The 72,089-nt window shown below is 39.2% G+C and overlaps 6 protein-coding genes across 12 annotated transcripts in view; 4 read left to right on the top strand and 2 right to left on the bottom strand.

Annotated features, from left to right (window-relative positions):
• Positions 1-2,399: 2,399 nt before the first annotated feature.
• Positions 2,400-3,473, top strand: LOC113316126. Its single transcript, XM_026564348.1, has one exon. The coding sequence runs from the start codon at positions 2,400-2,402 to the stop codon at positions 3,471-3,473; it is 1,074 nt and encodes a 357-aa protein (XP_026420133.1).
• An 8,792-nt stretch (positions 3,474-12,265) lies between these two features.
• On the top strand, positions 12,266-14,871 carry LOC113317024 (NADH dehydrogenase [ubiquinone] 1 alpha subcomplex subunit 8-B-like). Its single transcript, XM_026565176.1, has 2 exons — positions 12,266-12,631; positions 14,402-14,871. The coding sequence occupies exons 1-2, from the start codon at positions 12,444-12,446 to the stop codon at positions 14,535-14,537; spliced, it is 324 nt and encodes a 107-aa protein (XP_026420961.1). The 5' UTR covers positions 12,266-12,443; the 3' UTR covers positions 14,538-14,871.
• Positions 14,872-16,523: 1,652 nt separating this feature from the next.
• LOC113318172 (probable protein S-acyltransferase 17) lies at positions 16,524-20,373 on the bottom strand. The gene is made up of 10 exons (XM_026566303.1): positions 20,028-20,373; positions 19,834-19,927; positions 18,847-18,941; positions 18,600-18,767; positions 18,434-18,506; positions 18,256-18,308; positions 17,924-18,015; positions 17,775-17,827; positions 17,477-17,602; positions 16,524-17,114 (listed from the first exon to the last, which is right to left on the bottom strand). The coding sequence occupies exons 1-10, from the start codon at positions 20,174-20,176 to the stop codon at positions 16,842-16,844; spliced, it is 1,176 nt and encodes a 391-aa protein (XP_026422088.1). The 5' UTR covers positions 20,177-20,373; the 3' UTR covers positions 16,524-16,841.
• A 177-nt stretch (positions 20,374-20,550) lies between these two features.
• On the bottom strand, positions 20,551-23,680 carry LOC113318174 (serine/arginine-rich SC35-like splicing factor SCL28). 3 transcript variants are annotated; one of them, XM_026566306.1, is made up of 6 exons: positions 23,390-23,680; positions 23,220-23,297; positions 22,330-22,494; positions 22,154-22,221; positions 21,535-22,015; positions 20,551-20,905 (listed from the first exon to the last, which is right to left on the bottom strand). In XM_026566306.1, exons 1-6 carry the CDS (start codon positions 23,566-23,568, stop codon positions 20,899-20,901), a joined length of 978 nt encoding a protein of 325 aa, XP_026422091.1. In that variant the 5' UTR covers positions 23,569-23,680; the 3' UTR covers positions 20,551-20,898. The 3 variants fall into 3 exon arrangements, with proteins under 3 accessions (XP_026422091.1, XP_026422089.1, XP_026422090.1); XM_026566304.1 differs by having other exon boundaries at positions 20,551-20,913; XM_026566305.1 differs by having other exon boundaries at positions 20,551-21,149.
• Positions 23,681-40,925: 17,245 nt separating this feature from the next.
• Positions 40,926-43,370, top strand: LOC113318673 (ankyrin repeat, PH and SEC7 domain containing protein secG-like). Of its 5 annotated transcripts, XM_026566882.1 has the most exons (3): positions 40,926-42,626; positions 42,718-42,855; positions 42,949-43,370. In XM_026566882.1, exon 1 carries the CDS (start codon positions 40,998-41,000, stop codon positions 42,411-42,413), a length of 1,416 nt encoding a protein of 471 aa, XP_026422667.1. In that variant the 5' UTR covers positions 40,926-40,997; the 3' UTR covers positions 42,414-42,626; positions 42,718-42,855; positions 42,949-43,370. The 5 variants fall into 5 exon arrangements, with proteins under 5 accessions (XP_026422667.1, XP_026422666.1, XP_026422665.1 ...); XM_026566881.1 differs by having other exon boundaries at positions 42,696-43,370; XM_026566880.1 differs by having other exon boundaries at positions 42,718-43,370.
• Positions 43,371-69,908: 26,538 nt separating this feature from the next.
• The window catches only part of LOC113318658 (gibberellin receptor GID1C-like), a 2,507-nt gene continuing 326 nt past the window's right edge, over positions 69,909-72,089 (top strand). The window contains exons 1-2 of the mRNA XM_026566862.1: positions 69,909-70,256; positions 70,827-72,089. The exon at positions 70,827-72,089 is cut by the window's right edge and continues 326 nt beyond it. Of these exons, the coding sequence (XP_026422647.1) occupies positions 70,224-70,256; positions 70,827-71,825 (1,032 nt within the window). The 5' untranslated portion in view covers positions 69,909-70,223 and the 3' untranslated portion in view covers positions 71,826-72,089. The remainder of the gene's footprint in view (positions 70,257-70,826) is intronic.

Consider the following 72,089-nt stretch of genomic DNA (forward strand, 5'->3'; position numbering starts at 1 on the left):
AGTGAGATATATGCTTTGTAACCTTGAATCGAGTAATAAGATCATCTTTTTACCCCCGTGGACGTAGGTAATCATACCGAACCACGTATATCTTGTGTTCTTGTGCATCTCTTGCTTGTTTACTTCATTAGGTGTGTGTATGTGTTTCTTTGGATGTAGTTGTATTATTTTCCACATTTACATTCTGGCGCCGACTAAGGGGAACGTGTAACATCTTTTGATACCTTGCATCAAAACCATTAAAGAGAGATTCAAAATCTCCTAAAACATCTTTTGATGTTAGTTGACGCTAAGTGAAAGACTCTTGTGGTTGAGACATACGAGTAGATAGATGAGTCTTTTAAAATAATTTTTCCTTTGAAACACGGATCTGTTACATTCGCTTTTATCTAACCTTCGTTGAGCTTGTAGAGTCCTCATTTTGAATCAAAAATCCTGTCAACAGTCTAAACTGTTTTTCTCTTTTTTAAAATTCTTGTCGCCTGTTGAACAAAATTCTTCTTATCTTACGATTTCGAGTCAAAAAAACTTGTGATTTGTTTTATTTTGTTTTCGAAAACATTTTCTTTACGTCAAAATCCATGAAATAGTTATGATTCAGATCTCAGGTTTGAGTTATGGTCGATCGTGTTTTCTTCTATGACTAAGACGAGTTGTTATAAAGATTCAAAGCTCCCAAAAGGATCATCTTTGATGCTTGGTAGAAGCTAGAATGAAACTTCATCTCACGGGTCATATCTCGTAGTGGTCTAATTAAACACAACAGTAGCAGCGGCAAGATCAACTCAAAATCATTGAGTTAGGGTTCTCTAAAGCTATGGATAGAAAGGGTACGGTGAGCACTTCGACGACAGTCTCATCATAATCCTATAACAAGGGCCTTACAACGTCATTACAAAGCCAAAAGGAAGAGAAAACTTGTTTTGGAAATCTGTGCAGTTGAGGCACCGACAAAACGATTGACGGAAGTCATCACTACAAACCTTAGCCAAGAGAAAAAATTTCCGACCAAACGTACAGATGATTAATGATTTCTGGCACAAAGAATGTTAGGACAAATAATAATTAATGCATGGGAAAAGCACCGAAAGCGGCGTAGCAAAACAACATTTCAAAAAATCGTCTTATTAGTCAAAACCACCTCTTTTGTTGAGTTCAGCATGTTGAAGTGAAAATGGATCGTACTTGGTTGAACTTTTCTTTTTCTGAAATTCAGAACTGTTGTACTTCGTCCTTAACTTTTTCGCAAACAGTCCAAAGTGAGGCGATATCTATTTTTCTGACGTAGGTAGGGAAGGGCGAGCCGAAGAGTATCAATCATACCTGAGCCGATGGCAAGTACTTCCGAGAAGGGAAAGATCCTGAGAAATCGAACTGTAACAGGAACTAGTGTACAGGAAGGGGTAACGGACTCTCGACAACAAAACAATCGACAACACCAGCAGGAAGAATCCCGGGCACCGGGTGGAGGCGTGTCAACTGTCAATGAGGAAGTCTACCTAGGACGAGATGATTATATCTCCCCGAGAGAACAAAGGATCAACCCGAGCCAAATGAGACCAGGGGAGATAATAGACGGAATGACTGCATCGGACACAAAGGAAGACGAGGAAGCGCGAATGATGCGAGAGGACCATAGACGAGCAAGGCAACGTGCGGAATATCGGTTTTCTTTGGAACAAGAAGGCGAGAGGCTTAGACAAGTGCATATAGACTTAGGAAACACCACCAGAGACATCCCACCAGTCACAACCGCTCTCCCCGTAGCTCCTCCTGTGGCACCACCGGTTCCACCACCCAACATGGTAGGGAACCATGTAAATGGTCATTTCAGTCACGAAAGCACCGACCCGACATTGCTAGCAATTCTGGCCAACCAGAGAAGGCAGGAAGACATGATGAGGGAGCTGCAGAGAAGGAATATGGCACTAGAGCATGAAAACTATCATCTTCGGAACCAGAGATCTGGGTCACGAGGGTCATCGAGCCGGGGATCCTCCAGCAACCATACTCGATCAGGACGAACTCGAACTCCGCACCTTGTCCGAGGACGCATACCCAACAGTAACCGTACACGAAGCGGGTACGGCCCTCCCGAGAGTTCCTCAACCGATGAAGAAGTGCATAACGGAAGACCCGAGACGGCGACTAAGGCCAAACTCAAGCAACTTGAGGAAATGATTAAAAAATTGGCTGGAGATGGCAAGGACGATAAGCTGGCAGAGGTGATTAGCGAAGCACAGAAAACTCCCTTCACCAAGGAGCTTGAACGAGCATCGTTCCCTCCAAAATGTACACTCCCAACCTTCCCGTCCAGGTTTGATGGCACCGGAAACGCAGGAGAGCACATCAAGATGTATAACATGTCCCTATTATAATGGAAGAACTATGACGTGGTTATGTGTAAGTTTTTCCCGACAAGTCTAGAAGGCGAAGAGAAGAACTGGTTCTATACTTTGCCCGATGAGTCCATTGGCAATTATGGCGTCCTAGTGGAAACATTTCTCGAAACCTATATGCATAACAACATTGCTCGCCCAAGGGTAAATAAACTATTCACACTGGCACGAAGGTTCAGGGAACCCTTAAGATCTCTAACGGACAGATGGAGGAAGCTGTGTACCGATATCGGAAAGGTACATGTCGACCAACAGATCTTCGGGTTTGAATATTCATTAGGAAAGTCTGACCCTATTTGGATAGCAATGTACACTGAGAAGCCACAAACGTTAAGGGAGATGAGGAAGATGCAAGAGCATTACATCGTATTGGAAGAGATACAAGAGGGGGCGCAGGATAAAGGAGTACAAGAAGCCAGCGCGGCGGTGGAGCCTGTTCCTCGAGAAGACCCAAAGCGATCAGAAAAAAGGTCGATGGCACCACAGCAAGGCTCGGTCAAGAATGAATGGGTCGGGATAGTAAAAAAGCCTCGTCATGAACCAAGAACATACACGCCTCTGAACTCACCATTGGAAGAAATATTCAAGGAAGTAGAAAAACGAAATGACATCAGATATCCAAAGACTAGGGGGATCCAGTTTGACGAGACAAGAAACCATTCTGAGTTTCGTCATTACCATCAGTACCAAGGTCACTCAACTAACAATTGCCAAGAGGTAAAAGATATTGTCCAGCATTTGATCCGAGATGGGTACTTACGACACTTTGTTAAGACAATGCCGACATCTACCCAGCCCGATGCTCCCGTGCATCAAGTGAGGATTTACCGGGGAACTCAGTTCACCTGCAATACCATATCGCACTCGGAAACTCAAGGGTTCGACTTGGGAACTAGCATTACTTCTAGAATCCACAAGAGAGATCGGGCGGGAAAAGAGATCTTTAGTGTAGCCAAAAAATTTCCTATGGAACCCTGGATGATGGAACCGATCACCTTCTCAGCAAAATATGTCCCATCGAATGGCCAAGCACATGGAGACCCCCTAGTAATCACCTTACTCATCGAGGAATAGGGGGTGAAAAGAATACTGATGGACAGTGGGAGTTCAGTCGAGGTCCTATTTTACGACACGTTTAAAAGAATGGAGCTATATGATGATATTTTAATCCCTTCAACTTATCGGATCTACGATTTCAATGGTACAGTGACCGTGACAAAGGGAGAAGTCACTCTTAGAGTCTCGGATGGAGAAGGATATTTGGACACACTTACCATCTTTTGTGTAGTGGATGTCGTATCACCCTATGACACAATTCTCGGCAGGCCTTGGATCGCGGGCATCAAAGGGGTGGCGTCGGCATACCATCAGAAATTAAGGTTCCCATCTTACCGGGGGGTTGTGGAAGTATTAGGAGATCCCCAGGATGCAAGACATTGTATGCAACTGTATATTCAACAAAATGAAGAAAGGTGATCAAGACAGCTCCGAGAAAAGAACAAAGCTAACGAAGCTAAAGCAGCAGAAGAATTGGAGAAGGTACTCTCACAAGACATCACAACCTATGAAACATGCGAGCAAGAGATCTTATAGCAATCAAAGGAGGCGACTTCGGTCGAAGAATCAAAGCCCATTTATCGGCCTTAGAGACTACCCGACAGATCAACTTAGGGACCAAGGAGGAACTTAAGTTAGTGAAAATTGGAACCCTACTATCGGACGAAAAAACAGAGCAGATAATAACCTTGTTAAAGGAACACTTGGATGTATTTGCCTGGAAAATGCATGATATGGAGGGGATTGACCCGGAGGTATGCTCACATCACCTAAGGATAGATCCTAAATTCAAACCAATCCGACAGAAAATGCGAAGAATTGCACCCGAGTTGCAAGCAGCGGTAGAGGCCGAGTTAAAGAAACTACAAGTAGCTGGGATCATTCGAAAGGCTCAATATCCGCAATGGATATCTAACATGGTGATAGTCCCTGAAAGGAATGGAGGGTTCATAATCTGCATCAACTTCAGCGACTTGAATAAAGCTTGCCCAAAGGACAACTTTCCTCTCGCCAGCATCGATCAACTGGTAGAATCCATAGTTGGGTACAAGGCTATAACGTTAATGGATGGATACTCGGGATATAATCAGATTCCCCTGGCTCCCGAGGATCAAGAACATACATATTTCTTCACACCCAGAGGGTTATATTGCTACACTAAAATGCCATTCAGGTTGAGGAACGCGGGCGACACTTATCAAAGGTTGGTGGAGGACATGTTCGAGGAAAAAATACACAACACCATCGAGGTTTATGTGGACGATATGTTAGTTAAAAGCAAAGTAGCATCCAACCATATTGACGATCTTAGGGAAATATTTCAAACCATGAGAAAATATAAGATGCGAGTAAACCCGGCCAAATGCACTTTTTGGGTTACCTCGAGTAAGTTTCTGGGACACGTAATAACTGATAAAGGTATAAAATCCGACGCGGAAAAGATTAGAGATGTGTTGGAAATGTCGTCCCCGGTGACAATAAAAGATGTACAGCGGTTAAACGGAAACTTGGCAGCGTTAGGGCGATTCATTTAACGGTCCTCGGATAAATGTAAAGACTTCTTCGGGACGTTAAGAAAAGGAGAAAAATTCAAATGGAGCGAGGAGTGTGAGGATGCATTCCAAAAGATTAAGCAACATCTCGCGAGCCTACCAGTGTTGCAAAGACCCGAGCACGATGAAGTGCTTACCCTATATCTTGGGGTAACGAGTTATGCCATAAGTGCGGTCTTAGTCAAAAATGTGGGGACAAAAGAGAAGCATGTGTACTTCATAAGCAAAACCATGAACCCAGCGATGAAGAACTACACCAGAATTGAGCAATTGATACTAGCCTTAGTATTTGCAACACAAAAACTTCAAACGTACTTCCAAACTCACAGAATTCGAGTGCTTACGAAGTCTTCCATAGAATCAGTGCTCGACAATGCAGCGAGGTCGGGACGGATCTCTAAATGGAGTGCTCAAATCAAACAGTTCGATATCTTCTATGAGATAAGGACGACAGTAAAGGCATAAGCAGTGGCCGAATTTCTGGCAGATTTCCCTTTAGACGATGAGGACGAAATTGAAGACATTCCGGGCATGGAAGAAGACCGAGAAGATCCCTCCGACCTCCTTGAAACTTGCAGTCCGACGCGATGGGAAGTCTTCGTCGACGGGTCGTCCAATAAAGACGGGTCGGGCCTAGGGCTAGTCTTCACCACACCAAAAGGGAAGAAGATGGCTCACTCCTTTAGGCTTGAATTTAAGGCAACAAACAATGTCACCGAGTAAGAGGCCGTGATACATGCTTTACGGATGATAGTAGAAATGTGGATTCACGACGTGAGACTGACTAGTGATTCTCATTTGGTCATCAGGAAGATCAATGGGCAGTATGCTATACATGACCCAGTATTGCAGAAGTATTGGGAGCTCGCCCAATTTTATATCGGCCAAATACCAAACATCAAGTTCTGACACATCTGCAGAAAAGATAATAGACATTCAGATGCACTGGCATACATCGCCTCCATGCTAACAGACTCGAGCATTGAAGGCATCAGAGTCATGAGAATCTTGATGCCATCTGTACCTGATCCAGTAGACACAAAAGCATATGTACTGGTAACTACAGCTGATAAATATGAAGACGACGATTGGCGAAAACCGATTCACCAATATCTGGAGACGGGAGAGTTGCTTAAAGGACGACCCAAGATCAACAAAATTAAAAGCAAAGCAGCGGCAGACGAACTACGAGACGGTGTTCAGTATAGGAATTCCTACCTAGGGCCACTGTTAAGGTGCCTAAGCAAAGAAGACGGGCACTCAATACTGAATGAGCTGTATTATGGGGCCGCGGGCAATCACAGCTCGGGTCGAAGCCTGGCAACCCGAGCTAATACCATGGGATATTTTTTGCCCTACATGAACGAAGATGCAAAGAAAATGGCATTAATTTGCGATGAATGCCAAAAGTTTGGAAAAAAGATACATGCGCCTGCAGTAACTCTGAACTCAGTGATCAGCCCCTGGCCCTTTGCCAAATGGGGGATCGATATCGTAGGACCCTTACACGTCGGGTCGGGGCAGAGAAAATATTTGATCGTGGCTACTGACTACTTCACCAAATGGGTGGAAGCTACACCGCTGAGGCACATTCGGGATAAGGACGTTTTTCGCTTCATATGGGAACATATTATCTGTCGTTTTGGAGTGCCAGCGACAATCGTCTCAGACAATGGAAAACAACTCCAAGGCAAGAAAATTGACCTATTTTTTAACACCTACAATATCCGCAAAAGCAAGGCAACGCCCATCTACCCGCAAAGTAATGGGAAGGCCGAGATCACGAACAAAACCATAACCGACAACCTAAAGAAGAAGTTGGATGGTGAATATGGTGAGTGGTGTGAGGAGATCTACAATGTTCTGTGGGCATATAGGACTACCCGAAGGGACGCGACAGGCTTATCAACTTTTATGCTAACATACGGGATTGAAGCCATCCTTCCAACTGAGGCAATGATACCTCTACAAGGACCGAGGCGTGGAGAAGGAACATCTCAGCAGACCTTATTTTGGCTAAGCTCGATGATTTAGAAGAAACTAGAGAAATGGCACTACAAAAAATGGAAAACTACCAAAGGAGATTACAACGTGAATACAACAAACGAGTTCGACCGAGAGAATTTCAACCCGGACAATTGGTATTGAAGGAACTACCCAGCTACGAGCGTGACAACAAAGGCGGGAAACTAGCGGCACGATGGGCCAGACCATATACCATTGTGGAAAAAGTTGGGGAAGGGGCGTATAAGATACTGAAACCAGATGGAACACAGGAACCGCGACCGTGGAACATTCGATGCCTAAAGCTATATCACCCATGAGAGGTGTGTAAACATGTATAATATTCTGTCATTTATTTCCTTAAAAATCCACGTGGGGTAGGGAATGTGACAATTGTGTCTAATGGTCATTCGTACTCGGGGCGACGGCAGTGTGCAAGTGCCGAGGTGACTTACACTCGAATGGACATTCGTACTCGGGGAGATGGCAGTGTGCAAGTGCCGAGGTGTCTTACGCTCGACGGGTTATTCGAACTCGGGGCAGTGGCAGTGTGCAAGTGCCGAGGTAGTCGAAGGGCCCTGGTGGTTGGAAACCAGTGGCCGATTGTCGGGGCACGAGTACCCGACAGCCGAGCATACAACATTGCTCCCATCGCAAGTGGCCGAAATCACTTTCCCAAGCTAGTTAATTGATAACTTCTTGGGATATAGAGCCAATAAAACCTAGGAATGACCAAATACCTTACCACTAGATCAAAAATGACGGTGATGAGATACCTCAATCGGGACATGGCATTGGGCCCGTTGACCCTCCTGTTGAGTGTGTTCGACAAAAATGACATTTATACTAACACATTAAAAACATTTTGTTGCAGGAAAAAATAATTTCACCATAGATAGAAAGTCAAAGTACGACCATAACAACACAAGTTAAAAATGTCGAGCAACAAGAAAACAACCGATTGGCGACGCAGCACCCCATCAAAGAAAATTGTCAAAAAAAGATGAAGATGTTCAAGCGAATTACAACCCAACATAAGGAGCACAATAGTGGCGCAGCACTACAAAATACCTACCTATGCCTTTGGCGGAACTGCTCCCGAACCAGCCTTCTTAGCAGCAGCATCGACCCGTTTCTTTTCCATGACCGCCTTCACACCTTCTTTCACCTTGGCGACAAGATCCCGAGTCAGTTGAGTCGATGCCGCCTCAGCAGTAGCTACCTGCCCGAGTAGTTGGGTCTCCCTTGCCTTCAGCCGAACAGTCTCTTCCTCCAAAGACTTCACTTTTCCTTGTTCAACTGCAGATGAGAAAAGACGATTAGTGATACGGGCACTAACATCATAGCATCAAAATAGAAACAAACATAACATAACACAGCCAACAACACCTTCAAGCAAGGGAAAAACTACTTTAACGGTTTCCTCAGACTTAAGTAAACTACACTCGAGGGTCGAGATCTTAGCAGTTAACTCGTTATAGTACTGTTCGTTGAACTCATTGGTGGGGCAATGTTTTTTGTGGTCGCTCCAGCTAGCCTTCTGCCGATCATGAGCCAACTTTCGGCCCGACAACTGAGCCTGAACCCACTCCAAATTTCGGGATACCTCATCAAATTGTCGAAGTTTCTCCCTTAATTCTTGGTTATACCTTTCAGCAGTATCTTTCTCTTTCAGTATTCGTTTGCGATCAACATGCAAATCTCTAATCTGAAGTCTCAACCTACCACACTGACTTTCCAAGTTGTCAGCCAACAACGTTTTACGGCAGCAATCCCTTGGGCCCGAGACAAATTCATCCGAAGGTTTTCCATCTCTTCCAGCACATACTCAAATCTTTGATATCGAAGTAGCTCATCTCGAAGTTGCTCAAGCTCGGCCTCTTGTCGATCTATCTTATCGTCCTTATTCACAATTCTTTGGCGGAGATTGTCAACATGGCTTAGCTCAATATCCAATTTTCTCTTTAACAAACGATATTCAAAAGCTGCATCGGCATCTATACTAGACATCTCGGCTAACAAGATAATACTAAATTCAGGATATTGGCACTATGGAATCAATCATAGCTACTGAAGTTTTGAATAAGTACCTCGGCTCTCGGCTAGCCGTTTTTCTAGTCCTCGGGCTCGCTCCTGCTCTTGTTGCAATTGAAGGCGAAGGTTCTCCATTTCTGCTAACTCCTTCCGTCGTATGGCTGCATCTAGCAACTTCTTATTGGCAGCTTGAGAACGTCACACTTCATAGCATGAGGAACTGACCACATTACAACAATACGATTAAGAAAGTTCACTCACCATCTGATCAAAGGTGACCTTCAGACCAGCAAAATACGAGGATACGTCCTGGATCATCTCTTCATCAGTCAAGGAGCCAAAATCAGGAGAAGTCAGATCCCCCAAAGAATCACACACCGGGCCCGAGAAAGTAAAGAAGGTAGTCGGGGAAGGAGACACGGTATGCACAGTTTCCAACAACTCTCCTTCATGAGCAGGGCCCTTTCCATCTACAAATCCTTCCTTTGACATCGGCTCCTCTTCCTCATCCCCGACCAAACCCTCAGCTTCATCAAACAGATCCCCATCATCTTCATCATCATCAGAAAATACAAGCACAACACCATCGGCGAGAGTGACACCTCTACCAGCAGACTGCTAGGGCACAACCTTCCCTGGGGCAGACTCATCGACCTTTGATTCCTTACCCTTTCCACTGGGCTTACCACCTATAACGTTAGACGAAATATCAGAAGTTTTCTGAGGCGACTTCCTCAGGAAATGAGATAAAGGTAGTCGATCCTTGGGATCCTCACCATCTTTCGCTCCTCCAACCCCTCCCTTGTCAGCTTTCGACCTCTGCACATGAGTCTTCGTTAGATCCATTTAAGGCAACAAATAGGGGCAAGTACATGTACTGTGAATAAAGCAATATATTTGTTACCTTTCATGTCTCTTCCTCGACTCCTGTGCTAGGACCTCTATCCTTCTTTCGAAGGTTGGGAGCCTCAAGTTGGCCACTCTGGGACTTGAACTACAAAATACAAACAAATTAAAACATCATCCCACTGATCACTCGGGCCGACATCGACCAGGATTGAAAAACTTACTCGATCAACATTGACCACCCAGAACTGATAGGGCTCGGCCGAAGGAGGAAACTTTCCACTAAGAAGAGGACCATAAATAACAAGAGGAACCCGATCCCAAGCTACATCACTAGTATGGCGGGCATGCTTATTAGTTGTTTTCCCCTCGGGGTCCTCGTCCAAGAGAAGCTTCTTAAAACCCTCAGGGAGAGTTTTGTTGCAATGAGGACTAGCAGCGAAGCCAGCAAGATCACCATTGGTAGAAGTTCCACTCCGGTAGTTGGCAGCAAAGCTGGCGGGAGTATAGTCGCCTGCTTGAGAAGGATCATAGGTCGACCAGATAGTGGGAGTGCACTCGCCTCGCCCTCGCCTCTCCCACTCGTTTATGAGACGAAAGGTCTTGCCATTCCATTAAGCTAAAGCACGAGATGGACGAATCTTTGAAAGAGCTTCATACATGAAGGGACGACTAGGATCATACAATGGAAAGCGCAGTCCGAGCTCCAACTGACCCTTGGTGATGACGGTCACCTCGGCCGAGTGAAGGAAGTTCATGACATCACCTTTTTTCAAAACACTCTTTTGGCCCGATAGGAGTCTTGTGTCATAACCATGGAGACCAAAATCATCTTTTAACTGCTTGATGAATTGTTCATCAGTCAAGTCCTTGGCAACTCTCTTGTCATTCCTACATGAAAACGAATGAGAACCATCAGAAATGATAGAGTTAAGGGCATGATGATCATGGTAAGAAAGGGCTGTCAACAATAAACAAAGAATCATTAGGAACACTATCATCCTCAGAAAAGGTATAACTAACACACCTCTTCTCTGTCATGGAGGGAGTCGAAGAAGCAATGGAAGAACTGTTGGGAAGAAACTTCGAACCGAAGAAGATAACAAGCAGCAAGAATCGCAACAGCAGCAAGGGGAAAGCGATGGAAGGATCAAAGGATGATTGAAACTTTCAGAGAATCAGAAGATAAAGGAATATCAGAGCAGCAGTTGAAAGAAGAAACTAATGAGAGAGAGTGTAAATCTTCGGAGAAAGTAAAAGCGAAAAGCCAAGGGTCTAAGGCTTGAATTTATAGTCCCAACAATTCTAACCGGCAAAGAGGGTAAACATGTCATAAAGACGAGTGTAGTGGGGAACAACATGGCGTGAAACACGACATGGCAGCGGACGTGGAAGGCGAATCGGTTTCTTCCCCTCGTGTCGATCACACGAGTGAAAGAAGGGGCATATATGTAGGTGTAAATAATCCACAGATCCAGGTAGAGCAATCCTAGGTAGTGGGGCATCGACAGCAGATGAGGCGTGAAGCACCAAATCATTCTACCTGGCCTAGGCCCGAGAAAAAAGACACCAAGAGAACCCGTGCAGACAATACGTGTAAAGGTCAGAGGTGATAGAAGAGACAGTCATCGAGTACAAGAGCAATAAATGCATTGACGAAGTAGTTGAGAAGATAAGGAGAATCTGGCCAAAGTAAGACTCGGCTAAGAATATCAAGGGCGGCATCGTCTATACTCACTAACTGATCGATATCGAATGAATGGATGTCGGGAGAAGATATTACCAGGCCTAGCCCTACATCTCAGAAAAGACGTCGCATGCTACCCGAGAAGGACATCAAGGAAGATATGTCGCGACTTACACTGTAACTTGGATGTATCATCACTTGTAGCTATAAATAGAGATCCATGTATAGAGCTAGGAGGCAAGTAATCAGTAAGGGTGGAGAGAATATCAAGAGCGTGAGAGAGTGAAGAGAGTGCTTGTTAGTGAGGTATATGCTTTGTAACCTTGAATCGAGTAATAAGATCATCCTTTTACCCCCGTGGACGTAGGTAATCATACCAAACCACGTATATCTTCTGTTCTTGTGCATCTCTTGCTTGTTTACTTCATTAGGTGTGTGTATGTGTTTCTTTGGATGTAGTTGTAGGATTTTCCACATCTACACTAAGGATGATTAAGTCACATACATGGAGTGTTATCTATAGTCTATAGGGTTTAGATATGGCGGTCTACGATACGTATGAGTATGTATTTATTTTCTTAGAAAACTTCATTACAACAAAGCACAACTTGGGGTGTAAATAACTGACCCACTTACATACCCATACCCTACACCATAACCAGAACCCTACCCTAAGACCCGTACCGGTCCAACAATTTTTTTGTCCTCGTTTTCCTAGTAGAGAGAAATCTATAGCTTTGTTCCAGAGATCGAAAACTCTGTGGAAAACCCAGATTTGGCTCTCATTTTCAGTTCCAACCTAAACCCTAGAAAATTTGGGGATTTTTCGTAATTGATAGTAGAATTAATCTTCAAATTTGATCAATGGAGCCTACTGTTGATCCAGCTGGAGAACCAATCGCAACATCAGCAGTGTTAATGGCATCATCAAAACACATCGCTACTTTTTGCAGAGCTGAAAACATGGCATTTCTTAATTGTAAGAAGAAAGATCAGAATCCTGAGAAATGTCTTGAGAAGGGACGTGAAGTTACTAGTTGCGTTCTCAATCTGTAAGGAATTCTTTGCCCTAATCTAATTAAAGTAGTATTAACATATTAGCATAATGAATTTTATAAATAGGGTTCATTTCTATTGGTTTTCCGTGATGAAATTTGTGGTATTTATTTTGTTTCTAGATCGACTTTAATTTCTTGAAGAAACATCAATTAGGTTATATCTAATGGTGATGAAATTGTTGAGTTGAAGTTTAGGAATAGTTAGAAAGTGTATTGGCGGAGTAGAAATGAAAGTGTGGTTAAAAGGGTCACGTTAATCTGAGTAAATTTAGTAAGAGTGTCAAATCGAGCCTCACTCTTTGCTCTACTTAAAAGTTAAGGCAACTGTAAGTTTTTGTACAACTTGCTACACCAAAATGAAAATTAGCAATGTTTTATTTAGTGTGGAGCACACCACTGTGGATGCTGTTATCGAGTGAAGTGTGGTTCAGGAAGACCAGATTTCCATTCACAGTTCTAAGAAATGGGTAGGATGTGTGATGGTATAATAGCCGAGAAGGGTTGCTCTTTTCAATAGCAGGTCACCTGATCGTAAAAGTAGAAAATGGTGATAGCTTGCAACTTTTAGGCGATTTTGAGTGAAACTTTTAGCTTTGGTTGCTGCTAATGATAATTAGAATCTGGAGTTATTTTCATCATTTTTGGTATATCCAAGTGGTGCATAGCCTAATTTCCAGCGTGCTGTGGATCTTTATATTTGGAAGAGCAATTCATGATTTTAGTTAGACTAGTAAGGGGAATCTGCAGAATTTAAAAGGCGTGGTATGGTATATGATGCTTGCTCTATTTGTCATCCTGGTTGTAGACGTTTACACAACTTATGGTTTCTTTGTTTTGCTTACTTTATGGGATATTAGCTTGTCACATGAGCTTTGAGAGTATGTTTATTTTTTAACTATCATGGGCTTGGTCTGGTGATGACTACTCTTTGTTTCATCTGATACGGTGAATAATGAAACTAATTTACTAATTTAGCTATTTAACATGGTATTGTGGTGAACTGGTGATGAATTTTCACCCGAATCTGAGAGATATGATTTGATGGATAACTCCCACAAACTCCGTATACTCTATAGCTTTCTGACATGATTCCTCATCAATGATTCTTTGCAACAAAGTGGTCATTGTCGTGCCTTTTCTTGTGCCGTTCCGTTTGATAGTTCTTAGTGATGCTCAACTGGCATAGCTTCATGAACCTTGATCGAGGTAGTGTTGCTTGGAAGTCCGTTTAAAGAGAAGAAATTTTTAAAATCACTTGTGATTGAATTACTTCTTTTTTATTTTTTTCTCTTTCTTTAAGACGTGGAATGTTTCGTACACCTCTTACAGTATAGCTGGTTACAACATTTACATGTCATGAGTTAGATGTAACATCGTGCTGTGGGGGAGTCGCCCAGTGCTAATACTAAATGTGCCATAATGCCTTTGTGCTATTATATGCCGCTATTATCTCCATCTTGTGATCCCAAAGCTAGGTTTCTACAACTAGCAGCAATAACAGTACTACAGTAGAGTATACCTGCTAAACCTCTTCTGATCCTAGTTTCCAACACCAGAGGAAGGCAATATTCATAAGCTTGAAACCTATTAACAGAAGAGAATATCTCTCTAAAGTAATCTATTTAGTTTGGATTCACTGGAAAGTTTTAAATGGTAGGTTCCAACTAGTCAATCTTGAAAATTCTCATTAATTCGTTGCTTCCTAGTTTCCTTTCGCATAAAATTCGCCTTGTTTTATGTTATGGACTCATAGCTGACTTACAGGTTAAAGCATCTTCACCAGACATGTACAAAGGAGATGGATGCTTATGCGGGATGCATGTACTATAACACCAATGAGTTTGATTTATGCCGCAAAGAGCAGGAGGCATTTGAGAAAGCTTGCCCATGGAACAAATAGTCTTTGTCGCTTTTGTAACTTGAGTGGAATAATATTGAGAACAACCTACATGGAGAAAACATGATTTACCCATCTCACTCCATCTTTTGAAAAATTGATTCTTCGTATTTGAATGGGTTTTATTTTTGTAGAAATCAGAGTTGCCAGGAATTGATCCTTCACTGACAGGCAACAATCCTGCCTCCTAAAACCAGCTCTCTTGATAAATGCTGTAGCAGCTATTGTTGTTGACAATGTTTATGTTTCTGTACTCTTTTAGTCTGCTGCAATCTGCAGCAAATATGCAGCATTGTGGTGTTGTTATTTCCAATGATTACACAATTTTAATTTCTCTTTTGCTTTTCATTTCAAATTCGGTGTTTGAGACATATGCAAAAACAGCTTTGGCTTATAGTTGTTTGTTCTTGTCAGTATGGATAGTAGACTTTCCCTGGTTGAATGCAGCTTGGGTTTGAACCTAATATTGGAGAAGCTACCCTAAGATGAGTCTAGTTTTAGTATTGGTGATAAAGGAGGAATTAAACCTAAAGAAGAATTTTGAATCATGAAAGCGAATTTGAGGAGATTGAAGTAGTAAAAAAGATGGGTATGGGCTGGGAAATGAGCAAGGTACTGAAACATTTGAAAGAAGTGATAAACATGTGGCGATCAAAAAGGAAGAAAATGGGAAGTACAGGAAATATGGAAAGGACAAAGGGAGGATTATTGTTTCTATCCATGCTGAAGGACTAGGGCTAATACTGAGTAAAATAGTCGGCGTCTCCTTGAACTTGATTTACTGGTGCTGGCGCCTAACGGGTAGATTAATATTCTGTAATTTGGAAGGAGAGGAATAACTTGTAATTTGGATAGAGGTGGCGTACTTTAGGAGATGATGGCGTTATAAGTTGGTAACTTGTAAAGTGGGTACTAGGGTCATAGTCCTTGATGCAATCAGAAAATGTGGACGAGAGAAAGATGTTACAAATGCTTCCATCATTTCTAATCTTGACCGTATAAATATAGATTTGTTAGATGATTTAATAGTGAAAAAGGGATGTCCATGAGATAATTGATAGCCAACAAAATGCTAGAATATCTTGGTAAAAATACAAGTTTCTTCCGGTTCGACCCCTAGACCTTGTAAGTAATTGCTAGTAGTATTCAGAGGTCAGTAACCAACATCTGTACTAAGCCATCAAAAAAACAAAAACAAGTCTTTCCCTAAAGAATAAGGCAAGCTAGAAACTTAATTCTGGAGCTGGAGAATGAGATATTTCACTATCCAACTGTTTGACGACAAAGAAGATTCGTAACATCCGTAGAAATCTTCGGTAATGGGATCATTATCTCGACCTCATAAGTAGATAATTATAGGTGTACTCATACTATGCCATCACTCATGGATTTTGCATTTCATTAATGCCCACACTATGCCGGTTAAGCCAACAACATGCAGATATCTTTTGAATTATAAGTTATTCAAGAATCCATTTAATCGCTACAATCTCGCTTCAACTGAACAACCCAAAATTTGTAGGTGTTCTAACTTCTAAAGTAGGTTGCCATCATTTCTGCAGTTTCAAGGGTGAAACTGGAACTGCTCTGCTTGGACCCCCTAACATTGAACAGCTGTATAAAAACAAACATCCACAAATTTACAGGTAATATGCATATGACTCTTCATGCTTCTAACCAGTTGTTCCATAAGAATATGACTTCGCATTTCAGTTACACCGCTCTACCAAGGACAATCTGGCACTGTGTATGAAGCAACCATCCCAAGTTTTTGGAAAATCTAAGCAAAAAGTTGCAGATGTTACCCACTATTGTCACACCTTCCACGATACTCACCACCTTTGCTAGACCCTATGATTATCATTTTTTCTCTATAAATTAAGTAACAAATGTTCACAGTTTGAGATTCATGATGCAATTGGTAGTTGTGACAGTAACATAAAAAACATCATACCAGTTGAGGTGTTAAACACTTTAAAAAGTAGAACCAATAAAAAGTCAACAAAATGCTTGTAATAACAATTTATCACGAATAAAAGCTGATATTGTTGGAGAACAACAATCGGAACATGAAAAATAAATTGAGTTCAGGATACCTTTCCTATGGACCCTAATTGAAGAATACTGAAGAGCTCAATAACTAAAGGTAGACAGCAATATGACAAGTTACAAGGCAAATTCACCCTAATTGAAACTACAATCAAGTATCTAACCGAAGAAAAATAAGGTGACTGTTTACTAAATATTGTATATGCACAGAATCAGAGGGTATGGGGAAATTCGCGAAAGCGTTAATAGGATATATTGTCAGTCAGACTTGCTGGCCAAAAATGATCGTCTTGTTGACAATGGAAATACTATCTCATTAAGATTACTAAAGAATCCTTTATCGTAAATATTATCTTTAACAATGACCTCTACATCTTCTAATGGAGACTTACGGGAAAAGGCCTTCCATTTGCTTTCTGGTGGTTTTGTCTCTCCTGTCATCCCACTGATACTAGCTTTTAGAGCTGCAGCGCTCACCTTTGCTTCATTTATTTTCATCTTTAAGCTGATGTAGTCTTTCCACTTGAATGTCTGCCACATGAAAATAACAGCAATCCCAATATGTTATACAACTGGAGTTAAATTTTGTTGATACCACCGCAGGATCATGAGTAGCTTACACGCAGGGCCAGATGAATAATAAAGTTGTTCAAGTCCCCACTAACCACACAGGTGGGGTTTTCCTGAATGTGTTAAAAAAATGTGGGTAGATAAGGTCACACTATAACTTTTGGGGAAGAATTTTGCTAATATGGAAAATGCAAACCAACCACAGAATCCTGTCATCAATTGTTACATGATTATACCAAAATCAGCGAACTAAAAAACGAACAATGGTGGTAGGGAAGGTTGCAGTAGCCATCAGAATCTAATTAAGGGTAAGAATGACGTACCTCATTTGTGGTGGTGTTTGTAAGACAGAGATGGGTATGGTACCCAGAGAACCCAGCAAGTAGTAAAGAGACGACAGCTAAGAAGACCATCAGAAGTATTTGTGTGTTATATGCGCCCAACACCCACTATTATAACCAACAAATCACTTAGTGAAAAAGAATGGGCAAGGAAAATATGTAAACTATACCTCGATTGAGGTGTACTATTATACCACACTGAAGGAAATGTATTTCCAACTTGATTCCAGTTCTAAAAGGACTTGACAAATTATAGAATAATATAGCCAAAAATCCTAACCTGTACAACATGGGGAGCTAGGCTATAGAATGAATTTTCAAAGCCATAATAAACTGCAAATAATAAATAAAGACAGCTGATTAGGTGAACATTCAGAAGTCGGAATTTTAAGCAATTCAAACGCCCATTTAAAAGGGAAATCAACTTACCTGTTAGGATGTGTATAACCTTAAACTCCTTCAATTGACCAGCAAGTATCAAAGCGATGGCAATTGTTCCATACACGCATAGAAGGAAATGCCTGTAGAATCATCTGTTAAAATGATAATGCTCATATGAAGGTATATGCAACAAACCCAACACAATACATTTAAGAAAATTGAGATATACAACTATTCGTATTTCAGTGTCCGGTAGAAGCACCACAGCTACTTGAGATGACTTTTTTGAAGCAGTATTAGAAAGTGAAATGACCCAACTGAAACAGGTTTCCTTGCCAAAATCAACCCCATGTTAACACCCATAAACAGCTATGACTCACCAGAGTAGGAAAGCCATGAAATAACGAGTATTCTTTTCCCCTATGCAGTTATTCTGATATAATAATTAACAAGTTAGAGAACTAGAAGTAGAACATATTTACGCAAGTATGTTACTGAGTTGGAACCTTCCAAGAGATAAGTAAACGTAAAAAACAATAGATAACAGAAGAAACCAACCATCCATCCGCAGTGGTGGTCAAATCTAGCAACACAGCGATCACATATGCTACAGTGCTTGGATCTAGCAGGCCTGTTACAGGAAATAACTCCAATTACTAAAAAAGAAACAAATCTCTAGAGAACCCTGTAATAAAACAAAATCAAAGAAGATTGTAACACATACTTTGGAATCTTGCAAGTCGTGCACACTTTTTCTGTAAATATGATATTGTCATAAGGGTAGGAGGAGAGGTATTGAGTAACATTGTCAGCATTCACAGTTCCTGGATCAGAAAAGCTAGTCAATAGAAAGAGTACAACACCAACACCAACTGCCAAGAAGCTTGTGTACCTGCAAGAACATTTAAAGTCTCACCGATAGACAAGATGTGGTAAGCAAGACAGTTTGGCATACATATCTTGAGCAGTACCTGTGATATTCGGATAGATAATAGCCAGGAATATAGTCAAAGGACGACACTGCAATGATATAATATATTCCTGCAATTATAGCTAAATAGAATGCCTGCAAAAAAAAAATGGAACATCAGACCTATATATGTTACACCCAATATCTGCATGAAATCTAGAAACAAATAGCGATTAACAGATTAAGGAATAAGCTTCCGATGCTATTATTCTCATTCCTTTTTCTTATACTACGTTCAACTGTTATTCGTTAACAGCATTACCTTCAACTCCTCCAATATATCAACTCGCAAAGAAAATTCTTTGTTTAGCACAAGTACTGTAGTTCTGTACCCTATCGGAACTCTTTTCAAAGTAAAGTAATGTAAACTGACTAATCACGCATATGCTTGTTGAATAAAATACCATCTTCTAACTCAATTAAAATTTTGTTTTCATTCATATGTTTCTATTCAGTAAATTTAATTTCCCATGAGAACAGTCAATTCTCCTGAACACAAGTATGCATTCATCCGTATAAACTCGATCACATTGAACAAATCACTAATCCCAAACTATCCATTTAAATACCTATTGCCCAACAACCAAACAACGAAATTTTATACTCCCTCCGTCCTAGTTTACTTGCCAAAATAGGATTTTGCACAAACTTGAAACAAATTCAAATTACTCCCACATACATCATCAATCTTTCAAATTACTTGTTTAATATACTAGTTTTTGTATCCTAGTTTTTATTTCTTTCTTGATAATTAGATAATTTTAGTGGGAAATATAGTAATTTTTTGGTACACTTTTGTTAAAAAAAATTCAATTTTGGCAAGTAAACTAGGACGGAGGGAGTACATAAAAGAAAAAAAACAATTTTTAAGCTACAAACATAAAATTGCACCCAGTAGACGATATCCAAAAGCATAATTATCATAAAATTGGATGAAATGAGAAATCAAATTGAAGATCTAGGGAGAAAAGGGATATGTTACAAAAACCTGTAAGGTTGGATTAGGTCGATCACAACAAAAATATTCGACAGACAGAATTGCATTTCTGCCTTTAGAACCAAATACATATAACATAAATCTCCTGCACAAAAAGAATCAAATTGTTTACTTATTAGTATCGGATGAATCATTGAAACAACTAAAGATTAAAATTTAAGACTATAGAGAAGGAGAGAATTTACAGGAAATAATCATAGGCACCAACAGTGAGGAAGTAATGAATTTTTTCAATGAAAGTGTTTTGAAAAATTGGCCATTGGCCGCATAAGAAAGAAACAATTACTAGTAGAGTTAAACATCCATGGCAGACCAGTATCCACTGGACATCCATTTCTACAGAGAGAGAGGGAGAAAGGTCAACAGAAAATTGGTTTGATTGGTGACAAGGATGTAATTTTTAATCGAGTTAGGGGTAAATCTAGTATTTAATAATCATGGCCATGATTGATACCTAGTATTTAATAATCATGGCCATGATTGATACGCTGGGAAACATCACCGAATCGATAAGAGTTTAAAGACTCCTGTCCTGTATATAATGTGGTAAAAAGAGAACAATCAGAAGATCACACTCGACAGATTAGTGCATCTGCAAGTTGGTGTTCTGGAAGGCACGGCCTGACAATAGTCTCCAAACACCAGAGAACAGGATTTCAAACTGCATGAGAATAACAGTTGCAAGTTGCAACTAGAAAGCCATAAAAATAAACAGAAAACGTTCCCAGATCAGCTCAGTAACATTCAAAGCCACAAATAAATCAAAATCACTGGTCTGTCATATAGTAATATTCTATGTTTAATGACTACACACTCTGAAGCAGATTTAGATTGATTACAAAGTCATAACTTGGTGAAGTCATCAAATATTTTCCATCTTTTGGGAGAATTAATCAGGAGAGACAATCCTTTCAAAAATAAAAAGTAGACATGATATCATCTCGATTTGAGGTGCCGCTCTCGCAATGTGTGCAACAAAGAGGTGCTCTTGACGAAGTCTGATTTTGACCAACTTATACGGCAAATTCACTTGTACAGTTCACTGAGCCTCCGACACTAAATTCTGCAAAACTGAAACACGACAATTAAATCTGTACAAAATAACAAACTAACGATTAAAAATTGATGGGATAATTATACAAATGATCAAGCACTCATCATCAACCAAGAAATCAGATACGATATAGTCTCTTTAGACTTTAGTCTTTAATCTTTAGTCACGGTATAGTCTCTTTAGTCTTTAGTCTTTAGTCTCTAGTCTTTACTAATCCATGTATTCTTTGTGGTATCTCTTTTCACTTTATAATCTGCATGACATAAACCACCACCAGATAATATTTAGATATATAGCAAAGCATGCTCTATTTCCCCATGTATCAATAAGAACAGAGAGATTTTCTCTAACTGCTTAAAAAAACATTTAGCTGCGCGGACAACATACAATCACCCAAACTTGAACTTCACTAAATGTTGAAAACCACAGTCATTACGCAACCTCCATTCCAAGCATTTATCAATAAGATGAAATACTATATAACTCAAAGTGGAGAGATGAAAGATGCAACTAGTCAAATAACAAAAGAAAGACCACCAAAGACAGCATAGATATAAGACCCGTTCCAGAAAATATCAGGTCACCAAAAATATGTGAGCTCAATATAAGTCTGGAGTAAATTTGAGTTCGAATAATACCTGACTGGTGAAGACGGTTGTGAACGGCTCAAGCCATGCTTGACGGGTGAAGGCGGTCGTGAATACCTTGAGTCATCCTTGGCTGGTGATGGCGAGGTCGAATTCCTAGAATCATGCTTGGCTGGTGAAGGCGAGGGCGAATTCACAGAGTCATGCCTGATTCGTGAAGGTGAGGGTGAACTGCACCTGGCTGGTGAAGGTGAGGGTGAACTGCGCCTGGCTGGTGAAGGTGAGGGTGAACTGCACCTGGCTGGTGAAGGTGAGGGTGAACTGCGCCTAGCTGGTGAAGGTGAGGGTGAACTGCGCCTAGCTGGTGAAGGTGAGGGTGAACTGCGCCTGGCTGGTGAAGGTGATCTTGAATACCTTGAACTGCGCCTGGCTGGTGAAGGTGATCTTGAATACCTTGAACTGCGCCTGGCTGGTGAAGGTGATCTAGAATACCTTGAGCTACACCTGGCTGGTGTAGGTGATCGTGAATAGGCTGTCACAGAGCGATATCATAAGCATGACCAAAAAATTAAAAATAAACATAAAAACAAATTATAATACCATCAAAGTATTCAGTATCCTGCATTAAGTTCTGAATTCATGAATAAGAAATTGAACTTCTGAAACTTACAGCGATATCGACGTCTTGGGGATCTTGGTGGACTCCTCCTCCTTCGTCCTCCTCCATATCGGTCACTACTGTGTGCATAAAAACCAAAATAACATCAGTTTAAGTGGATAACCACTTACCTACTAAAAATAAAAGGGGTGTTGTTAACAAGGTACAGAAAAGAAAAAACATTTTACCTCGCTCGTGAAGTCATGCGCATTTCTTGTGGAGTCTTTCTGTTTTCTTCAGCAAAAACGATTCTAATCTCACGCCCACCAATTACTTGATGGTCCATCTGTTCCTTTGCTTCAGCAGCATCTTCCGCGTCATGAAACTTCACAAATCCAAAGCCCCGTGGCTCACTATAAACCTCCATCCAAAAAGCGCTTATCAGTTTGTATTGTAAATTATAGTTAAACAGCAAAAGATCTACTCATAAACTCCCTTCTTACCAGTACAACCACACAAACAGAACCCATGAACTTGACCCAATTAATTAGATTCTACTGCAAGCATATTGATCTTGCTATACCTTATAATCACATGAGAATAACACACAGCCTTCCAACTGAACCAAATATCAGATCAAAATATAGAACGTACGAGTAGATGATAATGGCTTCATCAAAAACCAATTTATCGAAGTATACAAACCATTATCAAGCTTTTATGTATCCAAACTAACACTGTCATAGTATATTCTCCCCTAAACGGATTTTCAGATCAGTGGGCTGAGCAATTCCCCCCTTCTATGACAGCTGGCTCCCAAATTTGTCTAAGCTTCCCCATCCCCAGAACCAAATCATACTTTCCCCCCTTCACGCTATTATCAAGCTCATGATAAATAATAGACCTCATCCAGAAGTTCTCTAACAAACTAGAGTTCCACTATCAGCTTCCATAACTAAAAAACTAATTATAATACAAAAAAAAGAAAACTCATGGTCACCAAGCAAACACATGGAAAACCAAACAAAATAACAATGCCGAAATCCAATATTTCACACCAAACAATGTGAAGATAATAACAACAACTAACAACAACATACCCAATGAAGTAATTTTAGGAAAATTAACAACAACATACCCAGTGTAATAATTCTTAGGAAGATAAACATCCTTCACTGGACCAAACCTTTCGAATGGAACTCTAAGATCCTCAACCCTACAAGGAAAATGACAAACAATTACTATAAGAGGTGCCCCTTAATCAAGAATAATAGTAATTAACAAACCCTAGAATATAAGGGTGCAAACCTTGCATCAAGAGAGATGTTACGAACAAGTAATCCAGTTGGGCCAGATGATGATCTTCTATCTCCTCCACCTCTGTATGATCTACTATCTCGATGATCACGGCGTCTACCTTGAGGATCATCGTATCGTTTCCTTCGACGAGGACTGTAACTCCTACTCCTACTTCTGTATCTCCCCATTACTGATTTTCTTGAATTTTGGTAAAACCCTAAAACCCTCGACGCCCAGACGGAGCCCTTTACACGGGAATAATATTATGATTCCTCCGGTGGAGAATTTACACGGGAAAATTAAGGAGCATGCGCCAAGGTTGTCTGGGTTAGCGGTGTAGATATTGTTTTGTGGTTTATCGAAAGGTTTTGCCACGTGGAAGAAGTTGCGATGGTTGGATTTGCCTGACGCTCGGCAATCTACCCTTCACAATCGCTGCTAGACATAGCCGACACACATAACCCATAACCCTGGGGACCCATTAGGAGAAAGGGGGTGGGTTTTTGTTTTTCAATGGGCCCCACCAGTTTTTGTGTGTTGCGGGGATATCATTGTGATTTTTTCACGGTGAATCTAGACATTTCGACCCATCACTTTACCCTCTAGAGATGGGGAGCCGGAAGAAGTTGGGATGGCTTGATTTGCCATTCGCACGGCGAGTTACTACTCTACCCCCTAGTCAATTACAATTTCCAGCAAAAAGGGTTTATAAATCAGAATATTAGAAATGTAGTTAGGTGGATTTGTATTAGATTTGAGAGTCAATGTAATTGCTCCCTGACTAGTTTTTTCAGTTATATAATTAAATAACAAGGAGTTGCTGTAGGTTTTCTATCTGATGATAACAAGGATTTACGTCCAGCGGACATTCTTATTTTTAACTGGGAAAATGATCAAGACGTGTGTATACATGTCACAGGCATCTCTCCTTTCATTGGCGAGGGAGTTCGTGTTTTTATTCCAGGCCAGACCATTTCGAAGACAATTTCGCGTAAACGTATTAAATACTTGGACGAATGTGTCTCACACGGTTATGGTTTGGGTGTTTTAGCCTTCACTATTTTAGGGGAGCTTAGTGAGGATATTATTTGTTTTTTCAAGCGTTTGAAGAATTGTTTAGTTAGTAATGATGTTGGTAACGGTCCAGATAGTTTTATTTTTCATAGATTGGGTGTTGTTATTCATAAAGGGGGTTGGTGTCCAGCTTGTAGCTCGGTTGCTAACTAAAAATTTAAAACTTTAATTTATCTAAATAGGAAAGTATAATTTCTCAATAAAAAATTTATACTATTAAGTTGTAAAATAATAATAATAATAATAATAATAATTAAAAGAAAACATCTTGGAAACTAAAGTATTGTTCAAAAAGTTAGTTTTTCTGTCTTCCCAAGCTGATTTTGTCTGCTCACCGATGTTGCTCTCTAAACCTGTAGTGAGTTTGTTGAGGTTGTTGCTGCTAGCTTCTATGATTATTATGGGTGCTTCCAGTTGTAGTCCTCATTTCCACACTTTTATTGCTGCTAGCACTTCTCCCACATCTTTACTCTGCATTTTTCCCATATTATCCTTACTTCCCTGCAAAGACAGACAAAGTTTTTTAGAATTATAGCAGAATAAGCTAACTTTATGTTGGAGTTCAAGTTATTAGTTGCAATATTAATCTTGCCAAATTTGTAGGTGGACTTTGCCAAGTGATGCTCAGGTTTGGACTTTGATCATTGTGAATAGATATATGTTGCCTCTGCCTAACCTTGTAGTATCCTCCCAAAATGTTTGGCTTTTCTAAAGGTGTGCTAAGGAATTGTTATGGTTCCTTTGGACACCTTGGCACCAGATGTGCCAAACTATTGTCGCGCATAGTGCATTCCAAGGTTCAAGTTCCTTATTCATCCCGTTGGATTAGAATTCTAACTTTGGATACATTGTTGCGGCGACTTTGATGGAGACCAACGAGCAAAAAAATTTGGTGAAGATGTAAAGCAAACACTTCTAGCTAAGCAAAATTCCATAAAAATGTGTTCCAAAATTTCATCTTGTCAGTATATTTAGAAATGATAACAATAGTTGGAACAAACAACATCTTGTTAGTATGTTTAGAAATGATAACAGTAATTGGAACAAACAAACTCTAGGAGCAGTATAAATTACCTAGTTTTATCACATGGCGAACATTGAACGTGAGCGAAGTGAAAAGCAGAAGGTACCAAGTATAGCTGAAGATACCAAGTATACCACCAACTTTTTCGTTATGCAACCTGTATAGACCTGGAAAGCACTAACACGGCATAATTGACAAAATATCTGCATTTGACGCACGTGGGACACAGACATGACGCGCATCAGACGTGTCACGTGCGCGTCCCACATGACTTTTGTTTTGGACACTGCTGAGACGCGCCTTGGACGCACTTTGGACACATCTTTTTCAATTTTTATTTTAATTTCATCAAACAATTACTGGAAGACAAATCCATAGATCTAATACTTTACCAAAATAAACACAAATTTAATACTCATCTGAGCAAATTTTTATTGGCATAAAAAATCTAATTTATAAATTACATCTGAATTCTAATTATTAAAAACTAAAAACCCATTGTTGGAACATGTATAAGATCATGAGCATCGATGGATATTGGAAAATTGACCAAAATAACAACTAAAAAAGCATATTTCTTCAGGGACATCTTTCCTCGAGAAGATTAGTCTGATGATCTTGTGTTGTGTTTTTACTAAAAAAAGCAACAAAAAAAGTATCATTATGTAATGGAAGAATTAGGGGTTTGATGATGCTTTGTTGTTGTTGTTATTTATCTTTAGTAGATGGAAGATGGACTATAATTTTGAGTAATGAAAGAACAGTGAAAGAGGCGGAGGAAAAGAGATAAAAAAAAGTTCGGCGCTACTACTACTACTTAGGCTTAGTTTGGTATTGCTGCAGTTTTTGTAAAAGCACTTTCCTGTTGTGCGTTGTTGTGTTGTGTTGTGAGAAAAAAGCAGTTAGACGTTTGGTAAAATATTAATTAAAGTTAAAGCTGATTAAAAACGCAATCAAAATGTGTTTGGTAAAATATCATATTCAACCATTGTTGTTGTGACAAATGACAAAAGCAGACATATATCTGAGAATAGTTTTATTCAATTTTATTGGATTTAAAAATAATTATTTTTTTTTGCTATAATATTCATTAAAAAACAAAAGTGTTACTCCAGAACAGGTTCTTTCAAGAAGTTAGTTGGCACACGAGACACAAGTTGTGTGCCAACCCCTCTCTGAAGAACAAAAATATTAAATTTACTAATTATTACTTTGATTATGAATGTTAAAAAAATTTATTTTACTTAACCACTTTTTAATATATATATATATATATATATTATAAAAAGAAATGGTATGTGTGTAGCCTTACAAATCCGACCATCGATTTCGTCATACCACGATGGAGATTGATCGGTTATATGTCTTATATAAACGTCCGTCCGATCCCTTGGCTTCCTAATAAAAATATGATTCTAAAGATTATTTAACGACGACGGATCCTTGGATTTCTTAATTTGACTGCAGCGTCGGATTTCCTAATTTGATTAAGTTTCCGTTAATATAGGCTAACACTAAGTAGATGTATTTATAGAACAGAAGAGCGTGATTCTTTAACGGTTTCACCAACAGATGGTCTTCTATCTATAGTTCTTCCCCTCCATTAACAACTTATAATTCTTAACTTCGTCTCTCTATATCATAATAATACTGAGTTATTAATACTAAGTTATTATTACGGATGATTTAAAGGATGGATACGGTGAAATAAAAGAAAACAGAGCTGATGATTTAAAAAAAGAAATTGGTCTAAAGAGGAAAGGAGAAGAAAGAAAACCTAATAGAGGAAGAGGAGTGAATTGGGTAAGAGGTTTTATGTTTAATGCAACCAAATATCTCCTTACTAATACATCTTCACAGAAAACATATGACTAAGGGTCTGTTTGGCTTATGTTTGGTGGATGACCCTCCATGAAGATTATTCGTATACACCAGATATACTCTGGTCCATCGAACGTTCAATCATCCAATAAGCATAATGATTTGTACCATAACTTTCTCAAGAAAATTTAAGTTAGCCTCAACTAATCTAAAAGCTATTTTTAAAAACAAATAAAATAAAAAACATGCTAAAGATTTATGTGCGAGGTTTAAGTGTCACAACCCGACCAACAAAACATTAGACAATGTTTAAGGGCACGGTCGAGGCTGTAAGCCCCGGCTAATTTGACCTGACCAACAAAATACTATTGTATTCTCAAGGGACCACGGCCCCGGCTAATTTGACCCGATCAACAAAATATTATGGTATCCTCAAGGGACCACGGCCGGGGCTGTAAGCCCTGGCTAATTTGACACAACCACAAATACTAGGGACGCAAGTCCGAACTAACTTATAAGCCCGATGTTTGACCGTTATAATCTAATTAGTTTTGCGAATGACTAAAAAAGATTTTGGTAGAATATGGACCAGCCGATCAAACAACAAAACGAAAACGAAAAAGGTTGAGCCCCGGCCGTAGGCCGGGGTGATACCTAGTATATATATATATTTATATAATTTTTAAACAAAAAATCAAACTAAAATTAAGTAATTATTTAATATTTGTTTTTGATAAATTAAATGAAATGGTATAATAAAATAATTTAAAAATAATAACATTTAAAGAAAATAAAATATAAAAAATAAAAAATTAATAGTATATATATTTAAGGGTAAGTTTTGTCATTTACAAAATAAAATAGGGACAAAAAGAATAAATCAAGCATTAAATTTTAGTGGGACTAAAACTTATGTTTTTGTAGCTTTTAAAAGCTCCTCCTCCCCGGCTTTTAAAAATTGAGGAATTTGGGAAATGCTTTGGATAAAAAGCACTTTGATATTTTTATATCAAACACAAATTTCAAAAATTATTGACATATATAGGTTTTGAAAGTGCTTTTGGAAAAATAAAAGCATTACCAAACCCAGACTTAGGCTTTTAAGGTTTGATTTATTATATTACCAAAGTCACCTTGGAAAAGGCCACGTTTGATATTTTTCACTTTGGACGTTGATACTGCATACTAGATTGTATATGGCAATTAATATACATGATTGTTAAATTTCTTATGTACATTTGTAGCACTTGATGTTAACATTTTAGAGTAATTACATAATTTTCTTAGGGTAAACACATAATTTTATATGAAAAATATTAATATAACTAGATGACTGCTGCGACGGTGAGACGGCCGATCGAAAATATGGACGCGAAACTAAATTTTAAAGCTTCAGAACTAGGTAAAAGAGGTGCACGTTTTGCAAGAGGAGGAAGTTGTGCACATTGACAGACCAGCCTTTTTGGTTCGTCTGGAATCTCCTCACAAAGTTTATGTTCGTTCTAGCTGATTTAGTTTAACTTGTAAGGAATGCTCAAAAATCTGAGTGCTCCAGTTTTGCTTCTATTTGCTTTTGCAAAACAAAAATAAAACTTTGCTTTACCAAAGAAAATTTTGCAATAAACCAAAAAATAAGATAAGCAAAACAAACAAACAAACCAGTACAGATTCTCTATCTTATCGAAGTAGCTCATGTTCATAATGCAAAACCAAAAGTTAATTGAGAAACCACGATTCCCGACTTTGGTGGTTCATAAGTTGTTCTCTAATTTTCAGTATCCTAAGAATTCATGCCTTAAGGAAGGTAACATACATACAACACTCATATATACCCAATCCAAGTACTCTTCTGAAAACACCTAATCCAAATTTCAAAAGCGCCCATCACATTTTCGCAAAACCCGGAGCAATTTCCCCATTAAGGATACCAAAATGACCTTAGGAACTACAACTAACCGAAAGGATGAAATACCAAGTGCTCTCCTTAACGCACCTAATCCAAATTTCATCCAAAACACTCATCTCATTTTCGCAATACCAAAAACCATGGCTAATATCCTTTTCCCGTTAAACAACACTAAATAACCTTAAAAAAAAATTGTAAGGGAAATTGAATCACCTGAAGCGAAGTTTCCAAATGCTCTAATGGAGCAACAACACACCTGCATCTGACATAAATCCTCAAAAACAAACACAAATTTTTTGATTTCAATTCAAAACAAACCCTCCTAAAGTAAATCATGTAAAATGAATCATAGACCCTAAAATCAAGATGAAAATAATCCTAAAGAAAAAACTAATATCAAAAGTACTTACAGTCCAGTGGCAGCTCCACTGACACAATCCTTTTCATCTGAATCTCCGCCTCCTGTATCAATTTCTTCCTTTACGGATTCAAACTGATCCATAATTTCGCAATCGGCACAACCACCATTTCTTCGATTTCAGGAACCCTAACTTCACCATTAATCTTCACTTCTTGGGAACGAATTCAAACCCTTTTTAGATTCATGTATAACTCGAATTGGAAACAACCCAAGTTTCTTTGTTCTTCTCGGCTCAATCTTGATTCAGAAACCATCATATTCAACACCATCTCTTCTCAGATACCCACCGAAAACGATCTTAGATCCCCTTCTGAAACTGAATCTTCTTCACAACTCGAATCAAAACCCATTGTCGTGCAAGCTCGAAACTACTCTTCATCGTTGCATCAATGGTGGTGGGGTGCAAAGTGGGAATCTAGAGGAGGAGAAGGAAGGAAGAAGAAGAAGGAAAAAAAAAAACTAACATTTGGAGGTGGTCGGGATTCGATCCCGCAACCTTTATGACCCGAATTTTCTTCTTTTTCATTTGAAACATCTACTATTTTATTTGCGAAAATGTCTAAATGATAAAAAGAAAAATTTTATCCAGAGGGGAATTTTTGGTTTTTCATCCAGGAAAAATTCCAATCTTTTTGTGTCAAATTGAAAAAAAAAAGTCATGTCCCACATTGACACAAAGTCACCATATATAGAGTCTTCCCTCGCTTCGCTCGGCAACCTAATTACGTATCTGTGTCCTAGTAATTTGAGAAATTACAGATTCTCGTCGCGTCGAGTCTTGTATCCGTGTACGTGCTTCATAGATATGGACGAAATACAATTACAAGAAGATCTAATTTAAAGATCCTTAAACAATAAGTATTATAAGTGTTTTTCTTTTTCTTCCACAATTAATATGTCTATATTAAGAGATCCGTGAACCTGACTGTGTAGAAAAGTTCTTGGACGATCTCATAAATCAATATCCAAGATCAATCTAGTCGTATCCAAATCAAGAGGATCCTAATTCTAACAAGTATGAAACTTGTAATTTATCTTTCAAGATACGAGTTCAAAAAGAACAAGTTTTTTCACAATCAATAAGGACTTAAACTACCTAGATTGATTACGTATTATTTGTGTTTGTAGATGGGGCAAAACGGTTTGCTGGTTTTTTAGGAAGTGAAGAGACGGCCGCGCGGACGGAGACTCCTCTATCGAGAAAACTGCTTAACCTCAAACAGATGCACTGCACGGGAGTGCTTTGAGTTCGAGAGATCAATCTGTAGGACTGCGGCCTAAACCAAGAAATGGCCAAAGAGGGAAGAGGGTCGATCTGTAGGAGGGAAGCTGAGAAGTGTGTGAGATCAATGGTGATCAAGGATTGTGAATGTGTTGTAGGTTTCTTCCAGTTTCACGAACAACTGGGTTCAGATAAAGAATAAGTTCTAAATGATTGAGTGAATTCTGCTCTGTTGAGAGTTACTGAGAATTATTGGTTTAGACGAACTTTTTTAGTCTTGTCCTCAATTATGAATTCAGAGACTTATTTATATTGCTAGAATGTAGACACATTGATCTCCGGTAAGTGTGACGGTTGCTCGAGTGAAAGAGTGGGAAAGTGGAAAATCGTGGTTAAACTAGTTGCGGTTCGTGCAGAGACTTGGTTGATTGTCCACCCACTACTTTGATAACTCCCTCAAATGCTTGCACGACTTACTCACATTTCTCATCGTGGATGAACACACGTGCCGTAGGCCGCCAGACCAAAACCCTAATTAATATACCCCCATGTGACAAGATTGATGTCTCACGAATGTGGAGCTGCAAGGCAGACGTGTATTTGATTAGTCAGTTGTTGACTTGATTAGACGACGAGTCTAAGTATTGTTGAGTCGAGAATGATTGACGAATGCTCTATGATTCATGGATTGAACATGTCTTCTGGGACATGTGTATAGTTCATAGCATGAGCAAATATTACTCGATTGATGAATTATTAAATATTATAATATTACTGTCTGTCTCAGAAAATATTGCTCATTTGATAAATTACTGAATATTGATAGTTGAATCAATATTGATAGTCTGAACAAATATTGCTCGTCTGAGCAAATATTGGCAGTACGACCAAATAAAATATTAGCAGCTGGACAGAATATTATATAATTAATCAATATATTGATTGATGGATCAACATAAAATTATTAATGCTTGAACTTGCCCATAATTATGATTTGCAGAGCGTTCAGTTCAAAACCCTAATTTTGATCGATTGTTGATCAATTGATGATTTACTGAAAACCAATTACTGAGCGAGAGAGGGACCATCCACAAGGGATGATGGCCGGACATGTAACTCCCAGGTGCTCGAGTGAGCATGCACCAAAGTCCTTTGTAGACCAGTTGATGAAAGGATGATTAAATGATGGTCTAATTATTTATTGAAAAATAGTGCTCGTCTGAGCATTAGGCAATAAAACCTAATTATGGAGAGGTGAGGACCGACCAAGGGATATGAAACCGGTCATTGGTGGTCATGGGACCAGCTATTGGTCGATTGAACAAGTTTCAAGTTGGTTGGAAAGAGTTTGAACCCAATTATGAACTGTAGAAGATTATTATTTTAATATTATCAAAATATTGGTCAAAATTGTGAAAGAGTATGGGACCGGCTTCTTGCAAGCCTAAGGTCCAACCTTGGTCGGTCAAGGTGGCATGCCCGTGTCACTATAGCGTCTGTGTCTCAGTCCTGAGAATTTTGCATTTTCTGGTGCACGTTTGAGCAATATTTTGGATTTTCAGAAGAGTATGATCTTGACCGAAACTCTCGATTTTGCTCGAATGAGCGAGTAGAACTTTGCTCGTACGACCAATATTTTGATAATATTAAAATAATAATATTTTAATATTTGTCGTGAGTAGCCTAGTCGGTCATGTGACCGTTTGACTTTTTGGCTTTTTGATGGTTTGAGCAATATTTGAGAAAATATGAAAACTAGGGTTTTTTGCTCAAACGAATGAGTTTCATGAGATGAAGGAAATAATAATAAGAAGAAAATAAGGGATTATAAGGTGTGGGACCGGTCACGGCTAGGGCATGGCCGGCCGGCTATGTGGCCCGGGCCCGTGACACCCTTCCCTATTTTTTTACTATTTTTTCATCGTCTAAAAACTAAGAGTTTTGTTCAAACAAGGAAGTTTGCTCGAATGAAGGAGTTTTCATGAGATTAGGAAAAATAATAAAATAAGATAAAATAAAGGAGGAGGTGCGGGACCGGCGACGACGGCCGGTGGGCCCGGTCCACCTAGGCGCCTCATTATTATTTTATTAATATTATTTTCTCCCTATTTTGCATAGGTTTCCTTGTTTGTCTGTATTTCTGAATGCTCGTTCGTGCATTCGGGTGCTCGTTCGTGCATTATTGCTAAGTACACTCACACCATTTTCTCGGGGCTTACTCGGTGGTGGCCCAGAATCCCGATCAGTGAATATTTATTACTAATTCATGGAATTCAGCTGAGAATCAGCCATGAAACGGAGTAATAAAATAAATTGAGTATCTATTACTAATCCATGGAATTTAGCTGAGAATCAACCATGAAATGGAGTAATGAGATAGGATGATTATCTATTACTAATCCATGGAATCCAGCTGAGAGTTAGCCACTGAACGGAGTAATGAGATAAATAAATTATTTTCTAGGAATTCAATTGATGAATGACACGCTAGAATTAATCTCTGAATTGCTCTATACTAGCATGCGATATGTCTAGGAGCGGGTTTATTCGAGAATCGAGGTATGAGATAATTGAAGCATCATACTTGTTCTGAATATTGGGGGCGTATAGTCAGGGAACAACAAATAATGTGACGCCCTGAAGATGTTATCGCTCTATACTAGCATCCAATATATCTAGGATCCGTCCAATCATTAATAGATTTTATACATGTTCTCTCTACATAGTCAGGGAACAACAAATAGTGTGACGTCCTGAAGACGTTAGGCTTTATACTAGCATGCAATATGTCTAGGAGCCGCCCAATCATTTTGATTATATGTAGAGGTGATGATGAAATGTACGAAGTGTCGAAAGCTCAGCTGAGAGGATTTTCGAGGAACATATTCATCATAGCTCTGAGAGGTTGTTCGCTCAGTCAGAGATCGTGAAATGGTTCACGGATCGTGAAATATGAATTTTCACATACATTCCTGAATCCAGGTCAGGAACATGCAGTATCATGATTTTACGATTTTATCCTTTATCGAAAATCCACCATCAACATAAGTCCTCTGCTTAGTGAGGGACAGTCATGTTCCGCAGTAAGCACTGGATGGTGATTTTCTAGTAGACGAGATAAGTAATTGAACTTAGTCGTAAAAGGCATTTCCAGAATACCCGATTTGCTCCAATGATGTCATGTACAAGCAAATGCCCGGATAAGGACTCTGGCAATAAGATAGAGTGTCATCCCGTGAGCACAAAGATATGAAGCACTGCTGATTTGGACGATCAGACGTCCAGTTTTGGTCGTTTTGTTGATGCTGAGTTGGTGTTTGTGCATTTCGAGTTTGGTTATCCTTCCTCAATGCTTTTGCAGGGGCTTGGGATGTTGGAGAAGCGTTCTTGTGTTTTGTATCATCCTTTCTTTTGCTCCCTTCAGCAACAACATTTGTGGAGGGTTGGAGATTGTAATGCTTATTTATCAGATGCCTGGTGCTGCCTCGAGTTTCTCGCGGTTCTTCGACCTTTGTAGCTTTTGATCTTTCCATTAGGGTTGGAGTGGTGGTTGCTGACCGTTTAGCCGCTTCATGAAGCTCCGAGAAAGTCTGGAATCACAGATTCTCTAGTAAAGCTCTGTAGACCGGGATCATTCCATTTACACAAGTCCACTAGTTGTTGTTCAGTGAAATTCAGATCATGGCAATCCAAAGCTTGGACTCTGAACCTTTTCACATAGTCGTTCGGATGTTCGTTGTTCTTCTGAAATATCCTTCCCAAATCTGAGAGAGTAACTTGTTCAAAGACGAAAAAATATTTCCGGTAGAAAGCATTAACCATTTCTCCCCAAATGGTGATGCTTCCTGGAGCGATGTTGTTGTACCAGGTGTATTCTTTGCCTGTCAGAGACTTGGAGAATTCCTTCAGACGGAAAACATGGTTGTGTTCATGTTCACCCACTGCTTCCAGGAATCGAGAAACATGTTCTCGAGAATTCCCCGTTCCATTGTAAAGTATGAACGTTAGATAAGTATAGCCTTTCGGGAGAGGGATCCTCTGTGTAGCAACAGGATCTGGAGGTTGGTGACGATGGACACATGTCTTGTCTTTTCCTCGAGCCTCCAAAAGGCGTTCCATATCTTCACGAGTGATGAAACTCGTGGATTCCTTTGTTGGTGGATTGTCTGCAACAACTTCATCATCTTCCGGAATCTGGACTGGAGAGACGTTAGAATCAACGGTCGAGGGTCTTCTTTGGCTTTTCATTTCTCTTTATCTGACTGGCACTGAGCTGAGCTTGTTCGTGCGACAATTTATTTGTGAGATTCTTGAGATGATTACATAGCTCCTTTTGTGTTGCAGCCATGTCTATTTGATTCTTAGAGAGAATTTCCTGAATCTTCATGAGATCCGTTATAGTAGGTGGATTTTCTCTGATTTCTTCAGGAGACCGATCAAAAAAAGGATTATTTCCGATGTTGGTTTGAGGAGGGGTGGTATCAGTAGCGCCACGTTTGATATTTTTCACTTTGGACGTGGATACTGCATATTGGATTGTATATGGCCATTAATATACCTGATTGTTAAATTTCTTATGTACATTTGTAGCATTTAATGTTAACATTTTAGAGTAATTACATAATTTTCTTAGGGTAAGCACATAATTTTATATGAAAAGTATTAATATAACTAGATGACTGTTGCGACGGTGGGACGGTCGACCGAAAATATGCACGCGAAACTAAATTTTAAAGTTTCAGAACTAGCTAAAAGAGGTGCACGTTTGGCAAGAGGAGGAAGTTGTGCACATTTACAGACCAGCCTTTTTGGTTCGTCTGGAATCTCCTCACAAAGTTTATGTTCGTTCTAGCTGATTTAGTTTAACTTCTAAGGAGTGCTCAAAAATATGAGTGCTCCAGTTTTGCTTCTATTTGTTTTTGCAAAACAAACATAAAACTTTGCTTTACCAAAGAAAATTTTGCAATAAACCAAAAATAAAGATAAGCAAAACAAACAAACCAGTACAGATTCTCTATCTTATCGAAGTAGCTCATGTTCATAATGCAAAACCAAAAGTTAATTGAGAAACCACGATTCACGACTTTGGTGGTTCATAAGTTGTTCTCTAATTTTCAGTATCCCAAGAATTCATGCCTTAAGGAAGGTAACATACATACAACACTCATATACCCAATCCAAGTACTCTCCTGAAAACACCTAATCCAAATTTCAAAAGCTTCCATCACATTTTTGCAAAACCCGGAGAAATTTCCCCATTAAGGATACCAAATAACCAAAATGACCTTATGAACTACAACTAACTGAAAGGATGAAATACCAAGTGCTCTCCTTAACGCACCTAATCCAAAATTCATCCAAAACACTCATCTCATTTTCGCAATACCAAAAACCATGGCTAGTATCCTTTTCCCGTTAAACAACACTAAATAACCTAAACATACAAAAAAAAATTGTAAGGGAAATTGAATCACCTGAAGCGAAGTTTCCAAATGCTCTAATGGAGCAATAACACTATGAGACCTGTACCTGACATAAATACTCAAAAACAAACACAAAAATTATAATTTCAATTCAAAACAAACCCTCCTAAAATAAATCATGTAAAATGAATCATAGACCCTAAAATCAAGATGAAAATAATCTCAAAAAAAAAACAACTAAAGTCAAAAGTACTTACAATCCTGAAAACACGGGGGTCTAACAACCACACCCAATATTTCGTTTAGGAAATTTGTATGGACTAACTCCAATATATTTCCAAGAGAATCAACTAGACATTCATACTCAATTAAGGAAAATACATCCAAGAGTTATATCTCAATTTCTCAAATCAATCTGCAATCGAACAGATAGAAATTTGTGAGCCGGATTAATATGAGAAATAACTTGGATGGTACCAAAGACCAATATCCAAGCGCCAATCAATTTCACTCAACAACCAAACGTCGGATTCACCAATTGATTGAACTATGCACAACCTGTGATATTTCAATTATATAAAAAATATAATGCAGAAAACAAATAACATAGTTGTTAACGAGGAAACCGCAAATGCAGAAAAACCCCGGGAAATAATCCAGATTTGAACACCACACTATATTAAGCCGCTACAGACTCTAGCCTACTACAAGTTAACTTCAGACTGGAATGTAGCTGAGCCCTAACCAATCTCACACTGATTAAGGTACAGTCGCGTTCCTTACGCCTCTTGAACCACGCCGGGTTCTGCGCACTTGATTCCCTTAGCTGATCTCACCCACAACTAAGAGTTGATATGGTCCAAAGTCGAAGACTTGATAAACAAATCTGTCTGACACATAAAAGTCATTGAATATATAAATTTGTCTCCCACAGAAATACCTACGAGTTTTTGTTCCGTCATTTGATAAATCAAGGTGAACATGAACCAATTGATACACAACACTTATATTCCCGAAAAATAACCTAGTAATATCAATCACCTCACAATGATCTTGAATTTATGGTAGCGGAACAAGATACCGTGGATCACAAACGATGAGACGAAGATGTTTGTGACTACTTTTTATCTTACCTATTGGAGATTGAATCTCGAGAAAATCTTAGAGAAGATAGTACTAAATACGATAGAACAAAGTAAGATCACAACACACAATTATAGAGAAAATAGTTGGGTCTGGCTTCAGAATCCCAATGAAGTCTTTAAGTCGTTAACCTATAATGGTTTTAGAAAAACCTAGGTTAAAGGAGAACCGACTCTAGTCGCAACAAGTATCACACAGGAGGTGTGGGTGATTAGGTTACCCTGTTGCTAGAGTTATCCCTTATATAGTCTTCAAAGCAGGGTTTGAAATCAATGCTACCTTGGTAACAAAGCATTCAATATTCACCGTTAGATGAAAAACTGATTAGAGTCAAGCTAATATCTTTCAACCGTTAGATTGAACTTAGATTGTTATACACAAATTGAAATGTGCTTTTACTTAGATATGGGTAACCGTACCTAAACGTGTACACTAGGTTGGCTTAACAATAGTTAACCGAAGTTAGCCATATGAATACTTTCATATCAACCTTGTTCATCTTAAACACAACTAGTTCAAATTATTCAAATGAAACTAGTTATAGAGTTTTCCAATTGTTTATATTCTCATAGAAGTATACAAGACACAATTGAAGAAAAATCAGTTTTGATTTACTCAAATCGCATTCTTGCATGTATGTGATCCATGACCGGAACTATAGTATGCATACCCGTATGCGTACTTGTAATTTGGAATTCCGGGTACCTAAGTACACATACTCGTATGCGTACTGGCGAAGGGTTTGGGTCCGAAAATTTCTGATGTGTTTGGAAGTATGCGCACCCGTTTGCATACTGGCGAAACCCAAACTCAGACCGGGTACTTAAGTATGCGTACTCGTTTGCATACTTGAGTGGTTAAAGTTCTAAAATCGGTTTTTTCATGAACTAATACATTTATATATTAAATAATGCATTCTTTGCAAACCGTGGCTATAATGTTCATGAATTGATTCGAGTGAATCATACTGATTTTGCTTCAATTGTGTTTTTGTATGCTTTTATGAGAATATAGAAATTGAACAACTCTATAACTAGTTTTATTTGAGTCATTTGAACTAGTTGTGGTTAAGATGAATAAGGTTGATATGAGAGTGTTCATATAGCTAACCTCGGTTAACTACTGTTGAGCCAGCATAGTGTACACGTTTTGGTACGGTTACTCAAACCTAAATGAGGGTACGTTTCATTTGTGTATAACAAGCTATGTTCGATCTAACGGTTGAAATATATTAAACAGTGAATATTGAATGCTTTGTTACCAAGGTAACTAAGATTGCAAACCCTGATTTGAAAACTATATAAGGGAGAACTCTATCAACTGGGAAACCTAATCCCCACACCTCCTTGGTGATACTAGTTGCGACTAGAGTCGATTCTCCTTTAACCTTGGGTTTTTCACGAAACCTTGTAGGTTAAAGACTTAAAGACTTCATTGGGATTGTGAAGCCAGACCCAACTATTTTCTTTGTAGTTGCGTGTTCTGATCTTGCCATGTTCTATCGTATTGAGTACTATCTTTTATAAGATTTTCACGAGATTGATTCTCCGAGAGGCAAGATAAAAAGTAGTCACAAACATCTTCGTCTCATCGTTTGTGATTCCACAATATCTTGTTTCGCTACCATACGATTAATATTATTTTGAGGTGATTTGATAATACTAGGTTGTTCTTCGGGAATATAAGTCCGGTTTATCAATTGGTTCATGTGTACCTTGATTTATCAAAAAACGGAACAAAACTCGTAGGTATTTTTGTGGGAGACAGATTTATCTATTCCAATATACTTTTATGTGTGAGACAGATTTGTTTATCAAGTCTTCGACTTTGGGTCGTAGCAATTCTTGGTTGTGGGTGAGATCATCTAAGGGAATCAAGTGTGTATAATCTTGCTGGGGTTCAGAGACGTAAGGAGCGCAATTGTACCTTGATCAGTGTGAGATTGATTATGGCTCAACTACATTCCAGTCTGAAGTTCATTGGTAGTAGGCTAGTGTCTGTAGCGACTTAATACAGTGTGGTGTTCAAAGCTGGAATAGGTGTCGGGGTTTTTCCGCATTTGCGGTTTTCCTCGTTAACAAAATTCTGGTATATGTGTTATTTCTTTTCCGCATTATCCTTTGTTATATAATAGAAATATTACATGTTGTGCGTTAAGATCAATCAATTAGATAATCCAACCTTTGGTTGTTGATATAAATTGATTGTCACTTGAACATTGGTCTTTGGTACCGTTCAAGTTATTTCCCTTATTCAATTGGGCTTGCAAATTCCTATTTGCTGATTGCAGATTGAATTGAGAAATTGTGATGTAAACTCTTTGATATACTTTTCTCTAGATTGAGTCTGACTGTCTAGTTGATTCTCTTGAAAGTATATTGGAGTTTGTCTATTCAGTTTCAATAGCAAATAGAAAAATGTGGGATGATAGAAAACTTAGTCATATGACAACAATGAGATTTATCCTGACAACGACCAAGTATTTTACTAGGTATTCATGGTACTTTTATTAACATTATTACGTGCATAATAAAAATATCGGCAGATGCTTTAAATTTTGGAATATTTTGACTTTGGTGCCCACAAAATGGTATAACTTTGCATTTGGTTCCTAACTTTGTCCAACTCTGAGTTTGGTGCCCAGTCAAATGATTAATTTTGTTTGACCGTGTTGACCATCCAATTTAGAATTAAAATTGTGAAATGACCAATGAAAAAAGACTTTCGGTTTGTCATTTCCCAATTATTGACCATACGATCAGTATGAACCCACGTGTCTAATTTGGTGAAGTTAGTAAATAAACCGAAAGTTTTTTTTCGTTGGTCATTTCACCATTTTAATTCTAAAATTGGATGGTCAACATGGTCAAACAAGTCAATCATTTGACTGGGCACCAAACTCAAAGTTGGACAAAGTTAGGCACCAAACGCAAAGTTGTACCATCTTGTGGGCACAAAGTTAATATATCCCTTAAATTTTTAGTTAGACATTATACTTTGTGTCTTTATAAATCACGAAAACTCTTTACAAATCTAGTTTTTGTGTATCTACAAGTCATAAAGACTCTCTAAAATACTCCCTGAAAACCACTAAAAATCTCTAGTCTTCAGGATTCACTCAAATAAAAAATCTATAAAAGTCTATAAAAATCTCATTTGACTACTCCCTTGCTATTCACATTTAAAAGATTTCCTGACTGTCAAAATAGTCAATGACGGGCTCGTGACCCAAACTCTAATTAAAATATTTTTGCGACCCAAACACAATTCCGGTCACTTTTTTATAACCCAAAATCAAAATATCCCATCAAAATAATGAAATTTATTTTTCCTTCAAATAAAAAACAAAAGAAGAAGCGACTTTAACCGTAGATAATGATGTGGTTTCTAATTTCTTTGTAAGGCATAATTTTTCCAAAATCCAACGGTATATGAGCAGTTAGGTAGGTCCCGCATAGTGATTAACTAACCACCGAAATTCCAACAGTAAACTGTTTCCATCCCCCTTTCTTGAATCTTCTTCTCCATCGTTCAGTTCTTGACCCAAATTATTTCTCCTCCAATTCTCCAATTCTAATAACTCATGGATAGACTAGTAACAGTAGATGCAAAAGAACTAAACCTTCTTTTCAAACCAAACCAAAAATGTTCAACAAGTTTCAAGCTAACGAATCTTATGCATACCATGTCTATTGCAGTTTCTGTAACCACTACAAATCCTAATTTATTCTCAATCAGTCAACCTTTTTCTGTTCTTTCACCTCTCGCTTCATCAAATGTTACTCTATTTCTCACTTTACCATCAGAACTCCCGCAAATTTCATCTCCAATTGATTCTTTACATGTTCGTACAACAATTCTACCAACAGGTAAAGCTAATCAAGATGATCTCCACAGATTTTTTACAAAACCTGGTGCATCTCATATCTTCAGAGATGCAAACTTACCCATCTATTTTGTTGGTGAATTTGTTGCAAAGTTCTTGATTTCTGAACCTTGTTTTCAGACCTTGGAGAGTAATTTTATCTTGTCTAAAGCAATTGGTAATTGTACTGAAACTCAGATTACGTCTCTTCTTTGGTATGCTGTTGGTAAGGGAAACCCTAGTTTTGTTTCTGCTTTGATTGATGCTGGTGGTGATGTGAATTTTAGGGATTTATCAAATGGGAAATCTTTGTTGTTTGCAGCTGTTAATTCAGGTAATATAGATGTGGTTGTGGTTTTGATTGAATCTGGTTGTGAGATTAATGGTTCAACTGATTGGTTTTTACATGATTCAGCAGCGATAAATCGAGTAGATTTGATGGGTTTGTTTTGTGAGTTTGGATGTTTGGTTAATTCTGTTGATTCATATAGTCGAACACCCATTCATGTTTCGGCAATTCATGGGAATTTAGATGCTTTGAAGTTTTGTGTCAGTAAAGGAGGTGATACTGATTGTGTTGATAATAATGGCTGTACGCCGTTACATTGTGCAGCTTCGGAAGGGCGGAGGGAAGTTGTAGAGTTCTTATTAGAATGTTCTTCGTATTCGAAGTACTCGATTAATGGTGATGGGAAAACACCTTTTTTAGTTGCAATTGATAACGGGCATTCTCATTTACTTGATTTGCTTAGGTTAAGCGATGTTTTACATAGAGCGGCAACATTAGGAGATGTTCATGGATTGAGAAGTTGTATTGAAAAAGGAGCGATAATTAACAGTCGAGATCAAAATGGTTGGACTGCTCTTCATAGAGCTTCATTCAAAGGTCAAATGGAAAGCGTAAAACTTTTGATAAGTAACGGAGCTCAAGTTGATCTTGTTGATGATGCAGGTTATACACCATTGCACTGTGCCACTGAAGCCGGTCATTCTGAAGTTGCTTCGTATCTGATAAAAAAAGGTGCTTTAGCGAATATGAAGAGTCTCGAAGGTGTGTCACCATTGAACTTGACTTCATTTAAGAATCATTCTGCTTTTAAATTCCCTTTATGTGAAGAAAAAGAACTAGTTTGAGATTCTACTTATGTGTCAGGTTCTGTCGTAGTTGTTTTTTGCTTTTTTGTTCTCTCAATGTAAATTATAAAGAGGTGCAAGAGATGTTGATGTCGCTTCGCGAGGGAGAAAGCAAACGGTTTATGTAATATTACCAAAGCAAAACTGTATACCACACATGCCAAAATGGGCACCAAGCTTATATTTTAGAGCATGTCTTTTATGAGGATTGAGGTAATGAATCAAAGTTTTCTTTTTTTTCAGAGTTCATTGTTTCTACTTGTTAGTGTATTTTGAATTCAGTTCTATACTTGATCTTCACCAGGAACTTGATATTTTTGAATCTCTTTTTACCAAGAGTTCTCCTGATCAAGCTTGCAGGAGAATAAAACGTATGCCCACTTTAGCTTTTACTTCCACGATGGTGTGTCGGTGTCTATACCACCGATAACTGAAGAACTATGTAAGGCTCCTAATCTGATTTTGTTCAGATTATTATGGGTAGAGAATGGTTTGATGAAATGTGACAGTAATAAAGGAACTCCAATTCCATCAGCTGTTGTTTGTGAAGATCAGTTGTTAAATCTGATTTCATTAGTGACCTGCTGGAATGAATTTTCTCGAATACGTAAGCATATGCCAAAATGGGGATTGATTCGCTTGAAAGCTTCTAATTTAGAGCCTGTCTTTGCATGAGGCTCAAGGTAATAAACTGATGTTTTCTCATTCAGTGTTCAGTCTTTCTACTTCCTAATATAGTGACCTAAATTCGAAATACAGTCTCTGTCTAGGATGCAATCCTTCTTGAAGCTCAGTATGAGAAAAGCAATAAATGTCTTGGCGAACTGTCATTGAAGACTCTTAACAGGTTCCGAAAGAAAATTTCATTCATATTTTTCCACCATACATTATACAGAGTTTCCATGAAAAGTGACAGTAATAATTTAACGTTGTTGAAAATCATTTTTTTCTACCATACATTAGGCAGTCAGAATATTTGGACAGAATTGGATGTTATTCTCATTTATACATTCGATTACAGATTTAGAAACTTTTTCTGCACCATAATATAAAGTTGAGATTTTCCTCATTAGCATAAAAAGGTTCTTGTATGTACACCTTTCATCATCCACCACGTGTACAGAAAGAGACACGTGGAAGGCATGCAAAGCGAAACATCAAAACATGATAACAAGCATCTCATCAGAAGATGCCATCGGTCAGCAGATCTGACGGTCAGGGACAGAGGATCACAGAGGTATGATGGCTCAGAGGAGCACCAGATAATACCTCTTGGGTGTTAACACACCCAATCCCGAGGAAGATCCCAGATCAATGGCCGAGAGGAAGTTTGGCTGACACAGATGTGACCAGACAAAGAGACACTTGTCTGACACGAGCAGACATCCATCTACCCGCATTAAATACCAAAGAGATATACACGTGTCAATCAGCTCGTGGAAGAGGCGAGGATAACCCTTCGTATTCAAGCTCAGGCCGCGGCATATGCCGAAGACCTCTGCGTAGTAGGCACAAAGCACAAGAAGATAAGATTACAACGGCACCTCAGAAATGGGACCCACGTTCCAACCCTATAAATACCCCTCTCCACTAAGAGAAAAAGGGTCGACGATTTTGGAGAGCAATTATAGGAGAATATAGGAGAGAGAAATAGGAAGAGTAAGTAATCCCCCTACCTCCGCAGACCTATGTATATTCTAAAGTCATTCGACTATCTTTGTAACCATTCAGTACATAGTGAAACACTAACCCCCGTGGATGTAGGCCTTAGTGACGAACCACGTAAATCTGTCTCATTTACATTTCAGCACCTTACATTCAGTGTTAAACTTCATATGTTTTATATTTATACTTGATTCTTGGTTTATTCCTTTATACGAACATTATTTATGATAATATTCGACTAGACAATGACAAGCCCGAAGGCTTCGAGTCGATGAATCGATATAATCATCCCCGTTACGCATACGACGTACAATTCTAGAATTAGGATGTATGCGAATATTGTTTGTGAACACGTGGATGGCTTCGTGATTTATGTGTTCACAATCTGGCGCTAGAAACAGGAACTTTGTCCGGGTAAAAGATTTATCTTATCATGTGATTTCACCTTAAACGCGCATTATGGTTGTGCCCTATTCTGGGTTCAGCGTGCTTTCAAAACCTTTTTTAGTCTTGGTTCAGCGTGCTTTCAAAACCTTTTTTATTCTGGGTTCATGGTCTTCATTTTCACAAACACCATTTCAAAGCAGACAAAGCCACGGCTATCTATCACAGATTTGCACGTGAGGCGTTTTCCTTTTAAAACTAAGACTTAATAATCCAGATTCATGAGTTCTCGCGACGGATCTGCCTTTTCAAGAGTTTTCTTTTTCAAAAGTAGTCTGAAAACAAGGTCCATGATTGTTTATCAGAGGATTTGTATTGCAAAAACTAGACCGATGAAGTCTTTACATTTCTCTTTTGTTAAGGCCCTTGGGCAGCTCATTTCCTTCTATTTCAATAGTCTTGCGGATACGAATGGCGCTAACCCGATCCTCGTGGATATCTTTGGTTCTCTTTATTTATTCCCATATGCAGAAAAAGATTAAAAATGGAAAAGATACTAGAGGCAGGAAAAACCAAAGCCTCATCAAAGGAGACACCGAGGGTTACCTCGGTCGTGACCCGAAGCAAGCAGAAAAGAGACAAAGCTAAAACAATTACTCAGAGGTAGGATGCTGCGGAGATCACCTCACCTACGAACACTAACTCCATTGCAGCCACGGCTCTCAAAGCAGCATCTACGAAGACTATTGCGGCCCTCCAGGCTACAGAAGCTAACAAGGCTTTGGTTTCAAACCAAATCCATCAACAAAAAGAGGGGGTGGCAGAATCTATGACACATCAGCCCGCACATCCACCAATCTTCGGAATGCCGTCAACCAACGGTCAGAATCAAACCATACCAGTGGATTTAGTACCGCGGGTGGAAGCTCAACCGAGGGGATCAAACTTGGAGATACCAACGATTGAAGCTGATCCTCGGCCACCCTTAATACACACAGTAGACGAAGGGGGAACTATGGCCGTAGGGGTACAAGCCGGAACTCCCAATCAGGGATCAAGCCAGTCCCACCGACTGATGGTAGAGCTCGAAGAATTGAAAAAGATCCAGCAGGTCTACGCATATGCCGTAGCTCTTCTGGCCAGGGAGAACCAAGACTTGAAAGATAAGATTGCCCAAAGCACGAAGACTAGCCAACAACTGGACGAAGAAAATTCTAAAGCACCATAGCCTAATCGAGACCGAAGAATCATCCTAGCAAACGCCGCCAGGGGAAGCAATGCATCCGATCCGAAATATGCCGCCGAAGATTTAGACTATTATGACAGCGAAGTTCGAAGAAAGAAACGCTCAACTGAGCATGAGAACGTGGGATATTACCGCGCAATGGAGGAGCTGCGTGATGAGATGATGGCCGAGATCAGGCAGTTAAAATCCAGACAAGGCGGAGGAAGGCTTGAAGAGGTGATGAAAGAAGCTAAATCCACGCCCCTAACTTATCGCCTGGCAAATACCCCCATTCCGTTAAAGTGCCCTGTCCCAACTTTTGAATGCTACGACGGATCCAGTGATCCCGCGGCACATATCCGGTATTATAATCGTATCTTAGCCTAATGGAGTTAAAACGATGCCGTCCTCTGTAGATATTTCCCATCAAGTCTGAAGGGATCAGCTTTGTCTTGGTTTGACAACCTGCCACCTGATTCCATCAACTCCTACGATCAACTCGCAGAGAAATTCTTGAGGACATACATGTACAACAAAGCTGTCAACACTGGAATGGATAAACCTTTTTCTCTGGCAATTGGCTACAAGGAGAACACGAGGGAATACACCAACAAATGGCACAAGATCTGCCAAGCCATAGGAAGTGTGGATCCCGTAGTAAGTATCAATTGCTACAAGTGGGGATTAGACCGAATGAGTCCACTATTTGTTGAGATTCACGGAAGCGTACCTAAGACAGAAGGAGATCTTCGAATAATTATTGAGAAGTACGCTCGTCTTGAAGAAATCCAGCGTGAGAACCCGAGGGCACAAACGCAGAGGTCTCATCGTACCAATTCCGCAGAACAAACCAGTGGGGCCAAAAGAAATAGCTCAGTGGAACGGCCTCACGAAGATATGAAGGAACGAAGAGATGAACGATGAAAAGACGATCGAAAATTCGAAGATCAGGTTTACACGAAGCTCAATGCTAGCTACGCTCGGATCTTGCGAGAGATCAAAGGAAGGGAAAATTTGGAGTGGCCGTGGTCTAAGGGAAAACAGCCCCCAAGAACCGAGAAGTCTAAATATTACTGTGAGTATCATTGCTTCAATGGACACACCAGACCGAGAAATGCAAAAACCTCGAAATAGTGATCCAAAAATTGATTGATGCTGGCGAACTCAAGCAATACATACGAAATGAGGTCGCCGAGGACAGATCCAAACGGACCAAGCAAGTCCAACTTCCAGAGGGAAACCACACAGTCAACACCATCTCGTGTTCCGAAGCCGCATGGCCCTCACTTACAGCGCAGATAGGAAAGAGGCTACAGAAGCAATTCGAATACCACTGCGAAATATATAAGATTGATGGCGTAGAGGTGGACGAGCACGAAGAGTGGATGGACGCACCTATCATCTTCTATACTGAAGATATCGAAGAAGATATGGAAGACCATAACGATCCCTTGGTCCTCACACTACCAGTAGCCGGATGTAACCTCAAAAAGATCCTCATCGACGGGGGAAGCTCAGTGAACGTTCTATTCTACGACGCCTTCAAACGGATGAAGCTCCATGATGAACAGCTAATGACCTCTTATTACACCATCTACGGGTTCAACGGAGCGCCCACAAAGCCATTGGGAGACATCGTGTTGCAGGTGAACGCCGGGCCCATGAAATTAGAAACACGATTCAGCGTGGTTGACGCCCCATCCCCCTATAACGCCATTATTGGACGAAAGTGGGTACATAAACTCAAGGGAGTGGCAGCAACTTACTACCAATATCTCAGGTTCCCTACACCCGAGGGAGTGATGGAAATCAAGGGAGATCGGGTCTCTGCAAAAGAGTGCCAGACCACTCAGAATCGTATCAACAACAAACAGGAAGAGCAACGAAAAACCCAAAGGATCAAAAATAAAGAAGCTGCGAAAGAAAAGGCCATAGACATGTTCCTCAAGGAAACCACAAGGAAGGGCTTGACAAAGGATGATAATGTCCTTAACACAGAGGCACGTACTTCAGCAGCCAACGAAGGACAGAAACATACCAAATAGCAATTAAAGAACGTCCCAGTCCTTGGGGACCCGAAGCCGGTGTTCACACCAGTGGAGCCCGTAAAAGAAATCAACATAGGAACGGAAGAAAACCCGAAGATGATCAAAGTAGGGACCATAATGGACGAAAGAAGAGAAGATTCCTTAACCAAATTACTTAAAGAATACGCGGATGTATTCGCCTGGAAGTTAGGAGACATGTCGGGGATTAATCCGAAAATAATCCAACACGAGCTGCGCATCAAACCAGGCACGCCACCTTTCAGGCAGAAAATAAGAAAAGTTGCACCAGAGTATCATAAGGCAGTAGAAAAAGAACTTCGGAAACTACTAGAAGCAGGATTCATCAAGGAAGTCAAATACCCTACATGGATCTCCAACATGGTCGTCGTTCCTAAGAAAAATGGAGGGGTTAGGATATGCATCAACTTTACTAACCTCAACAAGGCATGTCCAAAGGACAGCTATCCCCTGCCAAGCATAGATCAGCTGGTTGAAGCAGTGGAAGGATACGAAGAGCTGTCATTCATGGACGGATATTCTGGTTACAACCAAGTAGCCCTGGCAGAAGAAGATCAACTACACACAGCATTCTACACCCCGCATGGACTTTATTGCTACACTAGAATGCCCTTTGGACTTCGAAACGCAGGGGAAACGTACCAAAGAATGGTCGATGCTATCTTCAGGCCATGGATTGGTAGTACCCTAGAAGTCTACGTTGATGACATGCTCGTCAAAAGTAGGCTGCGCAAAGATCACCACCGGGACCTGAGAGATATTTTCGAAGCAATGAGGAAACATCACATGAAAGTAAATCCAGAAAAATGCACTTTCAGTGTCACCTCAGGGAAATTCCTCGGATATCTGGTAACAAAAAGGGGTATTGAGGTAGACCCCGCGAAGATTCAGGCCATAGTGGAAATGCCATCTCCGAATAATTTAAAAGAAGTGCAAAAGCTCAATGGGTCCTTAGCAGCCTTGGGCAGATTTATTGCCCGATCCTCGGACAAATGCAAACATTTTTTCAATATTCTCAAAAAAGGGAGTAAGTTTGAATGGACCGCAGAATGCGAAGAAGCCTTCCAAAGAATCAAGGAATACCTGGCTTCAATTCCAATCCTGCAGAAGCCTGATCCTGATGAGGTTTTGGCATTGTACATAGCAGCGACAGAAGACGCAGTTAGCGCAGTGTTGGTCAAAACCAATATGAAGATAGAACAACATATCTATTATGTCAGTAAGACCCTCAATTCTGCGGAAAGGAATTACACGAAGATCGAACAACTCATCCTGGCATTGGTATGGGCTACTCAAAAGATGAGAACATATTTCCTAACTCGCTTCATCTGCGTCCCATGCAAAGCACCACTAGAAGCAGTCCTCAAAAGCGCGGGAAAAGTAGGTAGAATAGCCAAGTGGAACACCCACCTGGACCAATTCAACATCATTCATGAAATTCAACATTCCCAAAAATCCCAAGTTTTGGTGGATTTCTTAGCATACCTCCCCCTGGACAACGATGAAGAGATTAGGGGAATACCAGAAGCCGACGAAGAAAGCAAGGATCCAGTTGATGTCCTCGAACCCGCGATTCAAAGACAATGGGAAGTCTTCGTTGATGGTTCCAAAAATAAGGAAGGGGCAGGAATAGGCATTGTCATCACCACCCAAACTGGAGAAAGGATCGTACAGGCACTCAGGTTAGAATTCAAAGAGCATACTAATAACATCGTCGAATACGAGGCAGTCGTACATGCCCTCCTCTTAATAATAGAGATGGGGGTAACTGATGTAAGACTGACAAGTGATTCGCAGCTTGTCATACGGAAAATAGGGCTCGAATACAATGTGTATGACGACACCCTCTCAGCTTACATGGCCTTGGTCCAAACATTGGCATCACAAATTCCGAACATCAAGTTCCGACACTTATGCAGAAGGGATCTCAGGCACGCGGATGCCCTAACATATATATCATCCATGTTGAAGGACAAGAGTATCGAAGCTATCAAAATAACAAGGGTATACGAGCCTTCGATTGCAACACAATTTTCCTTTGCTACAAATCAAGATACAGTTAGAGCTGTCAATTTATAACCCGGCTTGCGGGTTGACCCTAACCCGGCTTGGCTTGTTGTCTAAACGGGCCGGGTTAGGGTTGGCATATACAACCCTACTAGAAAACAAGCCGGGCTAGGGCCAACCCGCGGGTTACCCGTCAACCCGTCAAAATTAATAAATATATCCCTCAATTCCACCAACTCTTTAAAATCCATGATTTGCAAACATATATTAGAATTAGTTAATTTTAAACCAATAAATAAAGCTAATTTTGGATCTACCCAAACAAATATAACAATTTTTAGATTTTAAATAATCAATCAATAAATTAAATTACAACTTAGATTCATCAATCACATATTTATTCGGAATGTCCTAAATTGATAAAAGGACTAGCATAATTTAAACAGTGAGTTAGTCTTACTCACATTAATTTAAACTTATAAAATGATAAAAAAAAAAAGTAAAATGCTTAGTTGATGTTAGGGTTCTCTGCCTAAGAAAACTAAAGCGCCGTAACCGGCTATATCGTTGATTAAGTGGCAATAAAAACGTCCACTTTACAACTCAGTGGTGGGGCTTCTAGTTAAACACCAAATTGACCTAGGTTCGACCTTTACTAAATGAATAATCCTAAACAATCCTAAATTTTAAATTTAATTTTTAAATTGATAACATTAACAAGCCAACCCGTCAGGGTTGACCCGTCTAGGGATAGGGTTGGGGTTTTGAGCTTGTTCGTGAATAGTACTAGGGTTAGGGTTGACCCTAACCCTAGTACGGGTTGGCAAGCTAGGGCCGGGTTGACCCTAGCTTGCCCGTTTGACAGCTCTAGATACAGTGGAAAAAAATATCGAAGATCAGGTGGGAGAAGACATCCGTGACGATTTTGACGAAAAAGATATCCTGTCAAGAGTAAATCAAGACAAAGATTTCAACGACGAAGATGATTGGAGAATGATGATCCATGCGTTTCTCAAGGATGGAACCTTACCCGCGGATCACAAACAAACCAGGAAAATAGTCTCCAAAGTAGGATGATATGATCTTCGGGATGGGATCCTGTACAAGAAATCTTTCCTCGGACCGTTACTACGTTGCTTATCCAGGAAATAGGGGCATCGAATTCTAAACGACATCCATTATGGTGACGCAGGAAATCATAGCGGCATGAGATCACTAGCCGACAAAGCAAAAATGCAAGGATATTACTAGCCCACAATGATACAAGATGCTGCAAGAATGTCCCGACGATGTGAAGAATGTCAGCGTTTCGCCAAAAAGATACACGCACCAGCAACAACGTTGAATTCTGTGGATAGTCCATGGCCATTCGCAAAATGGGGCATAGATATCGTTGGGCCTTTCATCGAAGGATCAGGGAAAAGACGATTTTTGATAGTAGCCACGGACTAATTCAGTAAATGGGTGGAAGCCAAAGCCTTATCCAGGATCAGAGACGTGGACGTGTTTACTTTCATATTCCAAAACATTATTTGCAGGTTCGGCATACCAGCGGAAATCGTGTCCGATAATGGTAAACAATTACAGGGGAAAAACATAGGCATGCTCTTCGACACTTTCAAAATAAGGAAAAACAAGTCCACCCCCATATACCCTCAACGCAACGGACAAGCGGAAGCTACTAACAAAACCCTCGCCCTCATCCTCAAAAAGCAATTAGACGAACACAAGGGGCGATGGTGTGAACAGCTACACAATGTATTATGGGAATACAGGACAACACGAAGATCTGCCACTGGGGAGTCCCCATTTCTCCTCACTTATGGAGCTGAAGCAGTCATCCCAACAGAGATCCTCATGCCAACCACAAAGACCGAAGCATGGGAGAAAAATCTCACAACAGACATGATGTTAGAGAGACTGGACGACCTGGAAGGAAGGAGGGAAGCAACATTGCAGAAGATGGAAAATTATCAACGGAGATTAGCGAGAGAGTACAACAAAAAGGTTAAGCTTCGAAATTTTGTAGAAGGGCAGTATGTGCTAAGAACAATACCGCAGTATCAACGAGAGAAGAAATGGGGAAAGTTAGCACCTACATGGGGAGGACCTTTTATAATACACGACATTGCGGGAAACTGTTCCTACTATCTTCGCAATCTGAAAGGCGAGGTCCTCCGGCACCCTTGGAATGCTAAATGGCTCAAATCTACGTGAAGAATACCAGAAGAAGAAGGCAGCGTAACCGCTTTACATGTTTCTATCTCTGGATGAGGAGTAGCAGGCCTCAACCTATCAATCAAACAAACTTTTTGGGAAATCTTCAAGTAAACGAAATGGTCAAAAGGCCCGCTGGATGAACGCATGTAAATTACATTATACATTAACAATATTGGGGAAAGTAGTTAATCTACAATCTCTCAGGGCTCCCCTATCAGTGTTTATGAGTGTAAGACCAGGGGGAAGGCACCCAGCTGAAAGAGATACCCAACCAATTTTAATGCAGCGGGTCGACGGAATGGGTGCATGTAAATATTTTCAAATAAGCATTCCATATCCTAGAACGCTGCCTCGGCCCCCACCGTTTGGGAATCCTCGGGCCCAGGATTCGCCAGCGGGGTGACAGGTCTCAAGACGATCACGAAGGTATTTACCTTCGGTGTCGCACTCAAACACTCTCAACTTTTTACAAAACAAGTTATTTCTAGTTTAACACAATACTTTAAAATGAAAAGATGAATTGATAACGCAGGTATTCCAAAAGGATGATCAATTTCATAAAGAGTTGATTACAAGATTCAGCAAATAAGATAAAGCAGGAAACACATCAAAAAATGATCCGAAATTGTATAATCAACAAGGATCAACTTTCTATGACTAATAAAATAAATCTACTTGGACGATACAGCTCCATTAACAGGGTTGTCTCTGCGAGATGAAGGTACGCTACCACCTGAAGAGGGCCCAGAAGAACCAGGCAAGGGCGCGGATAATTCTTGACAAGACCATGTTCGACTTTAAGACCAAGTTCAATCTTATCCAGGACTTTGTTGGTCTCTTCAGCCAACTGACATCGAGCTTTATAAGTGATAACAGCGGTCCGCTGGTTGGCCTGAGACAACAATGCAGATAGGCGTTCCGCCTCTTTGGAGGCGGTCTCCGCTGCTTCCTCACGAGACGCGGCCAACCCTTTGAAATAGTTGGCTTGTCCTTCCTGCTGCACTAAGGCAGATTGAGTTTTTTTAAGCTCATCAGTTGCTGCGTGAAGCTGTCCCTCGAGTGCTGAAAACAAGAAATACCAAGGGGTTAAAACGAAGAAATAACAGAATCACACTCGATAAAACGAGGTTATACCTTCGACATTAGCCGAAGCCTCTTCATACTCATTGACAACTGCGTCCCGAGCCTCATCAAGAAAGTCATATTCGGTGGATAGTTTCTTATAATCGAAGGCTCGTAAGAGAAAATTGACTCGCGTCTAAATCTACCTGCTTCATCGAATCCAAGTGACGAAGATGGTTGACTTCGTCATTCACCTCCCCCATCCTTTTATGGAGTCGATACATATTCACTTCAAGATCTCTTTCAGACTCCACTTGGCGAGAAACATCAGCTCGAGACGCTGCTAGGGCTTTACTAAGAGCACCAACCTCGGCCCTAGCATTATCTCTTTCCTCAGAAAGACGCAGCATACTATCCCTAACCCCGGGGCCTAAGAAAGAACGAGCATGTTGTAACTCTCCTTCCAAAAAGCGCACTCTAGCCTCTAAGTCCGAAGCATGTTCTCGAGCATCACGAAGGTTGTCACGCGTCCATAGCAGCATACCATTAAACAAACAACGGTCATGATTGTACTTATTTTGCGTATCAACCATTAGCGTTCGCTTTTCACGCCACTCAGTTGTTAAGGCATTGTGCCCATCAACATGAGCATTCCACTTTACGGCCTCGCTCTTCAACTTACCCACCAACTCTGCAATACGAGATTTCTGTCGTTCCCTTTCTTTCCGAAGCCATATCAACTCGGGGACTCCACCCACTGGAGATAGGGTGGGGAGACTCAGACAGAACACCAAAATACAGATAGGAAATCACAAGGAGTAAAAAATCCGTAAAATACGAACCTGTGAAGGACGAGACATTTCTACGAGCCTGCTCCAATTCGTTGCGGACTATAGCAAGTTCTGAACGAAGACTCTCCTCAGCGTTACCCAGCTGTTCTTTTTCCTTCAGACGGCCCCTCAGTTCATTTATTTCCACTTCAGCCGCAGACAGTTCCTCTTCTCTATGACGAAGATTGGCCTCAAACTTTAAAGACTTTGCTTTGAAGAATTGGTATAGAACATGGTTACAATGTTCGCTCCTCATCATCTACGTCACAAACAACAAATATTATTATACCAAAGGGATCAGATATCACGAAGAACACAATGCGCGGATATCATAAAAAGAGTACAAGGATTATTATACCAAAGAGTACAAGGATTTACCTCTAAAACACGCTGCTGGGGAAAACCGTATTGGTACCCATCAGCTATGTCCATCATATCAGCAACAGAGGAGGGAGGGTCAACCACTAGGTTAGCTTCTGGAGCTCTAAGATTCTTCTCCCACATCTCAGCAACGCGGGCTTTAGAAGACAATTGCATCATTCGACGAGTATAAGCGTCGGAATTATTCTCACCAGTGACCACTGGGGCAGAGTTAGGGACGAACATCAGGTTCTTCTTCTTTAGCCAAGCCAAAATGGCATCTTCGCCTTCAGGCATTAGCGAGTAAGGGAAATCCTCGGAAGGAGACTCAACCGCAGACTTCCCCTTGGCGGTTACCTCCTCACCCGCGTGATAGACGCATTTATGTGTCTATTTTGTTCTCAATTTTCTGTATTGTTAGACTCGATTAAGTACTTATTGTGTTATTTTGTGTTTTTGTAGATGTTTTTAGAGAAATAAGCCTTTGCGGCGAAATGAGCTCGAAAAGTAGTGTTTTACACCCCCAGGATAATGTACCGGTGGCACCTCAGAAATGCACCGGAAGCGTCCCAGAAATGTACCGGAGGAACCCAGAAAAATTACTATTTCCACCCCAAAATTACTATTTCCACCCCAATTGCTAAAGGGACACCCGTACAAGATTAGGGGGGGGGGGACACTTTTCTTCTCATAATTCAAATTTCATTTTTGGCGGGAAAATATATTCTCTCCCTGGCAGATTTTCAAATTGATTTTCGATGGATTTGTGGAGAAACTAAATGGCTGGAATTAATTGGGTCATATCTATTGAGTATAACAAGATTATTCTGAGCGTTGGAATGAGTTAAATTTGGCTAGAATCCGCTAACTTTCAATCGAGAGTTAAACAGGGAAGATACGCTCGAGTTCTCTGTGAAAGGAATTTTTGGGAAGTTTTGTGGACTAAATGGGGAAGATATCTGATCTTCTTAAGTGTTTATGCAACTATGGAAGTATTACAGCTCATATGTGCAGGCAGAGGGGATGGAGAAGATCATATCTCGGCTGACAGTGAAGAAAATGGAAAAAAATATTTTCCGAGTAATGGAGAATTATATGGAGTGAATGAGCGAGATTCGATGGGTATGTTGGCTATAAATAGGTTGTTGGGGTTGAGCAGAGAGGGTGTCGAGAGTTTGGGGTCTAGAGGAGGTCCAGAGAAGCAGAAATCAAGAGTTGATGAAACTCTGTTGTTGCTGCTGCTGCTGATGAAGAACACCAAGAACACGAAGAACGGACCTGCAACAGCAGTCGTTTTTCTACAGTAATAACGACTCACACCTGTGGGTCGTACATCAGGCAGTCTTAGTTTCCACAGCGTTTGCGACACAGCGACAACAGTCTTCTTTTGTCACTGAGGGTCGTAGGTCTCTGGTTTTATTGTATTTCTCATATTCTCATCATTTGTAAACCATTTTTGAGCCATAATAAATTATTTTGAGAGCATTTTTACTATGATGAGTTAAACCCCAACACTGGGACGACGGAGGAGGCCGAGCTTCATACATGGGTAATTTTACTAATTCTTTTCATGACTTTTGCATTAATTTTAATTGAAATTATGATTTAAATTAATTAGTTGTGATTTGATTTGATGGGTCATGCTTAGCTTAGATGATTTGATGTCCCATGCTTAACATTTACACCTAATATTTTGAGAATCTATCTTGGCAATAAATTAGAGTCGATATATTTAATATATTTTTCGAGCTATTATTGATAAAAGAATTATTATTTGAACCTTAAGAAATGAATTTGGCGGAATCCTAGTCCCAGTACCTCTCTACCAATTTGTCAATATTTTTATAATATATTTTTATTAAATCTAAAAATTCCATTCACCTTCACAAGTCTTAGAGTTCGAACCTTCATTACTACAACCACCACAAAAAATTTAATCACCGCACAAGTCTCGACATTACCACCCTCAGCATGACCACCTGCGTTCTCAGCTCGCTGATCAGTGGTACCTTCTTTGCCAAGATCCCCAAGCACATCCCAATTATCATTTGGGGAAAGCAATGAGAAGTCTTCGGCAAGACCCATGGCAGCATTCACATCAAAGGATTCCCCCGCGGAATATATCCTACCGAAAGAAAATTCTGGGGAAATAACGGACAGAGTACCCACACCAACAAAGTCATCGCCAACAGGGGCAGATCCACTCCCGCCAGTACCACCAACGGTAATATTACCTTCAGCCTCACCATCACCACCCGCGACAACTTCTTCTTCACCATCACCACCCGCGACAACTTCTTCTTCACCATTACCACCTTCGTCATCAGGGTGAGAAGTGTTGGTACGCTCTTCTCCATTGGACATTTCTTCATCCTCACCATACCCTTGGTTTACGGGACTCGTAACCTCCTCATAACCCTCAGCCTCACCGGTAACCGCAATAGAAGATTGTTTGGGTCCAAGTTTCTTCTTCTTCGACACCTACAAACCAGTATACATCCCACAAAGGCTCATTTTTTCCCTCACTTCAAAAATGAAAATTATTTCAAGCAAGGAAAAAGGGGCAAAAAGATAGAGAATCTAAGAAGAAACTATACCTTGGCAGCAGCAGCACACTCCGATGGATGGGTAGCACCAGAACCCTCCTCCTCATCTCCATCAACGACATCAAGAGCATAAGGAAAATTCATGCCCGCAAAATTCGGACGCCAAGGACAGAAATCTCCATAACGAGCAGGAGGAGTTTCACGAGGCTTGCTATTTTCAGAAGGACGCCAACCGCGTGGACCCGGAATCCATCCATAAGCCCAAGGACCAACTACCTCAATAACAGTAGCATGCCATTCATAATCATGGTCACGCTTAATCCTTTCACGAGCAGGAAAGAGTTTCCGTTTAGCAGATCCCTCAGTACCAGGAACATACTTCAGCTTGGCATCACTCACCTCACTCAAAAGACGAATTTCACCACGGGGAGCAGCAATATTACGAAGACTAACACTCCACGGCTTACGGTTTCTGTTGTTGACATAATCCCCAAAAGAACTGTTAAAATTCTGAGGAGTGTACCACTCTCTCTCAGCAGGATTTGGAACATAGCAGGTCATCATAGTCTCTCCCTTGCTTTGCAGGTAACATTCCTTCAGTGAACGAAGATAATTCCCAGATAGTTGTGACACAGAATGATTATGAGTGTTCGTGGAAGAGCCTTCGCGACTAGCCAACACATCATAATAAAAGGAGTCACCCGACTTATATAGGGGCAACATAAGACCCGCCTCGAAGGCTCCAACTGTAGTCAACAGATGAAACTCGTCAAACTGATAATTAGCAAGGAGCTCGTAAGTGATATCATCGTCAGGGGCATATAAGCGAACCTCAAAAGCTTGAAGTTCATGTTTTTCCTTGAACATCTCAAGATCAATATGCTTGAAAGTGACCTTCTTCTTACCAACTGAAATGCTACGTATCACGGGGACAGTTTCTTCTTCGTCTGCGGAATCAGAAGTAGGACCCAATTCCGAAGATTTCCTTTTATAAGGAAGATTTGTAGACGGATCAGCTCTCGACATAGTACCCTTGGAGTACTTCCCTTTGAAAGAAACCGCGGGAGGAGGCGGCAAAGATTTCCGCGGAGGCACTGAAGGAGGAGCCATTGAACGAAGGGGCGGAGAATCCACTATTTCAGTACGAGGAGGAGGAGCCCGCGTACTCCTAGATTCATCACGAGGAGGATCCTGCGTACTCCTAGAATCTTCACGAGGATGAGAAGGGGCTCGGTTAACATCATACCTAGATACAGAAGGACCCTTCGGCATATCCCTTTTCTTAGTAGGAACAACCTTGGAACCGGAGGAAGATAAAATCCTATGACCCCGAGGATCCGATTGCGAAGACTTGTAAGGACCTTCCCCAAGTGGAGATCTGTCAGAATCTCTACGCGGAGGGAATTTTGGCGGACTAGACGGCGGGGTTTGGTAAGGAGCCCGCGGACGATCAGACATATCTACAAGGAAACACAAAAACAGTTTAGAGAAGAATACGAGGAGATCACTAAAGATCAAAAAACTAATAATTGATGGTTCATCCGGATAAACATTAAAAACCCTAAGAAATAAAAAATACCCCATCCGACTCCAGGGTTAATACTCAGATACAGACTCACAGACGCTGTAACAAAGAACAGGGGCAAGCATACATGCTTCGACATGTATGATCTTCATTGCAAAACCAAGAATACAGCAGCAAAAGACAAACGGGTAGATACATAGATAAACCAATGATGAACAACTAATGAAGAACCCCATACCTGTATAGAAGAGGACGACAAGCACCAACCACAATCGAAGAAAGGAGGATCGGAGATATCAAAAGATACAGGGGCATCAACAATCAAGAGCGAAAGAAACAGAAGAAAGAAACAGAAAATTGAATGATGTTATCTTCCTCACAAGAACGGTGATAATAAATGACTAAAGAACAAGAATAGAAAACAAGAAGAGAATGAACACTGACAAGAAGAGGATAAAAGTTTTTTTTTTCACATTCTCTTTCCTATTTATGAAGCTAGAAGAGACAATAACTGCTCCTCGTACCAAGGAGCAGTTATGGGGAAAGTTAATGCAAAGTGGGAAACGTGTAGGACTACCTTTCTTCTTAAAAATTGCAAAATACGCCCAAGTTAGAAGAAGAGGGGCAAATTGTATGTACACCTTTCATCATCCACCACGTGTACAGAAAGAGACACGTGGAAGGCATGCAAAGCGAGACATCAAAACATGATAGCAAGCATCTCATCAGAAGATGCCATCGATCAGCAGATCTGACGGTCAGGGACAGAGGATCACAGAGGTATGATGGCTCAGAGGAGCACCAGATAATACCCCTTGGGTGTTAACACACCCAATCTCGAGGAAGATCCCAGATCAACGGCCGAGAGGAAGTTTGGCTGACACAGATGTGACCAGACAAAGAGACACTTGTCTGACACGAGCAGACATCCATCTACCCGCATTAAATACCAAAGAGATATACACGTGTCAATCAGCTCGTGGAAGAGGCGAGGATAACCCTTCGTATTCAAGCTCAGGCCGCGGCATATGCCGAAGACCTCTGCATAGTAGGCACAAAGCACAAGAAGATAAGATTACAACGGCACCTCAGAAATGGGACCCACGTTCCAACCCTATAAATACCCCTCTCCACTAAGAGAAAAGGGGTCGACGATTTTGGAGAGCAATTATAGGAGAATATAGGAGAGAGAAATAGGAAGAGTAAGTAATCCCCCTACCTCCGCAGACCTATGTATATTCTAAAGTCATTCGACTATCTTTGTAACCATTCAGTACATAGTGAAACACCAACCCCGTGGATGTAGGCCTTAGTGCCGAACCACGTAAATCTGTCTCATTTACATTTCAGCACCTTACATTCAGTGTTAAACTTCATATGCTTTATATTTATACTTGATTCTTGGTTTATTCCTTTATACGAACATTATTTATGATAATATTCGACTAGACAATGACATGCCCGAAGGCTTCGAGTCGATGAATCGATATAATCATCCCCGTTACGCATACGACGTACAATTCTAGAATTAGGATGTATGCGAATATTGTTTGTGAACACGTGGATGGCTTCGTGATTTATGTGTTCACAGTTCTCAATCAATTTGTTAGGTCATTCGGTACAAGTGAATCCATTGAAGCAGATTGGTCGGTCACTTACACTATGTTTGTTTACTCCTGACTCATCTGAGTCGTCTGGATCTGAGTCATCTGGATCTGAGTGAAATCACCTGACTCATCTGGATTTGACTCATCTAACTCAAAAAACGCGAGTCAGTGGTTTGGTCCCGTGAGTCAGGGGTATTTTGTTACCTGACTCAAATGAGACCGAGTCAGGAGTTATGTCTGAGTCATATGTCGAGTCAGATCTGACTCAAAATGCAAAACAAACGGTCTGACTGTTGAGTCGGTCTGAATCAGAGGTTGACTCAGATCCGGACGCCGAGTCAGCCGCAACCAAACAAGATGTTAGAGTGTCACCAATTTTGGTTTGTTCTACCGACAGCATGTTGTCTGACTCAATGCCATTAGCCTTTTAATCCGACAATAATTTCTCTACTAACTTTAACTCTTTTATTCTCTTTTATGAGACTTATAATTCTTAATTTGCTTTAGCATTTTTATTTTCATTTTTTCCATCTATTACTGTTGGTTGTTGTTAGGTGCATCCACCAATTTGGCCATCACAAGAAGGCAAGAAGCACACTGTCCGTAACTTTAGTTTTAGAAAATACGCGGCAGAGATGTTGGCATACGCATCTGTTTTGTCTATTTTTCTTCGACTATGAAGCCTGAACACCACAACAAGCTTAGGGTAGCAGGGAGTTTGCATGTATATAGTGCTTCAATGACAGTCCTAGAATCAAGACTGAGTACAAAAATCAGTCCTGCGCCCTCTAGATTTAAATCAAAACGATAAGCAAAGATTGAAGGAGCTAGTGAACAGATACTAGGAGCCGACGCAAGCTTACTGGGGAGAAGCCCTCAGGCGTCTGGGTCCTTCTACCTGGTTTGTCATATAGGTGTTTAGGTACGTACATTTGGGATGGAGTACACCACACCCATGCCAACCTCTCCCCCAAAGGAAGGATCTGCTACACTCTACAATAATAAGTAAAGAGATATTGGAACATTACTTTTAGGGCAAAAATTCTTAAAGGTGAGATAGCATATTCTATGAAAATATCTGGTAGTTCTTTTTAGAGGATGGGAACAATAGTAACGTGTTTAGTTAAGATCCAAGTAATACTACAAAGGAGAACGCAAAACAAGACAAAAGAAAGAAAGAGCCTCCTGGACTCCTAGTTGTTGTTGATGTTGTTATTGACCTACTTTTGTGTAGGCTTCACCGAGTATGAAATAAAGAAGTTTCGCCAAAAAGGAGAATGAGATAATCAACAAGACAAATTTGTTTGTACACGCATAGAATAGGTAACCCTAGTATGAATAGTATGTTTCCACCAACCAACCATCGAAAACAAAGTACTCCATGTGACTTTGAAAAAAAGATGTTATCACTTTTTCATCTAAACCTAGAAAAGTAATAGCACCTCTTTTCCAAAAACGGAGGAAGTATTTCACATTGTGTGTACTATTTTTTAGGCTAAAATGAAAAAATGATTGTATGTATGGGAAGCACTGACACGGACACGACACGACACGGATATAGGAACCGGTAAAATTCAAAATCATCAGGACACGGACATGTTTATGCATATATTAATTAAATAATTTTTATACAGTAATATCATAGTAAATATCAAATATATTAATCACGTAAATTCATGAAAAAAACTCAATTTTATGCCATTAGGTTAGCCCACCTGTGCAAATATTAATTATTATACTAATTTTCATAACCCATTTGATTATCCAATTAGTGAAATGAAGTATAGATTTCTACACGTGCGTCGTGTCGGTGTCCCACGCGTGTTTTGTGTCTGATTCAGACACGTTACTAATATTGGCGTGTTCGTGCTTCATAGGTTGTATCTCTTTTCCGAAGGAGGGAGTATTTGGTATTGTGTTGTGCAGTGCATTATTAGTAGTAGTTGTAGGTGGATGGATACTGTACTCGATACTTTTCCGAATTAAGAGTTACATGTTTTTTGAAAATACTTGTCATCCCCCAAATCATCCCCTAATCCACAAAAGGGGACTAGGGCTGTCAATGGATAATCGAATATTCGGTATTCATCCGAGTCCGGTTCGTATCGTTAGGATATTATCCGAAATTTCGGATAACAGATATCGGATACGAATACTTATCGGATATTCTTATTTTAGTGAAACGGATATGGAAAAGGCATCATCCTATAAGATAACTAGGGCTTAACCCGTGCCTTAACGGCACGGGCATAATTTTTATTTAGTTATGCATTTTCCGACATACGAATATTAAGTATAATATGCATTAATATCAATTTTACCTTTCTTTTCGTTGCAAAAGTAAAGGGAAACCGATAGATATTTTTATTCTTCACTTTACAAATCCTTTCTAGCATTTTCCGTCTTGACATCCTCCCGTACTATGTCTCTTCTTTTTCGAGTTGTATCCTCAAGCCAGCAATGTAATTATATCGAAATTAATTTTTTACATATTTTGTCCAAAAAAAAATATATTGTTTGATATGTTTTTTAGTTTACAAATATATCTTATCAATCTTTTAAAATGGTATTACCTTTCCGTATCTTCCTTATTTTAGTGAACGATGTTAGGATCTTCATGGACAATAGGAACCTACTGCGGGCCCGACAACATAGTACCGATGATATCCCTACTTGGCCTTCTTGGGATAAGAGGTGTGTGGTTTTAATCTAAAAGGCCTCAGTGCTACGTAAGGAGATAACAAAGCTTATTAAGCTCCACATGTACTCCTCTTTCTTCCATGTGGGACTATCCCTAGCTATACTTAAGTGGTTTCTCACGCCACATACTCCAACAATCTCCACCTTGGCAATATTAAACCACTTCACCAGTCCAATCAGACTTCACCATATGAGTATCATATGTATATGCTACCCATCAATCATGAGTATTGTCACTATGCGCCTTAGAATCCTACTCGACCTTGAGTTAATGGGAAGGCAAGCACCAACTCCAGCTTGAGCATTTCCTTTCCCACATAGATACCCGATACTTGAGAGCTAATGTGTGAGACACTAACTCCACCTTGAGCGCTAGTTCAACCTTGAGTATTGCCTTGACGATCTAAAACCCTGCTCCATCTGAGTTAATGGATAAGACACTAACTCCACCTTGAGCGCCAGTTAAACTTTAGGCCTTGCCTTCTTCACCTTGAGTCTGATTCCGCTTGCGCCCTAAACCAGGTGACAACACAACCACTTCTACGTTCGGACAGCAGCCCCAATCACGGGCTCGGATACCAATTGTTAGGATCTTCATGGACCATCAGACACTACTCAGGTCCTGGCGACATAATACCAAACTCCAGTTGACCACCTTGGGATAAGAGGTGTAGGGTTTTTAATTAAAAAGCCTCGGTGCTATGTGTGGAGATGCTCATGCTTATTGTATGTTCTTACTATTTCAATGACATAATTAAAAACTAATTCATTTACTTAAGATATTATATTTTCAAATGTTAAGTCATTTCCGATGGCAACCATTTTACTCACATACAATGTAATTCTAGTTTTTCAAAATCCCCATATATATTATGTACGTAATTCAATTCGGCAGAGAAAATTCACCGAATGGAATATAGGTAATGGCTTGTCCTTTCGTAATATTGTGGCTTTTTCAACATAGTTGGATCCAGAGTTGGTAAAAATCACTGAATTTATGCGGTCTCGGGCGAGAGTAATCTAGGCATGGGCTACCTCCCATAAAACTGCTGACGGATGACCACATCAGTTTTAGTTGAAAATCCCACACTGTCGGATAACCACAATGACTAAGTGGGGACAGTATTGGCGGAGGATCAGGTCCTTACAAATGGTATTAGAGTCGACCACGGGTTACATGTCGAGGTCGAAAGAGTATGCTTGACGGATTGTGTCGGTAAAGGGTCTCATGAGTGAGAAAAAATGCCAGAGTCTAGAATTGAACATATTCCGCACCCGAGGAAGGCTCTAAATTAAGTTGGAATATAGGTAATGGTTTGTCATTTCCTAACACTGAGACCTTTTCAGCATAATTGGCTTCATAGTTGGCGAAAAATCTCTATAGTTAAGCATGCTCGGTATTGAGTAATCTTGGGATGGGTGACCTCCCAAGAAGTTGTTGCTAGATGACCGCAGCGGTGACCATCTCAATACTGTCAGATGACTGCAGTGGCTTAGTGAGGACATTATCGGTAGAGGGTCAGGCCATTACATTCTACGACATTATGCTTCCAAATGTGAGGTTATTCGTTGCATAAAAATAATAATACCATGATTAGTTAGTAAGTCAAATCATTAAGTAATTGACCTAATAACAATAAACTCTGATATCCATCATCATTGAATAAAAATAACGTTAAGCCATTTATCAAGAAATACATGAGGCGATGCGAAATTACCCATTGGGCACCAATACTTGCCACCGTCACTATGGTCCACTTATATAATTGTTAGCCAATTTAACTAAGTTTGCTGCTGCTTTTTTTCATTTAAAAAAAAAAGTACTTTGAAAACATATTTATAGCAATATTTTTCATCTTAGTGTTTGGTAAAGATTTCATAAAATGTACACTTCCAAAATCTATCAATTTTAAAAATGGGGGAGAAGGAGCTTTTAAAGCTTCAAAAGGATATGCTATAGTTCACCCTAGTTTCATATTTTATTTTCCAATTCTAGCCCATCTTTTTATGACTGAAAACAATAATCCTTGAATCTATATATGATCACCAATTTTTATTCGTTATATTTTATTCTTTAAAGATAATTACTTTTTATTTTCAAACTACATTTTATTGTATATCTTGTCACTGAAATATACTTTTATTTTCAACAATAAATATTAAGAAATTATTGATTTTTAAAAAGTGGTTAAGAAAAATAATACTTTTTAGTAATAATACTAAGTAGTAAATTTAATATTACATGTATGTACTCTAATAATAGAAAATTTACTTATTTTATGCACAATAAAATAGAATAAACAATTTTCAGAAATATGTCTGCTTTTGTCATTTTCTCACTAACTATAGTTGAACCTGATATTTTCAGAGATATGTTTGTTTTTTAAAATAGTTTTAGCTTTAGTTTATAATTGCAACCATCCAATTGCTTTTTTTACAAAGCTCGACACAATAACGTACATCGGCAACTATTCAATTGTTTTTTTTACATAGCTCCACACAATAACGTATATTGGAAAAGCACTTTTGTAAAGCTCGCAGCAATACCAAACTATTCTAAGTATTAGCTAATAAAAATATATTTATTATCATCATTAGTGGAATAATTTATATATTATCATTTTTAATTTGACATATAACATAATATTATCATGGCTAATTAATAGACTATTTATTGTGAAGAATTATGGAACCTTAATGACATGATAAGTATTGTCCATTAGATGGATTTCTAATCTCAATCACAACCATCACTTATGACAAACGATTACATCCCTAGATTTATCTCTTGTGAGGACAAATCTGAACTGCCACAAAGTTATCCAAACTGTGTTTTACATTCTTGATGATAATAATAAGAAAGTGAAGTAACAAAGTATTAGTATTGATTTTGCTTAATGGGATTGCATAAACAAAACATAAATTGTTCCATTATATGAATTACCGGAAGATCCAGGTCTCTTGTACTTGTTCCTTAGATTAGTGGTTATTAATGTGTCTATAAGGCTTAACCCGTGCCGTAACTAATATATATTATTAGATTAGTGATTCATTCGACCTCCGCCAGTGCTTCCACAACCTACTATCGCAACTAATATCTATTGATATTGTTTATGTTTTTGTCAAAATTATTTAGTAGAAATATAAATTTATTAATTTAATTAAGATAAATTTTATAACGAAAAAAATTAATAGATTATTTATTATGAGCAATTAGTGAACAAACATTATTCTGAGCAATTAATAAATCATTTGATTATCATCAATTAGTGTGGAACACTAATTAGTTAGGTATTTATTATATTAATAATTTACTATATTTATTATGTTAGATTTCCATTAATGGGGCATTAAATGTTAGTTTTATGGGAGAAATTACAGCCATAGATTTATCAATTGGGAGATGAAATCTTGGCCACCACTTACACGTGCGAGATGAGGGTGTGGTCAGAAGAACTACTGCCGTAGATTTATCTTTTTGAGGACCACCACTAACACAGGCTAATTTAGCCAAACTGTGTTTTGTACTTAAGATATCCGATATCTGTTAAAGAATGCATATGCAATTTATTTATTTTTTGAATAATATATTTAACTTGATAGTATATGAAGACGTAGAAATAAAAATATTATGGAAGAACAAAAACACAACTAGTTTTGTTGGTTGTGAGAAAAGCGAAGAATTTTTCAATTCTGGTAGAGAAGATTTGAGTTTTGTTTAAATCTAATTTAATGTAATAATTTGTAAAGCGAAATTTATGCATTTGATCAAGACATCTGGTTCAATTTCAATAGGGTTTCTTAGATTTTTTTGTAATTTATGAAATATAGAGAAAGACTAAAAAATAATTTAAATTCTTTTTATTATAATGAAATACTATAGGATACTACCAGATATTATCGAATATCAGAAATTGTTATCGGAACGGATACAAAAATATTTTTGAATATCCTTCGGATATCCGGTAATTCCTTATCGGTAACGGATACGGTAAAACCCATATCCATTTTGATAAGTACCATTGACATGTCTAAATGGAACCCCTCTCACCCAGATTTAACTTGTGGACGTTGATAAAAGGGCAGAAATTAGACCAAGTGGTGCAATTTTTGTCTAATAGGGTGCAACTCCTGCCTTATAAGGTGATAGAAACATAGGTCAGAAATAAGGTTATAAAATTCACAACCTACCGGCAGATTGCTTATGGCGCATTTGGATACCAGAAGTAGAAGACAAAAACAGAAGTAAAAATATTTTGCTTCACAAAAAGTTGATTTTTTCTTTTAGAATTCATTCTGAAATTGTGTACCCAAACTAACTTCTGACTTTCTCGTTTCCAAAAGTCAAAAAACAATTTTTGGGTGTGTATCCAAACAATTTATTAATTTTTCTTTTAGCTTATGTGCTCGGTTTTATGAAAACTTGAGATGTAACATTGGTATACAGTCAAACGGTAAAAAGAATGATTATGATACCCAAAGATATAAAGAAATTAATTTTTTTTCCAAATTTTTTCTTATTTTGTGAAAAAATAATACCACTATAACATGGGCGTCAATTGTATCAATTTGCTGATGGTGTAAATTCAAAGGTAATGAATGTTTTGTCTTGTACAATTATATGGATTTTTTTGGTACATTCTCAAGAGAATCGGTATTCCTCCGTTAACATCATCGATTTTTTTCTTTTTTGCTATTTTTTGTGCATGGCAGGCAAAGTTCGAGAAATATGCATGGTACCGTTCAGTCAAACTATTGGTCTCACTCTCATTGTGATTTTGCAAACATATTAGCAAATACCTAGAAAAATAAAATAAAAGGGAAGCAGGTGGAATGCATCGTGAAATCTGAAAAATAATTTCGCTTACTTATAATTTGAATTAACCAAATTTTTTTACTGTAAATGCGGATGATAACTGCACATATAATCAGTTACAGGCTACTCTGTAAGCTTTTGAAATGGTTAATTCATGAGTAACTGTACAAATGTTTATATTAGTGACACTTAACCGGTATTTGCTTCCATTTTTTTCTTTAATTAAAACACGGCTTTCTATTACTTATCCCAAATCATGATATTGTCTAGTACAAACTATTTCAAGAAATTTCTTTATTAGGGTGTGACAGATTACAAGTAGAAAACAAAGCGGATAATAAAGTGACAACACTTTTGGCTAATATATCAACAATGTCAATCAATGTAATTAATCTCAGGTGAGACGACCGAGATTTCGCGGAGATTCTCGATCTCGATCCATGGACAAAATAATTCTCTTAATCTCGGCGAGACAAGATTTTACCGAGAACCATGGACGAAATAAATCTCTTAATCTCAGCGAGACGAGATTTGATCGACAAATAAGACAACCGATATTTTTTGAGACAAGCTTAACATATGGGAATTTAGTAAAAAAGATTAAATCCAACCCTAAAAACTTGATTTTACTTCTTTTTTTAAAGTAGATATTGTTTATTTATATCTATACAAGCTTAACGTATAAAATGTGCAACATTCTTAGCATATTACCGGTATAAAATTTGAAAATAAAGATTTCGGGACTTCACCGAAACCTCCCGAGATAAAGTTGTCACCGTGTCTCGGTCTCGGTCGAAATAGGACAAATATCTGAAATTGACTACATTGGCATCAATGTAATGTCTCTTAAGAAAAAAAAAATTCTAAAAGATTAGCAACGGAATGAATTTCCTTCATAATTTTCTTTTCTCGAATCTAAAGAAGATACGAATATAAGAAAATACATTATATTCCTGCAATCTCGCACAAAAAAAATGTTAGCACGTGGTTTTCTTCATATTCAAATCTCATTAGATAACTCCTCTAAGAAATGTTAGCACGTGGTTTCCTTCATATTCAAATCTCATTGGATAACTCCCGTTAAAAGAATGCATCATTCTTTTCCTAGTCATGTTGTTATGCCAGGGGAGGCTTTGGCTCATGCACATCTCCAAATTTCTCCTAAAACAATTGCTTTCGCTCCATAAATCTATACGACATGATTAAAGGAAACATCAATTAGCATTACTTCCATATTTTTATTAAACAAAGCATCAATCAACATTACTTCCATATATTTATTAAACATGTTATGAAATAAATGACCGGTTATCAAGCTTACATATATTCTTGTTTTTCTTCTTTTGCGTAGGAGATATGAAAACTGAATTTCTCTTAGAATATTTAAAAGATGATACTTAAAGATTACAATACAACTATGTTTCCATATCAACAAAGCAATAACAGTTGTTTTCTTTGCCTAGTCATTAACATCATATATAATGTTCTCAAATTATTAATTCATTAATGTAGCGGAGCATATTTTGGGAACAAACCAATGCTTCGGTAATGAATTACAATACAGATTTTAGGGTCAAACAGATAGGTTTTGGTTCACAGGATATTTTTAGGACTGCAATGTAAACCATTGGCTATGAAGTAGATTTTAGTCGCTTAATAAATTTTGAGTTAGAGACTCATAATGCAGATTTTGTATCATGAGACAACCAGCAGTTCAAATTTTTTTAATCATAACAATGTGTTTAGATATTAGAAACAAAAATCAATGACGATAATCAAAAGGAAAAACGTCTTGCTTCACAAAAAGTTAACTTTTTTCTCTTGTACAAGTCATTCTGAAACTGCATACCCAACTAGCTTTTGACTTTATTTTTACTTCCAGAAGTCGATAACCAACTTCTTTAGTGATATCCAAACAAACTATAATTCTATGAACTGTGAACTTTTTTGAAATTGGTAAATCTCATATGAAAGCCGTCGTGTACAATCAATGCTTGACTGACACATATTGAATTGGATTTATAGTTGGAATACGACTATTATTTTACCTAATTTTCTTCTTAACTCAATACGTGTTTTTGCTAATTCACAGTGTTACTATCGTATATGATCGTAAATATTACAGTGATACATTAGTAAAATCGTTGGGTGATAATAAGAACGAGCGACCTGAAAACTCATCAATATCATCGGAATAAGAGATTTTACCGGGGCTTATTGGTTGTAAACCTTACAATCCCCGTGGTATGAGATCCGTTGAATGAAGGTAAGCCCTCCATCAAGCGCTCGCTGGATACCCCTACCCCTCTTATGCTCTCCATTATTGTACTCCCTAGTCCCTCTTACAGTCCTACGCTCTAAAGGTACGTACGGAGTTGCAAAAGGACTAATTAGTGGTCAGGGTCAGGGCATACTCCAAAAAAATCCCTAAGGGCATTCTCTCATTTAAATTAGAAAAATTACACCGAAGTACCTTAGATGTAAACGGTGGTGCTACTCTCCAAAACAGTTCAATTTCTAGTCTCTCACTCACTCTCCATTGTCGTTTAGTCTCTCTATAAACACCTCAATCGTTTGTATCTTCCATTACGTGTCTCTGTCTTGCTATTGCAGATTTCAAAACGGGGTGAAGGAAAGAGGAATTAGGTAGTATAAATTATTAGCTTTTGTTTTCTTTCTCTCCAACTATGAATGTTCTCTCATTTTTACTAGAAGTAGAAGAAGCTTTTGAGAAGATTTCCTTGCTCAACTAATTTCTAAGGGTTTTACTCCAACAATCATCAAATAACTGATAATCATGGATAATCAAACTACACTGAGTGAATCCAGGGTGCGTATTGGTCTTTAATCGTTTTCATTTTTCTTTTATCTGGTAATGGAACTGTTTCGGGAAAGGGCTTTGATGATTATAATGATAAATTGATGTATTGTATTTTTCTTAAAGATTGGATTTTGTTTCTGGGTTTTGAATTTTGTTATCCGGGGTCTAGTGAATTTGAGATTTTTTTCCATGTTTTGACTAATTTGTTAGTTTTAGGATTGATTATGAGTAATAGTGATGATATAAGGATCCATTTTGGTCGAAAATGGATTTATTTTAAGCTACTCAGTACTTTGTCTTGTTTTGGATTGATTTCAATTACGTTTAAAGTAGGTTTCTAGTTTATCTATATGTGATATGTACTTTTAGGGTTTCTTTGATGTTGAAGTTTTTTGGTTAATACACACAATGTTTAATTGTCTTTGGATTGAGTATTGAGTCATTTAGGCTTCATTTTATATGTTCATATGGCTTGGTGATGTTGTTCATTGTTATTGTTGTGTTGCTTCAATTTTTTTTTTGTGATTGGTGTGTTATAAACTCTTCCTTACCCATTTTTTCTGTGTCTCTTGATTGTAGAGGGTAGTTCCGCAGAATACATGGGTGCTAATTACGAATTTCAAACTGGCTTACACTCTACTACGCCGACCAGATGGAACGTTCAACCGTCACCTAGCAGAGTACCTTGACAGAAAAGTTCCTGCAAACATAATTCCTGTGGATGGTGTGTTCTCTTTTGACGTTGTTATTGATCGAAGTACTGGTCTTTTGGTAAGGGTTTACAGGCCAACTCAAGCTGGTGATGCTCAGCCAGGTTATCTGAACCTAGAACAGCCTCTCAGCTCTGACATGGCAGTTCCTGTGATTATTTTCTTCCATGGGGGAAGCTTTGCTCATTCCTCCGCTAGTACTGCTATCTATGACACGCTTTGTCGGCGTCTTGTGGGAGTTTGTAAAGCAGTGGTGATATCTGTAAACTACCGCCGTGCACCTGAAAACAGGCATCCCTGTGCATACGATGATGGTTGGGCAGCTCTGACATGGGTTCACTCAAAGCAATGGCTCAGGAGTGGCAAGGATTCCAAGGTTCGGGCTTACTTGGTTGGGGATAGTTCTGGGGGTAATATTGTTCACCATGTCGCATTGAGGGCTGTAGAATCAGGAACTGAGGTAATGGGGAATGTACTCCTCAATCCGATGTTTGGTGGGATGGAAAGGACCGAGTCAGAGAAGAGGTTAGATGGGAAGTACTTTGTTAGTATTCGAGATCGAGATTGGTATTGGAGAGCATTTCTTCCTGAAGGAGTTGATAGAGATCATCCTGCTTGCAATCCATTTGGTCCCCAAGGTGTCAGCTTTGACGGGATCAAGTTCCCCAAGAGTTTGGTTGTTGTGTCTGGTTTGGATCTTGTACAAGACTGGCAATTGGCTTATGCTGAAGGACTTAAAAAGGCTGGGCAAGATGTGAAACTCGTTTTTCTAGAACAAGCCACAATTGGATTCTACTTGTTACCGAACAACAATCATTTCCATAACGTCATGGAGGAGATCAATACCTTTGTATGTTCTGATAGTTAATAGTACACTTCACTTTCAGATAGAAATCAATTCACTAAAGAGGTTATACGTATTCCTGTTTGGGGTTTGATGTGCAGTGTGTAGAATTTTTATGTATCTTATTAAGACGTGCTATCCGGTATGATGAAACATCTGCAGTCTTTAGGAATTAGATGTTTTGGTATGTTGGTGTGGAATGGGTGTGTATGTTTCTCTGGCTGCAGGGAAGTATTCTCTACTGGATTGCACTAGCAGCTTAATGAAAGCTCCTCAACCGACTTCTGG

The sequence above is a fragment of the Papaver somniferum genome, chromosome 10 (assembly GCF_003573695.1).
Source record: "Papaver somniferum cultivar HN1 chromosome 10, ASM357369v1, whole genome shotgun sequence".
Taxonomy (NCBI): Eukaryota; Viridiplantae; Streptophyta; class Magnoliopsida; order Ranunculales; family Papaveraceae; genus Papaver; species Papaver somniferum.

Excerpts from the sequence above, each read along its gene's own strand:
- LOC113318673 (XM_026566881.1), top strand. The coding sequence starts at position 40,998 with ATGGATAGACTAGTAACAGTAGATGCAAAAGAACTAAACCTTCTTTTC.
- LOC113318174 (XM_026566304.1), bottom strand. The coding sequence starts at position 23,568 with ATGGGGAGATACAGAAGTAGGAGTAGGAGTTACAGTCCTCGTCGAAGG. Across the intron at positions 22,495-23,219 it reads CCTAAGAATTATTACACTGG|TGAGCCACGGGGCTTTGGAT; the intron begins GTATGTTGTTGT and ends GGAGGTTTATAG. Across the intron at positions 22,222-22,329 it reads CGCATGACTTCACGAGCGAG|TAGTGACCGATATGGAGGAG; the intron begins GTAAAATGTTTT and ends TTATGCACACAG.
- LOC113317024 (XM_026565176.1), top strand. The coding sequence starts at position 12,444 with ATGGAGCCTACTGTTGATCCAGCTGGAGAACCAATCGCAACATCAGCA. Across the intron at positions 12,632-14,401 it reads ACTAGTTGCGTTCTCAATCT|GTTAAAGCATCTTCACCAGA; the intron begins GTAAGGAATTCT and ends GCTGACTTACAG.
- LOC113316126 (XM_026564348.1), top strand. The coding sequence starts at position 2,400 with ATGTGTAAGTTTTTCCCGACAAGTCTAGAAGGCGAAGAGAAGAACTGG.
- LOC113318172 (XM_026566303.1), bottom strand. The coding sequence starts at position 20,176 with ATGGATGTCCAGTGGATACTGGTCTGCCATGGATGTTTAACTCTACTA. Across the intron at positions 18,507-18,599 it reads ACGACTTGCAAGATTCCAAA|GCCTGCTAGATCCAAGCACT; the intron begins GTATGTGTTACA and ends TTCCTGTAACAG. Across the intron at positions 17,115-17,476 it reads CAAACACCACCACAAATGAG|ACATTCAAGTGGAAAGACTA; the intron begins GTACGTCATTCT and ends TTCATGTGGCAG.